We start from the raw sequence: 71,632 nt of genomic DNA, 5'->3' as shown, positions 1-71,632 counted from the left end.
AAAATATTAGCACTTTCACGTAATATAAGCCGTTCAACCGGATTTTGCCGGAGACATAACTTATCCCATTTTGAGTTAACTTATAAAAACAAATATTTTGGGTTTTATTATATTGATTTTGACAAACACCTGGGTATTTGGAGAGATACATGCTAAGTACACATTTCTGTTCGATCAACATTCTTCAACAATCTCCATCGTTGTTTCATTTAAAAATCACTTGTTTATCTTCGGAACGTTATATTTTAGCTCACGGTATCAAAGCGTCATCATCATGCACAAAAAAAAGTGTTGAATTGCGGTCGGTTCAAACCTCTCGTTAAGACCGTAAACATAACTTTTGGATGTTGATGAGCTGTCAAGTGATCAAGCGTACACCACACTTCAAAATGAAACACTACAATACAAAGTTGATTTACTTTGAATTTTTCACTTATGATCAGGTTTTAAACGTATTTACTCCTATGTGCATCGGCAAGTTTACCGTTGGGCAAGTGAACGCTCGCAACCATAATCGGAAAATAGGTAGGTATCCAACATTATACCGACAATTGGGAGAATAATGTCAAATTGCATCGGGTAGAATAGGATGTCTTCAGATATGCCAATTGCCACGGTACGATAGACGTTGAATTGGCTACAATTATAAACCCAGCGGCACTTTCCGCCGACTGCACGGATCATATGCAGGGGCGGATTAACGCGATGGCGAAGCAGGCGGTCAATCATCGAAGGGCGCCAAATGAGTGGGCGAAAAATTCAAAAAATAAAACTCCAAACATGAAGTTAACTTAGGAAATGCTCGGCAGTCTTAGTTGACTATCTTTTTTTAGACTGCTATTTCTCAAACTATCAGGTAAATGAAAAATTGTTAGATAATATCGAGCTTCGACTTGAACGGACTAATACTCAGGCAAACGTTGACGAACGAAAAACAGTCAATCGAAGAACGATCTTGATTCGGAATGACTGGAAATTTTCTCCATGAGCACTTGTCAACTTCACAAGGCCTGCTTGGCATTGCCTACTTCACACTTTGGATTCTGGAGCCCAATCGTTCGCCGTAGGTCTTCAATTCATCCAACGCCCAGCGCCTTGGAGAAGATGTCCGTCCACTGCTTGTTGATCCAGTTAGGTTCCACTTGTATGCGTTCAGCTGCGATGTGGTCGCGTATAAAATAGTGTTTGATGTAAGGTTTGGGGCCATCCCTTTTCAACTAAGGTTGTCCTTCAAGATCGTCGGTTGCGTAATCTTAACACCAACATTATGCAGAAAACCGGCTAGCCAGATCACTTCAGCCACATCAGCTTCTTGTTTGACAGCGAGACTGTGGGCGTAAACTTCGAACAAGAAGCCACTTACTGATTAGCGAACCACTGTGTCCACCTCAGTGTGAGGGAAGCAACCTTTTCGAATTTGACGCTCTTGCAATAACGATTTCGCTCGCTAATTTTTTGCAAAACTGGTGTCCATTTGAGGCATAACCAATCGTTGCCATTTTCTGGCTCTAGCATTATGGCTGAAAATCAGTATCCTGCCAAGGTCTGGTTTTACATTCATTTATTTTTCTGCAGGGGTGACGTTTTCAGCTAAAGCCACCATAGGGTAACCGCTTCGTTGCCGTCGGAGCAATTTCCGACCACAATATCTTCATAATAGCTTTTGAATTAAGCAGAATTGATTTTAGCTTTCCAACCAACGTCTGATTAAAGCATCCAGCTACCCCGTTTTGCTGTGGGGTTTCTTGATTCCTGTAGTAGTTGTCTTGCTCGTTTGAAAAATATTCGCAGCCTTGTTCCACGCTGAGACTTTTTTTCTGCCACTAAGCTATAGCCATTGCTTCATAGTCCTTGAAACATCGAAGCATCCTTTTTTCGTAATCATGCCAATTGTTTCCTTAGCATCTTTTAACTTGAAACCGATTTTATCACAAAGGTTTTTTTAGACCCGCCACATAGCAGCTGCCGTTTGCTTTGGCCGAACAAATTCCGAAATTTTATCCGCTGATTTGAAAAATGCCTATCCCTTGAGCGCTTATCAACTTTTCAAGAACTGCTCGGCAGTGCCTATTTCTTTGTAAATGCTCATATTATAAACTTAACAATGATGAGCGGGGCGCCCCTGTTATATGAACAGGGGCGCAAAGGATCGGCTCGATGCACCTCCTGTAAGGCAATTAATTGTATTTCCTTACCAATTGTAAGGGACCATTAATTGTAGTCCCTTACTAACAGTTTTGAATCTCCAAGGTTTTTGTATTAGCCGTTGATATTCCACTGTATAGAAAAATTGGCTGCTGCGATCTTCCCGGTTCGGTGGCTATGGCCGATGGAGTGGTATTAGAGGGTCCGATGCCCTTTTGGGTTGAAATGCTCTGACCATGGGATTAAGTGATGAGGAACTTTCTTTCCTGTGGTCTTGCAGTGGAGAAGTGAGATTATCACGCCACCCCGGGAAAGGTTGGAAGTCGGGATTTAGCGTTGGCGGCATTACGGGGAGTGACCTGATGGAGGCAGTATTTGAATAAGCCACGCCGGAACAGAATGATGACGGTCCCGCTACAGGTGAGGTAGTCGTAAACTTCCGAACCGGTTCGAGCAAGTATCGGTATGGTGTTTTTGTTGAGGGACTTAATAGATCTCAAGTAGTTAGTTGTGGGGCCGTTGGGGGATTGTGTTGTTATGATTCGACCCAGTAACGCGCAAGGAGAGTTTCGCCAGAGCTTCCAAAACGGTTGTCCAATTTTTTTGGCTTTTGGCTTTTGAGCCCATTGTTGTCCTTAGGTGAATACAGGATAACCAGCTTTTCCGTCCCTCTGCGACCCTCACAGGAGACTGAGGGTTGTCCTACAATTCCGTTTCTTCTTTGATGTGCGCACCGCACCGATAGGGCCTCGTTGCTCCTGTGATCCGGTCACGTTTGCTGTTTTTGTGACGATTAGTTCTGTAGAAACGGTGTTTGCAGTAGCAGAGCCCGGAAGAGTTGGAACAAGTTATTGGTTGGTTGGGGTTGTAGCGTACGATGTGGATCTAATTCTGTTAGATTCATTATTGTCCTCAGCGGTTGGTTCTTTGCTGTTACGATTGTGGTTAGGTTTCGAGGCCATCAGTGTTGTTCGTCGGTTAGATGTAAATATTGCCATTCAGGCTCAGAGTTTCCTCGGAATCCGAAAAAGTGATTGATGAATCAGTTCCTTTTTTTCTTTTTTCTTTTATATTCTTCTGTGAAGTGTTTTTTTTTTCTTAGATCCGGTGTTCTACGCATTCTCGGATTTTTATTGGGAAGTAGAACCAACCCAGTATTATGGGTCAGGGACTGGACACGAGGCATATAGACGCTAGACATATGGATGTTAGGCATAGTATGCTAGGTATACACAAGCGAGGCATAATGGATACGGGGCATACTGCACAAGGCATAACGGCCGCGAAGCCAAATAGACGCGAGGCCGCATACGATATTGTATGATCGCATGAGATCCAATTATCATGACTATGCACTATACGATTTCAGGCGGACAAAAGTCGGAAAAGTGACTGTCGCCGATCTGTTCTGAAAAGTTCCAAATTTCAGGACTGTAGCAGGCACTATACGTGAGATATCGAAATATGAAGATGACAAATGGTAAAAAAATACGCTTTATTTCTAGAAAAAGTTGCACCTTAAAAAATCTTTTTTTAACATGATAACAGAACAACTATTAGGTGTATTATATATATTGTAAACGTTAATGATTGGGCTTTCAGAAAAACGTGTGGTCGCGTTTCATCCATTATTCATTATTCATTCATCGTTACTTTCAACTTTGTTGGTCGGCATCTTCTTACTCCCAGGAGCTCCCGGGCTGGGTCCGTGTTTTTTGTCAAGTTTCAGGTGTCTACCAACAATTTCGGAAGAATTTAGCTGCGACAACCTACGACAAAGCGTTTGAAACCGTTTAAAAAGATTTTGATCCCTATAGGAAATATACAAATTCAAACATATTGTCACCCTATTTTAAGACTGAATTAGGGTGCTAATAGGCAAATAAAAAAATACGGGTTCAATTTTGTGACCAAGCAATGCAATTTTGAGCAAAATTGAAGAGCTTGTAAAAAAAAAATCGAGTGGAGATTTGTTAGGCATCTGTGACAGAAAGCGGTTGCAGCACAAGGAGCGTACTTCTGCACACAGTGACCACAGTATCTCGAAAATTAAATTCCAAAAAGGGTACTGTAGACGAAACTTTTGAGCCCTACTTCTAGGCGAAATTTGAAGGTTAATTTTCTCTTATATGTATATTTCATTGGCGCTGAGCATCAAATTTTTAGAAGACTTAGAAAGTCAATTTTTACGAAAAAAAATTTTTTCGAGATAACAGCAGATCATCACGTTTCATGCATTTCAAAGACATTTGGCATTAGAAAAAAAAAATTTTTTCTTTGATCGAAAAAGTGATACTTTGACCGCTGTAAGGCTTGTGATTCCAAGATCCGATTGGGCTTAAATTTTACATGGAGGGTTTGATGGTATTCTTTTCGAGCAGACGAAACTTCTGAGCACTACTTCTAAGGGAAATTCGAAAAGTGGATTATAGACGAAATATTTACGCGAGATACAAAATTTCTACTATTCCTAAACTATTATTCAGAACAGTACGTCTAGACTATACTAGGATAGGAACATTCTTTCAAAATATATCCGACAAACGTTTATGCGTCTGCAGAGAAACGCAGAAAAAAAAACAATTCACAACAATCTCCATCATAAGAGAGCGACTTCGTTGATTGAAATCAATTGATAGCGGCTGCGGCACTGGCGTATACATAGTAATGGGCTTGCTCTACTAGTTTATAGGAAGAAAAAAAAAACAAACCATCGCTACTGAATCTTCTAACACGCTACTGCCATATGTCACTGAGCTAATGATATGCTCAGACATTCATCCGGCAGTGTAGTTAAATTTTCATCCAACATATCAAACGCATCAGCATCAACTAGGTTCAACAGTTGACCGCCCAGTATACATTCGAACGCAATCTGCTTGCATAACAGCGCGTCCCCTTTGCTTGCTGAATGAACATCATTCAAGGGCACCATTTCGAAAGCAAACTGGTCAATTTTGACTAACCCGTCGCAACCGGCCGGGAAAGCTGCAGCGGTGGAACATTTTCCCACCCGCGCTTGTGTTTTTTTCTCGTCGCCAAACAGAAAAAACTGAATCAGCTGATCGAACGCAATACGTAAACGAGCGGAACGGGAAAATCAAAACAAAGAAGTGAATCCAAAGCAAAGGCAAGGAAAACACGTTGTCGAAATTTCCGATGTGACCCCCAGCGCGCATGAGCAAAAATTCAAGCACTCTTGTGACCTGCCAGAAGACCATTATCAGAGGAGAAGCAGAAGTGAAATTGATTTCCACGGCTTGACAACCAACTCAAACGTTGGTGGAGGACTGCGTTTTTTAGATTTCGATACTTTATTAGTGCCATTTAGAAGAGGTCTCAAGTGACAGACACTGGAGACAGCAGAGAAAATGTGCTGAACGATCAAATCAAGCTTCTTTAGTTGTAACTAAGCTCAGGACAAGCCCTTTATCACAGCATTTGCTAGTTTTGAAAGAAAAGGGCTTTACTCATAAGTTTTCGTTTCGGAAAACCAGCTCAGAGTACTAGCGCAGTGAAAACCATCTAAATCTCTTCTAAAGTGCCAGATCTATCGCAGAAAGAAGGTTAGTAGATTGCCGCTGCCGAACCCGATCACATAACGTAAACAAAACTAACATTGTTACCCATTCTCTTGCAGAGATAGTACAATACTACTGAGTAAAGATGGCCACACTGTTGCGAGCTTTTTCCAACATTTTCACCAAACATCCTTTGGCGGGAAATGGTTTGGTATATGGAAGCTTGTACGTGGGGGCGGAATTTTCCCAGCAAACCATCACGCGGAAATTCCTGGTAAGTACGATTTTTGTTACATTTCCACTCTTCAAATCATAATTATGCTGCGAAAGCAGTAGCATTTCTTTCGTGACGTGAAATCTTTTCATTACCAGCCGGCAAACATATTTTTTATTGCAAAATTTAAAAATAACCCAAAAGGAAGCCGTTTGAAAAAAGTAGCATCACATCGCGAACATCGTGACACGCATGTTTGCTCTAGCCGTGTTTTTGTTTTACTTTCCCCAGACCGAACCCCCGCAAGATATTGACAAACCAACGCTAGGCCGATACGCAATCATGGGAACCTTCATCTACGCTCCGATCCTCTACAATTGGTGGGTTCACAAAGCTCCATCAGTGATCTCGAACGAAAAATCATCTAATGAAATCTTTATTTACTTTAAACTTTTCTCTCCTCGCATGCATAATTATTAGCCCAAGATTTGTTTCTTTTAACGACAATCATTAACTAGTTTCTAGATGAGCTTCATCCAAATACTCATATAAAGCCAATCAAAAACTCGCATTCATTTTCACACACTCGCTCAGGGACGCTTTTTTCTGGAAAGGTAAATAGCACTACGACTGTAACCGTAAGGAAATTTTACTGCACTATGTAAATGATTGCAATGCGATTTGTTTCAGTTCCGGTCTGAAGAGCTGCAAATCATTATCGTACTAATATGTATACGTGTATGCTTTTGTTTTATTGTTTCATCAAACTACGCGCAGGTACAAATGGCTGGATAGATCCTTCCCTGGGACTGCTAAACGCATTGTCGTGAAAAAGCTATTGCTGGATCAGTTCGTGCTGACGCCACCACTGTTGGTACTATTCTTCACAGGTATGTACTGAATTGCAGTTAAATTGGAATCAAACAAAAATAATTCTCTTTTTTTGTTTAAAAAAAAAAAACACAGGTATGTCACTGATGGAACGACAGTCCAACATCCTGGAGGAATGCAAGCAGAAATTCATGCCAACCTTCGCCCGGTCCTGCATTTTCTGGATCCCCGCGCAGACACTAAACTTTCTCATGGTGCCTCCGAAATTCCGCGTCGTGTACGTCGGTACCTGTGCCTTCGCCTGGGTCAACATACTGTGTTGGGTCAAGCGGCAAAAAATCGTCAGCAACAAGGTGGACGCTTTCGGAGCGCAGTAAATCCGGTTGAAAATTCAATAACTTAGCTAGGCATTTTTACTAACCAAACGAATTAAACGTTTTATGCATTTTCTAACTTTCTCCAGATGAAATGTTACAGCCATTTATTATCGCCGCCCAGCGCAAAGATAGATTTTAAAACAAGAATATTTTTCCCCCGAATAAAATATGGAATCTTCCTAAAGTCAACAAAGCGAACTGTTACTTTTTCACTTCTCAGTATATCAGCTAACAAATTGTAAATAGTAATTATTCTGGAACAGCATCCACTGCGGGCCCGGGGTTTAAAATTAGCTGCGCCATTACTGACGTGATGGTCGGGAAAAAATCTTCACACCTTGCCATATGTTCCGTGCTGCCCGTGCCCGGTCCAGCAGCAAGGCAGGCAGGCAGCAACTCGTGAAGGATGTGCGTGAGTTAGCCCCATTGTATACAAAATAAAAATTGATTGTAAACAAATCACTTCCAGCTCGAGACCCGAACCTGTTGTATATAATAAAATTAATACAAAAATAAAAACAATGAATGGAAGGAAACGAGAGAATTTATACGGTCCGACAAATCAACTCATGGTTCGGGTGTAGAGAGCACAGTGCGAAAAATTTGTTTCCACTGTACCATCACGTGATTCGATAATTTTCCTTTACTTTTCTCACTGTGCCCCGTGCACAGAACTGCAAACCGGGTGAGACTGGAGGTGATCTCACACGCATAAATCGTCACTCACTCTTCCAGACCCGGAGGCAAACCGACCACCACCGCGACTGCCACAATTGTAAAATCGGACATAAATCCAGAATCCAGAATGAAGCACCACGAAAAAAAAAATAAAACTTTTCCCGCAACGAGCACATTAAGAGTTCCACCCCACAGTTGCCCGGGGAGTCAACAGTCGAAAGACTACGCGATCCGATATACCGCGCTGCATGCTCAGCACGTGTTTCTTATTACTCGCCCTGTAACACCGGAATCGATCGATGAGCTGGCGAAAGGCTGCGGGCGAAAATGAAGCAACTGTGTGTTGAAACAACCGTGGTGTGTCAGTGGAAAGTGGAAATAAATTCCGACGACTGGCGGTTAGTAGTTGCGTGTCTTATTTACAGCGGAAGGAAAAACGTTTTAGGACTGCGATGATCCACCTGAGTTTCGAGCGAGCGCGAGGATCGTTCGCACGTCTATAAACATGACCGAAATGGAGACGCAACATGATCTGTTTATTGGCTTTGGTGCTCCATATGGGCTGAAGCTGAGTCACGTGGTCTGGTGGATGTTTTTTTTTTTGTATCGATTTTCCCCTTCTAGTATTGTTACATCAGAGCTGTTTGCGTTGTTGCGGAACTTGACAGTGGCTGAAAAATATGGTTTTGGAAGTGTTTTTTGGAGGTCAAATTTTGTTTTTTGCGACTTAACTATTTTTTCACAAGTTGTCAGCTATTTACTGATCCAGCAAACATCCTTCAGTCCATTTTTCTATCTCTTTTTAAAAAAAATAACATTGAAGACATTTTTTGCTTTGCTTTGTTCATCCCGACCATTTTGAGCTGTTTCTCAGAAAAAATAATTGAAATATGTGTTTTGTTTCTATGTGACCCCCTCTCCTTTTAGAGATCGCAGTAAGCCGCGACGGTATTTGAAGATAGAGAGACCGCAAGTGAAAAATATGTACTAATAACTAGACGTCAAAACCCGGAAAACCTGGCATAATTCCTAGAGTTATTCTTGGTTTAGAAAACCGAACATAAGAAGGAAATACCTATGTTAGGGTGCCAATCATGGGAAAAAAAGTAGCTAAAAAATTTGAAGAAAAACCCTACACACATTGTTCACCTACCCGAGAAAACTCTCTGTGCAAAATTATAGCTCGATCGGACTTAAAACGGGGTAGTGCAAAGCGATTGAAGTTTCAATCGCTTTACGCCATCCCATTTTAGGTCTGATTGAGCTGAAATTTTGTACAGGGTGTTTTTCCGAGCAGATACATTCCCAGGAGATTGGTCACCAAAGGAGTATATAGACCATTCCAGAAAGAAAGGACACACCATCAGTTCGTTAAAAAATGAGTATTTATTTAACTTTTGCTCAACATTGTTTATGAATATTTCATGAAAAATTTTCGATGATTTTTAATTTATGAGCAAGTTACCGAACTTTTCCTCTAACGCCTTCGTAAGGTTCTGCACAGACTGATTAGCAACGATTTTAGACGCTATTGTCCAATCTCGTTTGAGTTTTTTGAGGTCATGGCAAGGTCGCGGCAGGTCCGCAGTGATAGTCTTGGAACAGTGCACCATCTGTGCACGATACGTGTCGTTTATCAACGGAAATCTTTCCCTTCTTTCGATATGTGCATGAAACTTTACTGTGAGTTGTGTTCGGTTTGACGTTTGAGGCATACTGTATTCAAGCACAGTGAAGCGTGGCGTCAAAGCATGTCTTTGAAGCGTGGCCTTGAAGCATTGCGTTAATTTTAGCCATTTGAATCGTAGCAAACGAAGTCAATAAAATGTTAAATATTATGTGTGTTAAATATTACCTCCACGTAGGTAAGATCGGTGAACCAGTGGGAATTTGGTCGTATGCTGACAGGATTGAAGTTGTTCTCCTTGGAGAGAAACTTGCCTGAGCGTCTGTTCTCCAAATTAGGGGCGGCTCAAACAGCGACTGATCCGGAGCGGTCGGCTGAACTATGAATTGCTGCATCTTGCCAGCTACAGTCAAGACGTCAGCCCGTCACGAGACTAGGCATCGCAGCCCCAGTAAAGCAGAATAATCCAGAGAATTAAACGAATCGAAACAATCGGTATAAATCAAGGCAATCGAAAAAGGACAACGATTGGAAATTTGGCACTTGGAATGTTAGTTTAAACCGGCACACGCGGGCAACTTGACCATAGAGCTACGGACGGCAAAAGTGGAGGTGCGTTAGCCAAAAACTGGAGAACGTGAATTCCGGGCACTTGATCCAACCAAGGAGACTTCTTTCAAGTACTACATCTACTACAGTGGCAGCGACAGACCGGAACGGGGCGTCGGTTTCGTGCTGTTAGGAAACCAAATGAAGCGTGCCATTAGGTGGAGGCCTATTAATGACCGTTTACGCGTATTGAGGATCAAGGGCAGATTCCTCACTTATAGCCTTATTAACGTTTACGCGCCGACAAACGATAAAACCGACGACGTAAAGAAGTTCTATGCGCTCTTTGAGAAATCGTGTGAGGAGTGAAGATCGTCTTCGGAGATATGAACGCACAAGTCAGACGAGAAGAGTTCTTTCGTCCCGTAGGGTACGAAAACCTTCACTTTACCACCAACGACAACGGCTTGAGGTTATTGAACTTCGCCGCGGCCAGGGGAATGGCCATCTGTAGTACCCATTATGCACGTCTGTGCATTTGGAAGCACAACTGAAGACACTCCAATCGGAAGGCCTGCTCCCAGATTGACCACATGCTGATCGAAGGCCGGCACTGTTCAGATGTCATAGATGTGCGGTCCCAAACATAGACTTGGATCACTATCTCGTGGTAGGCAAGATACGCGCCCGGCAGTCCAACGTGCTTAACTCGAGATCAGCCAAAGAGATATGTCTAGACATCCAGAGGTTATCAGCGGAAGGAGTTGCTGCAGAGTCTACACGGAAAGTTGGACCTGAACGAGCAGTGCAGATGCGTTCAGCGAAAAGTGTTACACATGACAACGGGAACCACGCATAGTAAGTGGTTCGATGCTGAGTATCTAGGGGTGACGAAGAGAAGAACCGGAGAACCGGATTCCGAGGAGGTGGAATCTAGCGGCTGTGTAGTGCAATTCACCAGTTTATCCTAAAGGTGTGGTCTGAGGAACAACTACCTACGGACTGGTTGAAAGGACTTATATGCCCTATGTACAAAAAGCGACAAAGACTCGATTGTAGTAATTATCGAGGCATAACCCTCCTGAATTCTGCTCATAAAATTCTCTCCAGTATCCTGTTTCAGCGACTGAGGCCGATGCACAAAACCTTTGTTGAAGAATACCAATGCGGTTTTCGAGTGGGGCGATCTACAACGGACCAGATGTTCCCCTTGAGACAGATCCTCGACAAGTTTTGAGAACACAATTTGCAGACACATCATCTGTTCATTGACTTTAAGGCGGCGTACGATACAGTGAAACGCAACGAGTCGTAGCAAATTCTGTTTGAAGGGGAAAGTTTCAACAAAATGACCCGCGTAGAAACGCGTCCCGCGAAATGTCCCGCTTGCCCTTGAGATGTCCCGCGGTTTCAATAAAATTGTATCACCAGATGTCACATATCTATACTGGAACAACGTGCCTCTTCGATATATATCAATCTACTCATTTTGGAATGCTTCATTTTGGCACCAATATTATTGTATTCCAAAATTTGAAAAGTTAACCTCGCTCTTTTTTTCCAGGAACTAATGCTGTGACCAGTCAGTGGTGGGTACAATTTCGCAAAATCGCTCAATATTAGTTAGCGGATTAGCGCTTTCATTAATTTTTCAGCTGAACTGCTTGTGTCGTCCAAATGTTGGGCTTCCAACCGCTAAATTTTCAAAGTAGAAACTGTAGTTTCTACTGTAAGTTGCTTATGCGTAAACAAGCTGTTTCAAACGATAAAAGTGCTTTACTGCGGAAGTTATTTCTAGAACGTAGGGTAGGGAACATATTTTAAGCAGCTTTAGGAGCCGCCTGTGTAATGAGACGAAATACTTGAAATCTGTAAGGGAGCATCCATAAATGACGTAGCATTCTAGGGGGGAGGCGGGGTTTGCAGTTTTGTGACGAAATGTGACAAGGGGGAGGGTGGGGTTCAAGCCAAGCTACGTAGCAAATATAAACTAAGAAAAAAATTTGGATTTTTTCTAATTATTCTTTTTATTAATGTTTTTTTCTGTTTAGGGTTATTTTTATTACTTTCTTGTCTTTTCTTGATCAATGTTTTTTTTTGATAGTAAAATTTGCAAAAAAAATTGTCATGGGGGGGTGTTATAAAGCTACGTCATTATCTAGAGGGGGGTCTGACTTTGTGACGAAATGCTAAGATGGGGGAGGAGGGGGTCAAAAAAAACCTTAAAAAAAAGCTACGTCATTTATGCATGCTCCGTAAGGTAAAATACAAACATAAGTATATCAATTTGTTCTCTATCTGTTTCTCTGTCAGCACTTGTTTTCAGATTCTTAAACCGATTTAGCAAACTTTAACAATAATCAATTAAAGTTTCCTATCGAGAGACACTATTTCAATCACCCCGAACCTTTTAAGCAGTTGACCTCTGTTTTGCAGGGGATTTTCTCTAGCACCCAAATAGCGCCTGAATAGCTGCAACTTTTTCCGTTTGATGTTTTTTTTTTCAAAGATTTTTTTTTGTGTTGAACGGAATTTTATGTATTCGTAAGAAAGCTAGTTAATCAGATTTTTCGTTCTCATCATTGAAATTGTCAATATTGATCAAAATTCAAGAAATTGAGGCCCGTTTATTTCGACTGATTGAAATAGGCGCTGCTGCTTAAGCCGTTCCTTACCCTATGTTTCATTCAAAGAACAATAAATTGTCTCAATTGATTATTTTCGGGATAAATTTTTGTACTGCCCCAAATATTCTGGTTTGAAAAAGTATTCCGCTGGCTTTTGAAACAATTCTCGTGTGATTTTTTACCGTTTCAAGGTAACTACCCAACCCTTATCCCTCCTCCTCTCCGTCCGACGCCCAATTAAATAGGTGTGTCCCGCATTGAAGCTTCAACTATCTGGTCACTTTAGTTTAAGATCATCATTTAACACATAAAACACAAGAATACGTAATGTACTACATCTTTCCTGCGGAGTACACCTTTACCATCGTAGTGTCTATCCTACCCAACCCAGGTGTCCGTTTTTCCCAGCCATGTAAAAAAACTGCAATTTGAAGTCAATTTTTAATATTTACCGATCCCAGAAACTCTGATCCCCACTTCTTCAGAGTAATGAGTTATGTCAAACCACCATATAAACATTTCTCATATTCAAAACCTTCAAATTTTGCCTTAGTTGCTTGATTATTTCTTGAGTTATGCCGAAATTTGTGTTTTATTCATGTGGGAGTCCTGCTTTCTATAGGGGGAGGGGTCTGAACTATCATATGAACACAGTACTCTCCAAGACCATTATTATAAAAGAAATGCACCAAATGGTCTGAGTACACCATTTCGATTCGTTATGACGTCCTAAATCGTTGGTCGAAATTTCAAAATCGTCGTAAATTTTTGAGTAAGGCTCTTTTGAAGGCTGTAAAATACAAAAACATACATACCACAGGCTCAGTATATTGCGTTGATTTGATATTGGCCGCGCGTCATGTGTTGAACTGTTTGAAGCTCGATTTTAAAAAGTGACCAGAAAGACAAGCTAAACTCAATGCTCACCTAATGTTTCAAATGTGTTTTAAAGCATTTTTTCTCAGCTTTCCAATGGTGATGTCAAATTTAAAATCAGTTTTTGCGAACTTGCTCAAAAACACGTTTTTCTGAGAGATCCACAGTGGCGGCCAATTTTTTTCTTTTTCAAATGAAAGCTCTATCATTCCTTATTAAAACGATGTGCTGGTTGTAGGGATTTCAATGAGAATTTCAAAAGAAATAAATCAAAAAAAAGATCAAGAATTGCTCAAAGATCAATTTTTCTAAAAACCGTTTAACCGATTTGTGCCCGAGGGGTCCATCAATATGAACTAACCAAAGTGGTTTTCTCATTTTTTCACTACTTTCAATCATTTAGACACAAAAACAACCTTTTTGAAAGACCTCATGTCACCAGTGGGACGGATTCAGCGAGAATTGCTCATCTGTACGTTGGACACGGCAAAATAGAGCAGTTGTTTCCAATCTTTTGGCTCCCCATTGCGAAGCTGTGAGGCTGCGTTTTTTCAGTCTAATATCGTCCTACAAGTCTAATTTGGTTTCCGTTATGGTTCTGTTACGCAAAACATTTGAAAATCCGCTTTCACAGAGGTATCTAGAAAAAAAATTCATTACCTGTCAAATTTACCAAGGGCTTCGCGACATCCCAAAATGAGCCTCGCGGCCCATTGCCGGTCTTCAGGGCCGGCGGTTGATGTGGGTAGTATGGGTAGTAGTACCCACTCAGAAAATATCCCTGTGGGTACTTACCCACACGGAATTATCTGACAAAACCAAGAAAAATGTAATGTTTTCTATGTTCGAAACTTAGCTGAGCGAGAGTTTAGAAAGCTACAGATTTCATGCATTTCTGAGCGATTTGTTATCAAACAAAATTTCGATTGTGATCAAAAAGTGAGACCTTCGCAACTGTAAGTGAAGCCTTACCAGAAGTCCGTTTCGGCATCTATAATATCTTGGCACTATTGGACAACAAACAACGCATCGAAAGAAAGCCGGGATCCAAACGGCCGACGACCCTGAGTGATAAGAAGCCCCAAAGAATGCTGAGAGGAAGGCCGAGGGAAAAATGGCTACATCGCTGCGTGCGCTTGGTTGAGAGATTAATGCCACCGGCCAAACTGTGAAAACTACCTGCAAACATGAATGGCAACGACTGGCAGGGCACTTCGTATTTTACGATGGAAATGAGCTCCGAGGTGAAGATCATTTGACACACCAAGTTCCCCAAGAAGGTGCTGCTGTGGCTGACAATCAGCAAGAAGGGGCTGTCACAACTGCTCTTCGTTCGCTGCGGACTGGCTGTGAACGGGGAAATTTATAGTAAGAAGTGCCGACCGGAAGGTGCATCGTTCATCAAGAAATATCATAAGGGCGAAAACGTAGTGTACTGGCTGGATCTGCTATCGACCCACTACTCGAAGCAATCGTTAAAGGAGATGGAGCGTCCTATAGCTGCGCCCTCTTGAGAATTTCTGTGTAGAACTGAAGCGTAAGATCAACTCCAACAATTTTGTAGCGAAAATATATAAATAAAACGAAGGAGGAATTCAAAAACTTTCCTACACACATGTTTTCGTCCACCATGAACCTTCCTTACTACCCACTCGAGAAAATAGTGAGACGCCGGCCCTGCCGGTCTTAGATCCCCGGTTGAGAACAACTGCTATAAGCATCGAGCATTGTTTGCGTTGAAAGAAGTAAAGGGTGTCCACGATGAAATTGCCACACACAAAATTGAATCGCAAAATTCGAGTATTCATCCGATTGCCATCAAATTTTCAGGAATTGAAAAAAAAAATATTAAACTTCATTTTACCATTTTACTCGAATTTCATTTACAGTCCATAAGCAAATGCCCGCACCTTGGCCTTAACCCCGGCCATAAGATTGTGCACAACCTGTGAATCAACCGTTTTTTGCATGTAAACCCATACTTTCTTTAGTTCCTCGACTGTCTTCACTACCATAAGTTGTTTAAGAAGGTGCTGCTTCATAATCGCCCAGTACTTTTCGATGGGGCGGAGCTTCGGAGTGTTGGGAGGGTTGAACATTTTCGGCACGAAATTGACCTTATTGTCCGCATACCACTTCAGCACGTCCTTGGAGTAGTGGCATGAGGTCAAATCCTAACTACGCGGTTGTGATTTTTGGTGTTGTACGGAATACTTTTTCCTTCATTTCTGGGCTTCCGATCGGTGGTCAAGCGTTCCTCGAACCGCTTAATCACTCGCGACACCGTGGAATTCGCGATTCCCAACGTTTCAGCGATGGAACGATGCGAGAGATCCTTGTTCTCGAGATGAATGCGCAAGATTTTATCACGCACGAGCTGTTCTTTCGACTCCATTTCCGCGAGTTTTGATCACAGGGCTTTAAAACTTGCAGGATGTAAATAATGCACTATGAACTAAATCCACCCAAATTTTCATTAAATTCTACCCAACGGTTAAAAAGTTAGCGTTACAATTTCATCGTGGACACCCTTTAGCTCCAATCTAATGAAGAAAAAAGATTATTGTGTTTATGATGCATTCAGAGCAAATCGAATGCATATGACGCGAAGACTGTTTTTTGTCACGGAAATGCTTTTGTCATTATAAAAAACAATGGCTGTGTTCATTCTGTAGGTAAATCCATACCGAACACTGCCGAATACTTCTTATATATCTAGAAGAGCAGGTCTAGTCCAGATGTCTCACATTTGTTAGCTCGGTAATTTTGATGTTGACGACTGTACGCATGGAGAATGGCCTAAAACCTTTGGTTTTTCGCCTGTAAACGACTGCTCTAGCGGCAAACAAGGGAAGGGTTTTCTGCATCGCATCGTGACGAGTGATGAGAAATCGATTCATTACGGTTGCTGTGAAGAAAAGAAAGTCATGGTAACTACTCGGTCATGCTTCTACGTCGTCGGCTCAACCAAGCAAGGTTATGCTATGTATTTGGTAGGTTTATTTATCAGTGGCACGAAAAAGTGATTCTAATGCATGGCAACGCTTCCCCTCATATTGCCAAAACCGTTGAAACTTACATAGAAACGCTCATATAGGAAGTCCTTCCTTACCCGCCATATTCGCCAGGTATTTTAAGTTTTTGACAATTTTAATTTTTTTGACATTTTCGAAAAGAGTTAAGAGATATGACGTTGCTGAGGCTGATACAAATTTCGAACTCTTTTTATGTCCAAGGTTATCAAAGTTAGCCAAGGGGAGGGTGAAACAACACAAGTTACGATGTTTTTAGAACTCAAATAAATGTTGAAAAATAACACTTTAATATTATTGTTAATCATACTGCTTGCTTTTGACGACATTCTCGCTGTCACTGGACTTGTTTGTTTGTTGCTGAGTTAAGCATATACGCTGTCGAAGAACCAATAATATTAACGAAATGGTTTGAACTTTTTTTTCTTCCCTTCTGTTTTTTTAAGATTTTTTAAGGGTGGGGGGGTGACATAAAATGAAAATAAAATTTGTAACGGCCTACTGTCTCCCAAATATGAAGAAAAAAATAGACTGTCTCCTATTGACGCAGCACGTTTTCTCTGCTAATCCGGACGGTTAAGAATTATTGAGCAACGGAACTGCGCGGATGCATTCTGCAAGTCTTATGAAGTCAGACAGGTCAATTCCACAGAGACGTAAGATTGTTAACGTTACTGTACAACTATATAGGATTTTTTGAAACAGACATAGGAAATGGAAAGCATTCGAATCCTACACTGTGGGCATCGTTGAAAAGACTCAGGAATCCCTGAGCAGAAAGCACTGATAAGGTTTCCTAATACTCATAGAAAAATATGAATATAACGAGCATCAATATTAAGCACAATCACAAAGCGGCCGACAATGTACTAATGTTAAAAACAGCGGAAAAAATCAATTACTCAATATAATTGGGGTTCACACTCTTCAGAGCAGTTAATTAACAAGTTTTTACAATCATTGAAATTACTAGCATCGGTTAAATTTTTTTGAATAAAAGACAAAAATCAGGGATATATCATATGGGACATCCCTATCGTTAGAATACACTTGAATAGAAAACACCACAGCACATCAGGCTGAGTATAAAAAGCAGATTTTACGACCCGAACGGTTCATTCCGTTAAACAACGCTTTACTATCAAGTTCATCTTGTCAATTTTCATTCCGGTGTTATCAATAGACAATTAGTTGAGTAACAGCATTAACATGATAACCTCTCAATTACAACCTGCTACTACCTGGCTGCAGTGGGCCAGAGAACAGGGCTCCTTTTGGGAGATCGTGTCCCGTCAGGGAAACATCAGTATTCCGTTTGGCCCGCGAGCGATGCAAAAACAGGACGCCGGTGTGGAAAGTGAAGTCGTGTAATTAGTTTCGTAACGCAGTTTGATCTTGCTAATTCAATGTTGCGATATACTTTTGATTGTAGGTCACTCGAAACGATGATCTCTTCAGTACATCTAGGAATACTAACCGGAGTTCTACTAATACTGTTCCTAAGTCACAAGCTAACTCGAATGAAGGAAGAACTTGCCGGATCAAAAACCTTCAACTGGATCAAGTGTCTGAAATTTTCGGATGTGCGAAGGTTTTCCTTCGTTTTGATGATGTTCTTCGAGTTCGTGCTACTTTCACCTTTGTTCATTCTTATTTACTTCGGATTTAAGTGTTATCGGTCGATAGTAGCGTTGATTCTACGACGGCGTTACGGGACACACTTCAAAGGTCTTTTAGACGGAGCTGATGTAGTGTGGGCTATCGAAAGGGACAACTCACGGGGCATGATCAATATCATGGCCTATGTGGAGGAACCTGTCCAAAAACTAGAACATAAAGAACATCCGACCAGTGCAGAATTGCTTCTGGTTTTGAGGAAGCGTATTTCTGCTAGATTACTAGGAAGCTATCAACCACATCCGAAAATGTTCTGGAAACGAAACCTAGAACTGGGATACCACTACTGGAGCGATCAGTCAGAGTTGACCGTTGAGGACTACATACGCTATCTGGAGTATATCCCACTGGATAAGGGCGAACAGTTTATCGACAGCAACAAACTGCGCAGTTTGTTAAGCAAAATCAATAATCGTGACTTGCCAGGAAATCACACCTCGTCATGGGAAATTCTCGTTGGCAGACAGCCGTTACTAGATAGTAGACGAAAAATTCTTAGATTTCCGGTGGGTGCGGAGATATAAGACGATGGGTATTGAATAACTTTTTTGATTTTTCGTAGATCATTTTTCGAGTTCATCATTCTCTGGGTGATGGAGTAGCCTTGCTACGATTATTGTTGGAATCGATTGTCGATAAAGAGGTTCCATCGAGATGGAAACGACTGTCTAGTTTCAAAGTGATGAACATCGAGTACATTCTCAACGAACATACACTTCAATCTATGCCGAAGAAAAGTGTAATCAGCAAACTCCTACAGAAAGTTCCTTCCCCGCAGGAATTGTATGAGTGGAAACGTAAAAATTTGCGTCTGCTTTGGACCATTTTCACGGCACCAGCATTTTTTCATGAAGTGTCCCATCGGGCGGTTGATGATAATTGTATTCATACTAGTGAACTATTGAACCAGAAAGTCGTTAGCTGGATTCATGAAGAGGAAACCAGTGATACGCACTGGATCGAAGTGATCAAACGTACCAAACAGATGGTCCCTGGGGCCAGATTCTCCGATGCTTTCTTGACAGCTCTGTCCAGTAGCTTACAGAGGTATTTTGAGCGAAGCAGCAAGCAAATGCCAAAAAATATCACAGTTGTGCTTCCTATTAGAATTGAAAGAGAATGTGAGTTCTGATAAATTTCTCAGTTGAACCACTTACATGTAGATTCTTTCTAGCACCACAACTGAAGCTGCATAATCGGTTCTCTGTTGCCCTCCAGACGTTACCAATTGTTCCTGGTATCGACTTGGATGATCCGAACCGTCTACAGAACCTGCTCAGTCGTTTGACTCAGATAAAACAACATTCGGATAATCTTCGATCTTCACCAGACTATTTGGTACGGAAGTGTGGGAATTGCAAGATATGAAAACTTAAAGCTCTCTAATTTTTAGATCAACTACTGGATCATGTCTTCGGTGGCCTGTCTATTTCCCGATTCGCTCTTGCGAAAGATTCTAACTAGCGCGCACAGTACATTGGCCATTTCGAATCTTCCGGGACCGCAGCAAAAGCCTCGAATCAATGGACACGAGCTGAAAAATCTCAGCTTCTGGATTCCCAACATCGGACAAACCGCAGTCGGACTGACGCTGTTAACCTACGGGGGCAAGCTGCAGCTGGGCATACTGGCTGACCGAGCGGTGATTCGGACCGAGGAGGAAGCACACACCATTCTGCTGGAAACGATTAACGAAATCGAGCGAATGGCAACCATGCTGGAGGATTTGTGAGTGTCGGATCGAATGTAATCAAAATTGAAGCCTAAAATAAACTGTTTCAAGGCATGACTTTCTTATGGCTTCAACTCACATTTGTTATTTATTTTGAGGATTTTAACCATTTGGATAACCGTTTATACCAATTTTACACAATGAGAAATGACAATTTAAATGTAATTTCTGGGTCAAGGATGATCTCTCACCGCGAGAGGTGACACCCTCGTCCCTTTAACCCTTTCCCGCTCATGATGACTCTAAAGCACCAAGAGTTATAATCATCATATCTTGACATAAAACAGTTTGTTGTGCTTACGATTGTTTCATAAACTTTTATATGCTGCCTCAGAGCATCACTGGCCATTTTCTTCAAAATACTACAGTTGACAGTAATTTCAGTTAGTCTACAAAGTGTTCAGCTTGAATTTTCTCGTGAAGCAATAAATTTTAATGATAAATCTTGTGAGCGGGAGAGGGTTAACCATGTAGAAATATTACATTTCTACTTATGTAACTTTAATACAACAGATTTCCGAGTAAAATTATTGAAAATCTCAACGAAACATTTTAAACAATTGTCCGGAATGAAAAATTAACAACCTCAGTGTGGCTTAGCTTAACGCATGCTTTTCGTTGAATACCGAAAGAGCGCACATGTGCGCCACCACGCGTTGCCTAGATGAAACCAAGCACTATTTCGGAAAGATTTCAATTTGCTCTTTTACGTCTCTAGCCCCAGTCTCTGACCAGCGGGAGAACCAACACGGTAAACCAAAATAACCTATACGTTATGAGGTAAAAGTACTCAAAATCCATTTATATCTTAACTCTGAATTGTTTTTGTCCTGAAAATCAATAAAAAGATTTTACCAAAATGTTCAACAAAGTTAGAACTTTAAACGCTAACTTCAACTTTCCTATCATCACAGAATCTGATTTACTGATTCGCTTGTGGATGGCAGGTTCCTCCGAGTCATCCAAAAACTGTCCTCGAACCACGGTGACTGGAACGTTAAGTGTTTTTGATGGATCATCTGTAAATTATATTTTGTCAATCGTTTGTTAATGTAAATTTACCTCTTCCCATTGAACTATTCCATGTAAAGGATTTTTTCCGAAGCCGTCGTTTTTAATATTTTTAGAACCACGTCAAGGATGTTTCATATGACCGTTTGCCAAAGATCGTTCAATACCACACATGAAGAAACATTTATCAACGCGTTCAATGTGTTTATACTGTAAACTTGAGACATACGTAACATTGAGCAAGAAGTCTTCCGTAAGTTATGTTTTAGACTCAACTACCGGAAGGGTCTTAATCTGGCAGGAAGAAACAGACACAAAACTGTAGGAATGTTTAAAAAAACAGAATGAGCTGGCATAAACTGTCAATTTGAACCACACGAATAACGCATCATTTGGTAAGAAGTATTGTAATAGTTTGCGTTGCGTGTGCGTTGAAAAAAAATATGCAACTCAAACATGTACTTCCATTTATTGTGACTTTAGTTTATTTTCATTTATAATCAACCATACTTTCGGAATTCATAGAAAGCACGTAAGGGCTTGAAAAATTCACTCGATGGACAATGTTTTCTTAATGTATTGTAACGTTTTAGCTCGATTTGCCGCATTATCATGATAGAATTGAAATTGCTGCAGTGATTGATCTCTGCAAAGAAAATAAAAAAATACCTCATATTTTCTAAAAATGTCTGCAATTGCTCGAAAACCTGTCAAACCTGTTCGAAATTTAAGAAAAACATGAAGTTCGAAAAAATGCGCTTGTACAAGAAAAAGTTAGCGATAATCCGCACACATTTTCAGAGAGTCTGTACAAATAGCTGAAGGCTCGAGTAAAATCTTCTGAAACTTGCATAGAACTGCAAATTAGAAAAAAAAAATGCACAGACTCGAATGTTATTTATTTTGAAAACAAATCTGAACATCCCTGCCTAGTTTTCATCAACTTTTCTTTTTTTTTTTGATGGATTTTAACCGCGGTGGTCATTCGTCTCTAAATTTTGTTTTTTTCATCAACGTAGTAGCAAAACATGCCGTGATCAGATTTCGCCGGACACATCGATCACGATCACCGGAGTCTAAACATTGTCGGTTGAGCACTTCTCTGGATACATTTGATACATTTTGACGATTTTTAAATCACTCGCAAGGTACCGTCGATTGGACTTATCTCAAGTATAATGACTCGAATATGCTAGGAAACTGTTGAAGTGATTTTCAATTAACTTTCGATGCTGATTGCTAATTCCACGACGGCTGGAGTTAAACTCGCGGCGATCATCTTCGACTTTTCGATGCCAAAGTCCGGAGTTTTAGATCGCTGGTATCGAAGGTGCTCGTGAACATTTTTTTGCACACTCGCATTGAAAATTGGGTTTCTTGAGGTGTTAATCCTGTTCCAAATTTAGGCGTATCACTCAGCCTCGACGATATTCCTATGAGAAAGTAGTTTATTAATATTTTTCCATGTTCAAATGAAAACAAACTACCTGATGAACATTTTGCTCTCTTTAGAGGCGAACAACTTGCGATCGGATCTGTAATCTTTCGGGACGTTTCCACGGAATGTTTTCTCAGCTCGCCGAAATGACAGTGACCAAGGATGGAAAAAATTACTCACTCGGGGAATCACTTCCGATTTTTTATCGCATGCAATCATTTCGTTGATTTTCATTGATCAACAATGATACGGCTGCTTAGTTACAAAAATCAAAAAGAATCGTTAAAGATAATTTCAGGCGAATCAATACTGAAAATTTTCGTTACTTGAAGACGAAAATTCTCTCACCGACTTATTCAGTACAACAGCTTTAAGCTGCAATTTTTGCAATACATCCAACATTGCATCAACTACATAAAATGATGCCATACTCTAAAGATTTGTCTCACAATGATATAAAATTGTACTCATGAAATATAAAGTATAGAAGGTATAGGGAACTAGTCATTCGATAATTCTCTAATGTATTTCTTGGTTGAAACCTCCAAACTATAAGGCAATTCAAATCTCAATCTTGCATGTACTTCGGCAGGTTTTCTACAGCGATCTTATGCAGGAACCTGCCAAAAACCCACTGCCGAAGCCGTTTACCACCCTATATTACATGAGAGCTTGCATGTAATATACTTGAATACATGCTTTCTGGAAATCACAACACCCCGTAGAACATCCAGTTTTCATCCTTGCTTAATTATTTCAAAAAAAGAAAATTAGCTTTTCGGTTTGCGCGTGTTATATATATTTACACGTGTAAAACAAAATCGAAAGTGAAAAACGAAACAAACAAAGTAATCACGAGTGAAAATTTTTCACCACATATCCTTTTGAAATTATCAAAAGCGATAGAGAATCACTTTGGACTACTGATTAATTATCACTTGAACGATTGACTGAGCATTAGGAGGTGATTGAATAATAATAAGCGGGGAACTAGATTTAGTAGACTTCAAGCTGCTCTCTTCGGTCTTTGTCACAGATGCTTGTTCAGATGAAACAAGCTCGTTTTGATTTTCAAGTTGGCTGATGTTTATGGTTCGCAAGTCTAATGGAATGACTGGTAAAATTGTCTGCTCCAGTGTTTGAGAAATCGCAAGATCTATTACTTCAGCAGTTGACTCAACGCTAGCGTTCGCTCTTGTTGATGTATCAAGCGGCTGCTACTCAACGTCAGTCAAAACAGCAGCTGAAGAAAGGTCTAATGGATTGTTAAGCTTTACACGCGCCCCTTTCGAGCAAAACTTCTTTCGAGCAGAAATAAATAGACGCAGGAAATGTTTCATTTTTTGAACCATAAAAATGGTTTTCTAAAATGGAAAAATACATAAGAGTCCAATTGCTTTGTTTTTTTTTTGCCCCTAGAATCATTATCGAAAACACTAACCTGACCGTAAAATAGCTTGAGTAATCTAAAGGTACATAGAAGCCGACTGAACACTCAATTGTAAGCTAGAAAGACATTCAATCCAGTTTCGTTTCGACTTCTTCAAAACAACCGACACTCGCAATTTGAGAGACAATTTTTGAAACGTTCGTCATCATATTGGTACCAAGGGCTGAAATGATGCCGGCTCACAAAGCGAGAAAGCCCAACTCTGCTCTGAACAAACATGAGCGTGTAGAAGTCCTGAAGCGACATCTAGCGTCAGCCAAGGGTAAAATACCATAACAGCACCTGCGGGACATGTGCGATGCGCTCCACTTTCGTCTGCGGTGAGTGGATAAACTCATGGGCAAACAGTCTGAACTTGCTCGTTAATTTTCAAAAAGTGATAGGTATGTTTTAAAGTGAAATCAAATTAATTTGAAATAAAGCTTTTTTTATAGATTTATCTGTTTGTTTCAATGTAGCAACTCAATTAACGGACCCTTTACTATAACTCCCTCCACAATTTTGGGTCAGTCAAGGTGAAGCCTGAATGTTGGGGAATGGATATTAAATTTAAGAAATGTTAAACCACCAATGTTTTAATATCAATTTCTTTGTTCTGATGTGTACTTTCGATTATCAATGGATTTCACTCCAACTGATTTGTATAATACGATTGAAATGTATATTATTATTTGCAGGGCAAAGGACGCAATTACGGGTCACTTTTGGCATTCAAGATAGCGGGCGACGATTTAGTTCATAAAATCGTCGAAAATCATTACAACAGTTATTTTATCGATGTCAAAGCAAGAAAAAAGCTATTTTACTAAGTGTATTTTCCCCCAAAAGCATCGAAAATAGGTAAAATATTGACTAACCCACAATTCTGAGCGATATCAACGAAATTATCACAATTATGGGTCACTTCTCTCCGATCACGATTATTAACTTTTACTTAACTTTAGTAACTCTCTTGGCAAATCAAAATCACTTCAATCGCCTATTACTAATTAAAATTGTTCGATTTTTTGAGAATAGACTTTTGCTTTGAGTTCTATTACACTTCGGACAGATAGCTTGATAAACAGCAGTTTGCTACAATTTATCATTATTATATTTTCTTTGAACGATAGATAAAGCCTCCAAATAATTAATTCACAAAAAATTCATGTCAGCAACTAATTCATAACTTTCAGTTAATGGAATCTTTCAGAACCGCAGCAAAAGCTATGGAATTTCTGAGGAATCTCCATATTCACATAGCAAAGTCATTTTAACTGATTAAAATACGAGAAAATTTAATATCAGAGCAATATGCAAAGCAAAGCGTACACTGAACATTTAAATAATAGATTTGCAAACCTCATTCGTCTATCAGTCGAAGCGCCGCGTGCGATGATAATCGCTGCAAGGTTAGCTTCCTCACCTCCATGTAACATAAAGCGTTAATCTTACCACTTTTAATGCACCTTCCTCAGCTGGCGTCGCTGAATCGAGTGCACTGAATAAATTCTATCAATCGCGAATGAACCTTCGAGTGGTTAAGTTGCCTAGGAACACCTAAACGGTTTGTTATTATAGCGCAGGTATTTCGGAATTCACTAGTGCAACGTTATCATTTATCGACATGAGGCGACTCGCTGCGTTTATCTGTTTAATTCCATTCGTTCCAATAGTGCTCATCATTTTAGCTGGATTTATATTTTATCGTACTGTGATTAGGTTGATTTTATGGTGCAAATATGGTCAACATTTCAAAGGACTACTGCAGGGAGCCGATGCAATGTGGTGCGTCAGTGAAACGGATTGCGGAGTAGTCAATATTTTGTGCTTTATCGAACCTTCTAAGCACGGCCAAAATACAGCAAAGGACATTCTACAAATTCTGAGAAAAAGGGTTAACGCAGTAAAAAAGTACCCAAGTAACAAATTTTCGAAAGCATTTTGGAAGCGGAATCATGCTTTCGGTTATGCGTTCTGGTCGAATGATCTTAATCTGGATATTGTTGATATGATACGAACAATTGACACTGAAATGAACATCGATGAAGCCCGTTTGCGTGAAATTGTGAGTGACTTGAGTACGGCAAAATTACCGGCCAATCACAGTGCAGCATGTGAGATATTAATAGGAAACCAAGCTGTCAAGGACAAACCACGAGGCTCTGCTCGATATTTCGTGAGTCAGTGTTAAAACATTTTCCCTTATTTTGAGTCAATGTTTCTGTTTTCAGATCCTGTTTCGATTCCATCATTCTCTGGGTGATGGATATTCTGTGCTGCATTTTATTTTAACAGAAATCGCTGATCTTGGAAATTATTCCGAGTGTATGCCATCTCTTAATAACTTCAAGAAGCGAAGCATTCGCGAGTCAATCGCGTTAGTCATTTCGTCAGTATATAACATTCCAGCATACCTCTTCCGAGTTATGTCCCATGAACAGCACGCAAATGATTGGCAAATTGACGCATTAGGATCGAGTAAGATCACTTGTTGGCAAAACGAAAGTTCTGTTTTAGAGTCAAATCGATGGCACCAATTACTAGAAAATATCCACATCAAACTATCAAGGGTTCAATATTCAAGTGTGTTACTAACAGCACTTTCCGGAACATTATATAATTATTTCAAAGCGAAAGGACAATACCCTAAGTTTCTAACAGTAGCATCTCCAATTAGAATTAGACACCAAGGTTGTAGGAAGTAAATCAATGTTTAATACTTGCTAAAGTTTTTAAATTTTAGATCCAACCGATATGCAGTTCGAAAATGCATTCGTCACACCCATGAAAAAGCTTAAGCTTTCTCCCGGAGTTGAATTAAGTGACCCAAACCGAGCCGTAAAGTTGAAATATAGGCTGGCACAATTGAAACAATCCACGGTGGAACTGCGTTCGTCATCGGATATGCTGGTACATATAACATATTCAAGGTTCTGTCAACGAAATTCGTGTTTACATGAGCTGTCAATGTTCTCGTAGATCACACGCTGGATGATGTCGTTCCTGCCGGGAATTTTCCCGGGCCCACTGCTCACCTTCCTTGCGAAACAGTTCCGAATCATCGCATCCATCTCGGTTATGCCACCGCTTGCGAAGAGGATCCATATCGGGATGTATGAACTGCATGACATGTTCTATTGGCCGCCTGCTTTCGGTACGGTGGGTTTTAACTTTGCTGTGCTGTCATACGCTGGAGAGTTGCAGTTGGCACTACTGGCTGACCGCCAAATGTTACGTAGTCACAACGAAGGGCAACAGTTGCTGCGCGAATTGTTTCTAGAGATTGAACGGATGAACATTGTGTTGAGAGAATGTGCGCTATAAATTTTCACGAAATCCGTGAATAAATGATATACTAGACCATGATCAAAAGACTTGACTATAACACAATTAATTGATAATTATTTTGAATTCTATTACACATTTTAGCAATTGGTTTTAATACTAAAGCATGAGCATGAGCATGATTGACCGCCCGCGATTGCTACTCCGTTATTGCCAGATCAGCTGTAATTACACAGAGAACCAATGGGTGATGTTTGGGACTTACATTCATCCTCAATGTGTAAAAACTGGTGATCTTATCTTTATGTTAGGCAATACCAGCGCCGGCCGCATCCGAATGCAGGTCAAAGAAGGAGTGTGTATGGGAATATGTTGACGTGATACTCGCTTTATTGGAAGCCGAGAACACCTCTGCACTTCCACGAGAAATCACTGGGATGTTGGAGAAAAGGGTAGGGTTTGCAGCAGATTTCGTTTTGGTAAACGATGCGCTGAATTCGGGTACCGGATTCATAGCAAATATCGCGCCTACAAGTTCATATTAACCTCCGCGAAAATTATTACGCGATTCGAACTCGTTCTGTTTGATATACCATCGAGAAAAGGGCACGCGAGAATACCGGAACTGCGATTAAATTAATACAGACTAAAATATTCGAACATTCCCTCAACAAATCATCATGCAACTACCGAAGAGAGTCTCCCATTGGTGTATCTCAGTCGACTACACAATGTTACAAGAGCTACGAAAGTTCTATCCACGTTAACGTCTCGACACTTCTATTGTTTCCTCCAAGAGGTTATACCGAAAACTACATCGCGTTGATAATCTATCTGTAGAAAACACGAACTCATGGAAGGTATCGACGTGACATTCGGACATCTGTTTATGAAGTTCTTATACAACTACCGAAACGTATCTCCCATTGATTTATCTCAGCTGACTACACGATTTTACGAAAACTACTGGAGTTGAGTCCACGTTAACGTCTCGCCACTTCTATCGTTTCTTCGTGAAGGACCCTCTTTATACCGAAAATTATAACGGTAGATATTCGGTCACCCGGAGATATGGCTTTCTGCTTAACACGTCGACTAACGACATTCGTCCGTCTTAAAAAGCGATTTCCTGACTTTAAGGCAGAACCGAAGCATCATGCACGACCGCTCTATTCCTTTCTACCGATGTGGACGCGAATGGACGCGGCATTTCACGTCGATTTTCTTTTGTTTGTCTACGCAAGAGTCGCCTTTCAAATACAAAAATTGGCGAAATTCCATGCATCCAAAGCCCTAATAATTTGAAAAATGCAGGTACACATATTTGCCAAAACGTAGTCTCAAATTTGCGAACAAAACGCCAAACTAGCCATAATTATAAAATAATATTCAAAACGACTATTCAAAAGCTAGAAAAATCGAAAAATAGTTAGCATCGATTCTGGTTAGTAGCAAAACTTACATTTCAAACTCTCATAATCCATGTGCATGTTTACCAAAACAACTTTAGCTATTTTGTTTAGTCACTGTTAACAAATTATGATCCAATGGGGGTCTCTATCACTAACGCTATTTTGTGTAGAACAATACGCGTGAAGCCGGGTATTCAAACTCTACTTCTAACCGTGGTTTAGTTTCGACTGCATGAATTTTATCCCAAAATGGCTACTTCTAAATATTAAATGCACGCGAACACGAATAGACTGCTTGTTCACTATCCCATTGATCGAATCCTCCAGCATTTAACGAAAAATATAATAAAATATAAAATGAACGCTCTCACCTATGTCATCCGGATCAGATTGGGAATAAGTTTAAGCTGTTGCCTGTCCCTACTTTTTCTCACACAATATTTAACCGACACTGTGGTTGATTAGGCGGAAGTTTCACAACCGATCTCAACTTCTAACAAACACTTGAATTGAGCTGGCTCCTGGCTGCAGCTGAAATTGAGGCCGCACCAGAAAGGACCCTTGTCCAGCGCACTAAACTCGACACCATTACATAACATACACAATTTTATTCCTCTTTCCTGGTGCTGATAGACCAGAATTGTCACAGTTAGTTGCTTATTAGTCACTTGAAGTCTGAATTCACAATTTCCGGGCTGATTTTTGCTCGACTAGCAACTTTACCTTTGATTTGATTCAGTTTACGATTACATTTATGAAACACTATCCGAGAACAATAAATTTAGGTATATTCAACGAGCAAATTGTGACACAGCCTTTAGCAATTGGTTTTAATACTAAAACGCTTTTACTCAATCTTTTTGTCGTTGTAGATTACAGAGTAACCGAGACATGTTGCTGCAAAAATCGAGCCATCACGGAAACTCACTACTTTGGCTAGACATGAAAGCCTAGCTGCCTGCTTAGTCTTCAGTCTCTGAAAGCTTTTTTTCAAAAAGAACGGCATGCGGCCACCTATCGGAAATGTTGAAAGTTGTGAAATATTTCAACGCCTACCGTTGTTGATCAACTGAATGAAAAGTACAAACTTCTAGCTGATCTGCCACAGCCGCGACGTAATCGCCTCATCTGTAGTCATTAGGTCACTTCACTCATCTAATTTACATATCCAATTCCCTCCTGCTTTTTTCCACAGACTAGAATCGTTACCAGAATTTTCGAAAGTGATATTGATGACAGTGTTATAAATCGTAACGTGCGCGCTTGAGGATTATGTACATTTCTTTAGTCACATGATACAGATTTTTGAACCTCTGTATGTCGCCCCTTCCAATGTCCATAAAATGTAGAATTTTATGCCTTTAGATACCAAAACCGCGAATTTCAATATAGTGCCGTATAATTCTAGCCGGAAGCTGATTTCGAGTGCAAAACTAGGCCAGTAATTTAAAGCATTTTAATTACAGACTAGTCATCTTTTCAAGGTAGTGTACAGTTCAACCAAATCTCATTTACCACCACTGGCAATTTAACTTAAGATATGAAGCGTTAAGATACTGTCTCAGATTTTTGGAAACTAATTCAAGTTTTCTTATTATTCAGTACCGATAAATTGGCCGTTTCAAGGTCACCACACTGTTTCCTTCGAAGATAAACATGCAAGTTGAGTAAGAACATGCATATCCCACACGCTGAACCTAAACATTTGATCGGATGTCTATCATAACAAAGCAACGATCTTTCGTGCCTTACGCAACAGCCACAAAGAGGCCACCCACGAGCCCCTGGACCAAAAGTGTCACCAAATAGTCACAGTGCGATTTATGGTTGGGTGATAAAATACGCGATAGTAAAAGTGAAAAAGTGGTAAGTTGTTGCGTTCGAACCAGCATTTCTTCCAAATTTGACTCGATCTTTTGTTTATCAATAAAAAGCAGAAACTAGGCAAACACGATCGTAAGTACCAGAATCATTTAGAGAGAAATAGATAGCAGTGTTATAAATCTAGAAACGCGTACCTGTGGATTCCGTGCGTCACATTGGTTACATAATTTAGGTTTTCGGATTTCAGTTCGAAACCTCGAAATGTTGACATCCCCCATATCCATTTCCAGACCAATTCGTTATCGGCCAGTGCTATCAGAATACTTTTGAAAAAGAAACCCGGCGAGGAATTTAAAGAATTCGATTTGCATATTCATCACCAGACTTCAAAGCAGCGTACAATTCAGTTAAATTTCAGATTATTCGAATTCTTTCATCATGAATGGTGTTTATAAATCTCAATTTTTATTTGAATAAAGATATAAACACATTTTATAAGCAGATGACGATTTTCTAAGTTCAAATGTAGACCGTTCTGAACAAAAATTAAAGTAGTACTTAGTAAAAGTTCGCATTTCAAGTGTTTTTTCACTAGTTTTTTTTTTTAAACTAGTGTGTTTCGGGTAAGTAGTTACTGCATGCTATATGAGCGCTCGAGTACGCAACGATTTCAATGGATTTAGCAAGATAAGTACGAATCGTTTCGCATTTGTGATGCGTTGATATTCGAGCGCATACCCAGTAAAAAATATTCGATGCCCCTTTCTACCTGTTTCTGTTGATTGTAATGTCGGAGTTTTCCCCAGTGTTTTTTGATGTGGGACTACGACTTTGTTTTCTATACTGGGATGCATTCTGTAAAATAGGAAACGAAACTGGCAAATGTTACGTACTGTACTGACGAAACTACTCATGCATCATCAATCATAGTAACCCATGAGTTAGCAAAAAAATTTGACAGCTCTATCAGTCAAACTCTAACTGTGATCGCGAAAAAAGTGAAGCTACTCCGTTCAGAAGTGTGCGTGCTCAAAGAACGGTACCCCGCCGTGTCAAAAACGGACATCATGCGGCACTTTGTGGACGCCGGGTATGCCCATTCCGACATCTACAACACCATGACACTATTGGACAACGATCAGAGCATTGGAAGAAAGCCCGGTTCCGGACGGCCAACGACCCTGAGCGACAAAAAGCTTCAAAGGATGCTGAAGAGGAAGACCGAGGGAAAAGTGACTCAGTCGCTGCGTGCACTTGGCCGGGAGGTTGATCTCGTAGCTACAGGCAAAGACGCAGCGACAGCGCCTGAATGAGATGGTCAAGTCAATTTTTCCGGCGAATCGCGACGTGGCAGTGGTGATGGACGATGAGACCTATCACACCCTGGATGGCAACGATTGGCAGGGAACTTCGTATTTCACTTCTCCCACGGAGGAAGTGAACTCCGAGGTGAAATTTATTCCACACACCAAGTTCCCCAAGAAGGTGCTGCTGTGGCTGACAATCAGTGAGAAGCAGATGTTTAAGCCGCTTTTCTATCGCTCCTGGCTGGCCGTGAACGGGGACATTTATCATACGAAGTGCCTTCCACAAGTTGCGTCGTTCATCAAGAAATATCATAAGGACGAAGACACGGTGCTCTGGCCAGATTTGGCGTCGGCTCACTACACGAAGCGATCGTTGGAGGAAATGGAGCGGCTGAATATCGATGTGGTACAGAAGTCGGCGAATCCGCCCAAGGTACCCCAGCCGCGTCCCATCGAGAATTTTTGGGCAAACTTAAAGCGCAAGATCTTTTCCAACAATTTTGTCGCGAAAACGAAGGAGGAATTGATATAAAAAACGAAGAAAGAGCCTAAAAACATGCCTACACGCATGTTTTCGTCCGCCATGGCGAATGTTCCGGTCAACTGCCGGAAGGTCGCACGCAAGGACGTTATATTTTTTGCGAGGAAGCTAACATGATTACTTCCATGGGAAATTTATCCAACTCAATTATCTGTCTTAGTTTTTTTTTTTCATCACCGTTTGAAAAAGTCCATTTTTTTACAGCAAACGTTAGCGCTTTTCACTGTCCGTTGGTAAAGAGTTCTTTCATAAATATGGTTTTTCATTTCATTTCGTTTTCTATTCGTGGTGGTTGTTTTCGCTTTCAACGGCACAGAATCACAACTCGTAAACAAACCTTCCTGAACTGTCAAAGAGGATGAGGTTTGTTTTTTTGTGACCAATGAACTTGATTTTCATCAATTCTTTATGCGTTTGTATACTGAAATAAATCACATGTTTCCTACAAACACTGGCTAACGTATGTAACCGTGTTGTGGTTACCCAAGTAACACACAAAACATGTTAGAAAATAAGTAACAACGAAAGTAGTCATATAAGTGTACTACAAGCGCAATTGAAAACTTGTGTCATTATATTGTGTTTGAAGTTGTTTTTCATCAGTAATACAACCGCATTTCGAAAACAAGCTCTTTTTTCTGGTTTTGGAGATGTTTTTGATAACATGAGTTTAAGAATGACAATCACTATCACTTGGTCTTTTCGTAAGACATTACACAATCTAATAACAACACTACGTACCTGTAGAATGCTTTTCCTTCGTACAGTAGTCGAAGCATTCAACACCTAACTCAAAATTACTTGATCAAATTATTATTTAAATTATATAAACGATTTCTATATTTATTCGAAGCGGTTTTGACGCGCCGTCAAAAGATAAACAAAACGCTTGCAGTGTAACCAATATCTCTTCAGATTTTTGTTATTGTATATCCAGAGCCGGATTCATGGGGGGGCCCAGGAGGCCCGGGCCCCGGGCCTCCACATTTTTGGGCCCCCCACAAATTGAGAAGAAGATTTTTTCTCTTTAAAAAATGAGATTTAATCAAAAGTTCGATTTACAATAAGAAAATTTGATCAGACCATTTCAATCTGACACTTTCTTTCAGTGTTATTTTTTCGCTAGCGCCAATATCACGACTACATCCATAAGAGCTCACCTTGGATCAGGGTTGCCACATTTATTTCTGTATTTTTGCTAATGTCTGTATTATCTGTTTCACGGGCTAAAAAATCTATATAAAAAATCTGTATCCAGCTAACTAAAAATGTTGCATGAAAATCTTCTTCCTTAAAGAATATATTGAAACAAATCACCATTTTTTGCTTTGGCCTAATTTTTTATTGGTTCCAAACTTATAATTAGGCGAGTCAATCAAATGTAGTAACTGCACACGACATTGCTTATTTATCTTTACGTGATGTTCATGCATGTTTTTGTTAATTTGATTCTAGGAGCTCCTGCTTGGTTAGCAACGTAGCTTTTAGCTTTTACAATTGAGCTCATAAGCTTAGGGGCCATGAGATTTCTGGCTTTAGACTTGCTGCAATTATATATTGAAAATATGCGTTCTACAAAAGCCGAAGAATGTGGAATTATTGAAAAAATTCGCACAAATGATCTCAGTAACGGAAACATGAATTTACCATTGGCATTGTGGCGTCCAACTACTCAGACCAAGTTAAGTCATCTGTTTCATCGAATCTTCCGGTCAAAAAGTTTGTTCTTAGCGAGTAAAACTCGTTATTCATGTCTTGTCGATTAGTTACTGTTACGAATTTTGGAGATCAAATCATTTAAATTTTCCAATTTCACGAATGTTTAGAATTGAATAAAGCTACCGTTTTTTCAACAGAATCGATAAAATCGAACAGCTTTGCAATTTGTTTCACAAATTTTAAATAGAAATCCCGTCAAATATTTCGAAACGTTATTTTCCGTCTTCGTCCAAGCCTCATCCCTCTTCTTCTGCAACGATACTAACATAAACAGCATCAGGTTTTTTCACAGAAGTTTGAAAGTCGTTGAATTGAATTTAAACTTCCAAAAAATTGATTTCATTTCGAATAGCAAAAGATTCTGTAAAATCTGTATTTCTGACAATATTCTGTAATTCTGTAATACAGATTCTGTATTGCTTTTTTAGTTCAAAAATCTGTAAAATACAGAAAAATCTGTATATGTGGCATCCCTGCCTTGGATTCTCTTGGAATGACACACATTAACACACCATTTGAATCGAACCAGCGCGCATGGGAGATAAAGCAGAGAAAGAAAATAACCCACAAGTTTTTTTAATGCATTGCTTTTGCTATCTTGTCCGAATCAGGAACACCAGATGTGCTTTGCAAAATGCAGATTTTCTGAGTTCGTGTGCAGATTTTATTGACCTGCAGATGTGTGTAGTTTTTTCCTAGTTTCTGTAGATTATTGTCAGAGTCGTCTTATATTTGCGCAGTCTTTCTCAAATTGTGTGCAAATTTTTGCCTGTGGGTCGCAATTTTTTCAAATTAGGTTTTTTTTTCAGGTGTCAAGAAAAAAAAAATCGAAGATGAAACTAATTAAAAATAGGTACGACTGTACGACTGTGGAGAATGAAAGGCAGTCTTAGCATTATTAAGTTTCGAGTACGAGTATACTGAAGGAGTTGAATGTTGATTATATAATTAATAAGTTTTCTGCAAAACAACACGAAAGAAAAAAATTTAACAAATTTTTGATAACTTTTCAATAGCAAATAAATGTTTTTAACTCGTACGATAAAAAAAAAGGTTTTGTTTTGTTTCGGGGCCCCCACTATAACTGGGCCCCGGGCCCCCACAATCGTAAATCCGGCCCTGTGTATATCTAACAACGTTTTCTAGTTTTGTAAGATTTTATATTCAGATAACGTTGAAACTATGCGAGAAAAATTTCAATATTCAAGCGAAAGAAACAACTCTTTTTGAATGGTTGAATATTATTTTTTGTCATCATTTTATTATCACTGCCACTGTTAAAAAAAATTGCCGATCTAGTTGCACTGCGCAGACACAACACATTTGCGCATGCGCTGGTTAACAGTTGTCATAGCAACAGATTTGCGCATTGCCGTATTAGTACTCGAGATGTATTTTGCAACTTAATTATATCAAGTTGGCTTGCTTTCATGCAGTTATCGGTACTTGTTCTACTAGCCTTCATGTTTTACGCTTTTCTGGTGATATTGATGTCATGGAATAGGTAACGTCAACTATTCTATACCAACGTGTGTTACTTGGGTATCAGAGACCTCTAGGCTTTGGTAAGGTAGTAGATGTATGTACGTAAGGTTGATCTGTTTGGATTACTTTATGCGGTGAATGGTTGTAGAAGGGAGCGACACGTCTGAGCGAGCGCTGCAAAGGTATTGTAATAACTTATTTAAATTCATGTTTTAAGCCGCAGGAAATAGCACAACAACCACTTCTGACATAGCGTGAACTAGTCTTAAGTAAATTCATCTATTTTATTTCAGCACAACATAACGGGCACGTCTCTGTTTTTTTTTAATCTCTTTTTTTTATTTTTTTATGTTCTGCGTTAGAAATTTGTAGATTTAAGCTATGAAAGGTAGTCAACAAAAATCTTCTTAACATGTGTTAAAACTTTTTTTTTCTATTTTATAATTCATTTTCTCTCATCCCACATTATATGTACATGATCATATCTATATTGGTATATTAATCCGATTGAATCATGAATTCGAAATTCAGAATGCACTTAAAAATTTAGACGCTAAGAAAGGTCCTGGACCTGACAGAATAGCACCAATTTTTCTCAAAAACTTTGCAGAAGAACTATCTACACCTTTACTGCACCTCTTTAATATGTCTCTGAAGAATGGACTTATTCCAGCACTCTGGAAATTTTAGTGCCAATTTTTGAATCTGGCGCTAAATCTGACAATTCGTAATTATCAGAATTATTTATCGTAATTAATAAATTAATAATTATCGTGGGATTGCCATTATTTCATGCATTCCAAAATTATTTGAATCAATAATTATTGAAAAAATCTTTCAACAATTAAAAAACCAAATTACAACTCAACAACACGGCTTTTATAAAGGCCGATCAACTACCACAAATCTTTTGGAATTCATAACTTTCACTTTGACTGCAATGGACAACGGCAACCACGTAGAAGCTCTTTATACTGACTTTAGCTAGGCATTTGACAGAATCGACATACCTTCATTGCTCTTCAAGCTCGCAAAATACGGAATGGAAACAAAATTTTTGGAATGGCTGCAGCCATACTTAACAAAACTAATACAAATAGTCCGCTTTCAAAATTCCTTTTCAAACCCAATAGAAGGAACTTCCAGGGTTCCTCAAGGTTCTCACCTGGGCCCTCTTCTTTTTATATTATACGTGAATGACATTTCCTTTCTTCTTAAATCAATACATGTGCTTGTAAATACTTACGACATGAAGCTCTTTATAGAAATTATCAATGCAGAAGATTTCGAAATATTCCAGAATGATATTAATGTATTCTACACTTGGTGCAACAAAAATCTATTATAACTCAACATTAAAAAATGTAATTCAATAGCCTTCAGCAGAAAAACAGTAACACCACCTACAAACATTTTTTTAGGAAACCAACCAGTAGAAAAATGCAAAATCGTAAGGGACCTAGGCATAGTCTTACACTCCAAACTTACATTCATAGAACATTATAACACAATTATCAACGAAGCAAATAGTATGCTGGGCTTTAAAAAACGCTTCGGCCATAATTTTCAGGACCCATATACAATTAAACTATTATATATTACATACGTCCGACCAATTCTGGAATATTGTAGCATTGTATGGAATCCCTATATTGTAGCACATGAAGAACGCATTGAATCTGTCCAAAAAAAATTTCCTTTGTACGCGCTTCGTAAGCTAAATTGGACAGCATTTCCCTTACCATCATATGAAGCACGCTGCATACTTATAGACATACAAGCACTTAATGAACGCCGCGAACTTTCAATGCTTTACTTTATTAATGACATTATTTCTCAACGCGTGCAATCTTCTAAATTATTATCGCAACTAAATTTTTATGCACTCAGTCGTCAATTAAGAAATCGTAAAATATTTTCGGAAAACTCTCACAGAACTAACTACTCAAAAAATGGCCCAATAAATCGCATGATGCGTCACTATAATCAGCATTGCGAAAACACCGACATCACTATGGGCAGAAATCAAATCAAAAAACGACTACTGGAAATAATGTATAGAATATAAAAAAACATTGTATTATTAAAATGATCACTTATCAAATTGAATCCTGATCAAAAACTCAACACACTAACGAAAACTCCGATCCGTAGTCTTTGTAGGACTCTAACAAAGCAGAGACCACATTCTAGCATTCCTTATATGTTGTTGGTTCCGTGCGGCACTGATACAACTCGATATTCATAGTTTCGAGAGAAACGGGTTTGAACCTCTTTTCTACCATCTTTTGAAGAATGTTTTTATTTGAATTGCAAAGACACATCTACTCATAACTCTGGATTTTATAGCGAATTTTGAAACGAGTCTTTGTGAGATAAATCTCAACCGTATTAGGCATCGTTCCACATCAAAATTTACAAATTAAAAATTTTTGAGTAGTACCGGTGTTACACAAAACCAACGATAGCAACGACTGTAAAGACGTGGCCGGCACCGTTATATCTATGAAAATCGAGTCATGGAATGATGCACAATGAGGAGGAATGACGACTCTCAGTCGTTCTTGCTGTTGATTCATAGTGCACCTTGAGTGGCTCGGACTCATCACGGAGTAGTAATCATGGATATGTATAGTCAAAACCAAGCTAAGCTAAAAATGCACTGTTCTTCTAAAAGAAATATATAATATAAATTTTTTTGTAAAATTTTATTTTTCTATTTTGAATTAGGTTGGATTAGGAAGTTCAAACCATTATTTAACGACTTAAACGACTTTAATTTTTCCTTTTTTTAGTTTTTGACTTTTCTTTCTTATTTCTACAGAGTCCGACAATTATCAATGTTTGGCTAATATTTTATTGTTTCTATCTTAAAACAACGGTGTACATTTGTTTTTGAAAAGATAAAATAATTATTTGCAACTTTGCCGAAGACGTCACACCGATCAAACAAACCGTTCTCAATTAGTAGGGGTGGATACGTTGGATTAAGATTCACCTCGATAAGTGATGCGACCGAATGAGTGCTCACCAAAGAGGACTAGGTCAATCTCGCGGCTACCAGCTCCCCTTCTAACAAAGATACAACATGTATGTTTAAGCAAAAACATACATATCCCGCAAGCTAAACCTAAACAATCGATCGGATGTCTATATTAACAAAGCAACGATCTACGAAATAGGTATCAAATTTATTGCACACTTTCGGGCCTTATGCAACAGCCAAAAAGAGGCAACCGCTGTTGACCCACGACCCTCCCGCTGAGCGTAAAACATCCAATTCATGGCGGCTAAAATGTGGCACCTAAAAGTATGACTAATCATAGGGTGATAAAATATCCAATAATAAAAGTGTCACACTGAGAGAGCATTTAGTTGTTGTGTTCGAATTCAAATTTCTGTCACATTTGACTCGGTTTGTTTTATTTTCAATCTTCAAAGACCACAACACAATCCGCTCGTACACGCAAGCAACACCAGCCCCGTTTGACGTTTTGCTTCCAGCTTTCCTATCATGCCGAACAATTTCATCTGAGAAATTAGCTGCGCTTGACGGAGCAGTGAACTTCAGACGCACCCTACAACCGAATATAGCATGTCTTGAGGTTACATAAACCTGTGACCTTTATTTGGAAAAAGATTTGGATAAGGAGAAAAACGAAATTGATTAGGGCAGTGGGTAGATGTCATAATGCGAGCTAACTGGAAACAGTTATCTTTCATCAACTTCGTCAATCTCTGAGAATCATTTTGTGATCGTTTGTCAGAGTGAACGGAACATTTAAAAACTCGTTTTTAACCGCATCATACTTACGCTTACGAAAACGTGGAAGAAGTGAAGCCATGCTTTATTTTCGCGCGTTTTTTCTTCATTTGAAGCGTGCTTCTGCGCAGCGCACATCAATTTTCCTGCACTTCCTAACCACTGCACCGGTTAGAGTAAATATATATAAATGTTCTTATTATAAACCATACCATCACGAGCCATCGAGCTTTCGTGCTGGAAGCGAGCGTCATCAACAGTTTAGTATAAACATTTAAATTAAACCATTAACATATTAAAAACAAACGTTTTACTTTTTTTCTAATTCCCTTGCCATACCTTTATCGGCTGTTAATACGTTTTTTTTTTCAAGTTAGGGTACAGCATACCACTTCTGGGCAAAACGTGGCTCACCGTCTGCGTTGAAAAAGTTCTCATTGGAATTCAAATTTGCCGAAGAAACCGACTTCAACAAGTCTGCACAAGCCCCCACATGCACTTGACGCTTGGATTGGCATCCAGTTCAAGCGTTGGCATAGCCCGTGATAGGCTTCTCTATACACAAACTTGCCCATTTTCCCGGATGTTCACATAGCCACTGGGTAATCCATATAGTATAGCATAAATCAAGTTATTAATTGGATTCTGTGGGGTTGAGAGAGCCCTTATATCCTAAAAAAAGAAACTTTATCGAAAAGAAAAAAAACTAATGTTTCACAACTCCGGTAGTTTATTCTTATGGCTAAATCCTCATTAAATTCTACACAAACTAGTTTATTGCAGTTTAACATTTGATGTGGCTGCGAAAAAAGCAAAAACAAAGAACAGTTGCATGAATCTTTCCGATTAACACAAGGAAAAAATCATTATCCTAACGCCGAGGTCCATCAACAGTCTGCACGCGTAACATACCGCGTGGCACGGCTGCTCGAACCGCAATCGCTGCCTAAAACGTCGTTTATGGTTAGTTCACGGTGAACAATTGGCGCGGCAAGTTCGAAATCTTTCGCTCGCACCGCGTGCCGAGTGCGAAACAGTCGGACGACTCCCTTTAGACATATCTGATAATTGAACAATTAGTTTCGAAAAGAAAAGTTCCGCTGGATATGAACTGAGATAATTAACAGCCATAGTGTTTTTTTGTAAATTAGTTAAACAATCAATATGAGGCAACTACTGTTCAACACGTGTGCCTTTCTGCTGTTTGTTCCAATTTCGCCTATTATACTGTTGTTTTTCATAACTCTGGTCATCTACCGTGCCGTGGTAACAAACTTAATCAAACTCTACCATGGATCCCATTTCCAAGGATTCCTCGAAGGGCTGGACGCAATATGGAACGTGGAAACGGGAAGTTCCCGTTCGATGATCAATTTGATGTTTTTCATCGAAACTTCTGCCACTCCGAAACATGTTAGTGTACCCGCTAAGTTTTTGCACGGTCTCCGGGAAACGGTGGCAGCTAAGCTCATGGGTCCCCACAAAACGCGTCCTTATCCGCGACTTTTCTGGACCCGCAAGCAAACGCTTGGGTTTTGCTACTGGACCAACGATTCCAAGATTACCATCAATGAGTTTGTGCGCTTTATGGAACCCGTCGAAACGAAGGGTGACTTTATCGACGAGAACCAACTTCGCGAGATAATGGGAAAGCTGAATAATCAACATTTGCTGGACAATCACGCTGCTTGCTGGGAACTGCTGGTCGGGACTCAACCCATTAAAGGAAAAAAACCGGAAACCGTGCGATATCCTGTGAGTATGAAGATGAAATTTTTAAAAGAGTGTGTGCAATTATAAGTGGAAGAAGAAAATCGTTTGACCAGTTTATTTTTGTGCCGGTTTATATAACGTGTAGAGTTCTAGCTAGAAGAACCATTGAAAATGTACTCAGTATAAATGCCAACACACCATCTGCACCGAAATAGATTAACAACGCGGGAGGCCATGCTTTTAAAATTTTTGGGAACATCATTTTTGCGAAATTAAATCGTTCATTGAAATCCTGATTAATCATTTGACGATTTGATATGAGCAAACTACAGCAAATGGGTGTGTGTCACTTCAGATTGAATGTTTGGATTATTCACGAAGTTTTTAGGGAACGTAGAAGAGCAATTCCACATACTACGGACAACCATTTGATTTTTGATTTGGTTGAAACTTTGTGATGCCATTTTGTGTTGGGTAATTTTGGTTTTAAATTTTTTTTGAAACAATCCCAAAATTTATTGTTTCGGGTATTGTACTGACATATTCCAGCACCGAATGTAGATTTTTCTACAAGTTCAGTAAATTATTTTTGATAAGCTTATAATGTGTAGTTTTTTAGATCAAATCTTCAAATTCAAATTCATTTTTTTCTTAGATGTTCAATCCTCCAGCTGGTCTAGAGGTATCGTGCTGGCGCAACAAGCCAGCCGTCATAGGTTCGAGTCTCGGTTCGGGAGAGACTGTTAGTATCAATAGGATCGTAGCGCTAGCCCCGCAATTGTCCTGTACACTTTACCAGTTGGCTGCGAAGTTTGTGTATAATGAACAGAAGGTCGAGTTCCGAATCGGAATGTAGCAGCAAGGCCTTGCTTTTTTAATGTTTTTTTTTTCTTTCCTTTTTCGTAAAAAAAACATTTTTTTTTCCTGAAAGGACAACTTATTGACTACAACTTTGCTGAAGACGTTATACCAATCAAACCCAACGTTCTGGTATTAATTTTTTTTTTAATTTTAACTTATTTAAATTTCATTACTCCATGATCGAATAGTCATCAATGCAATTTTTTTGTAGTTTTCATGCAGAAAATCAAACTTTTAAAAAGGAGCTTTTTCTGATAAAAATTTTTTTTTCCAGAGTGTAAATTTATTATGCTTAAATTTTTTCTCGCTTTCATTCCAACGCTAATAAATATATTTATAATGCTGCTTTGAACTGTTGATCCGGTAGTTATTATTCCTCAAATGAACGAATGAATTACCTGAAAGTTTTTCTTAAATCTCTCGGCGTGAGCATATTATTTCATTTAAGGCAGAAAACCAATTAAATGGATTCGATCAAGATAAAAAAAATACTTTCTCAAAAAAAACTATTTCCAAATTCGAAAACTGGAAATAGAATAATATCAAAAATAAGTTCAGAGTAGCCACAGAGGTTTTGAATAAGAGACTTGTCGTTTCTCCTCAGAGAATCACTAGCGTATAGGAGATTATCTTCCACTGCGAACATAACCCACACTGGAAGCAATTCCTTGAAGAGAGCTGCGAATCGTATGTATCTGAAGAGCATGCAAACAAAACTGCGGTGGAACCTGAATTAACTATCTCTAGAGAGGTAATAAACTAGTATGAGCTTTCTCACTCGAAAGGACTTTCTGCTAAATGACTATACAACAGAGATCACTGCAGTGCTTTCATTGTGTGTCTTTTAAGCATATATCGAATGATATGAGCAACTAGGTAGTAAAGTAGATTGCGTTGTTTGCTTGGCATCTCGAAACAGAAAAAAAATCCAGCCGCCCGTCATGCTTTTCGAATGCTATCAAATTTATTTCGGCAGTGCGCACCGCGGTGTACCTCTGTGTATTCTCTTTAGAGTGATTCACCGCTCTTGTTTCGCTCAGCTGTATTGTAAGCACCCGATCAGAAAGGCAAAACAAAAATGTAACAGAGGCTGTTAGTTTGTTATGTGAAAAACTTTTTAAATTGTGTTTTAATTTTGATCCCGTTAGGTGTTAAAATAACAGAAAATATATAAAATATAAATAGATATAACAAAAAATATTCTACTAATATCAAACCCATATCATACTTTGTTACTAACGTATCAAATTTCTAACAAAATTAGATAGCACATAGAACAGTATAATAAAAACCATTGTTATAAACAACAGGTTTTGATAGAGACGCGAAAATTGTAACTCAATAAGATTAAATTTTGTTATCAAAAGCAAATGGGAAAATACAAAATCGTATCAAAATATGTTATTTGTATCTCACGTTGATAGAATTTTGTAATATTTTAGTTATGCTCTTCTGATCGGGCAGCAAGTGTACGTTTTTCTGAGAGCAGCAAAAACACAGCACAAAGCAGCAGAAAAAGTATGACTAAACTGCTACACGCAGCGTTCATACTGGGCAAGAAGCGAGCGGTGAATATTCACTCTGCTCTTTACACATATCCTTGCCTTACCTAGCAGGTTAGAGCCGGGGTGGCTCGTGATGCATAAAGAAATCGTCTCCATTCCAGTCGGTTCTGGGCTGTATGGCACCATGCTCCCAGGTCAAGGTGTGCTCCTCTGTTTCTGGTCCCAGAGGGATTACTGAAAAGAAAAGTTTTAAGCTGGTTGTCGTCCGGCATTCTTGCAACGTGTCCGGCCCATCGCGATCTGTTAACTTTAACCAGATATGCAATGGAGGTCTCTCCTAGCAGCGCGTGCAGCTCATGCGTCTACGCCATTCTCCGTCTTCAGTCTGTACTCCACCGTAAATGGTTCGCAACACCTCCAGGGGCTCTGAGGTCCTCTGAGAGCAGTGTTGTCATCTCTAGCCCATAGGAACCACCGGTCTAACCAGTGTTTTGCGGTGCACTCGATTGGATCTCAGCGTCTTACGAAATGCAAAGTGAGCACGATTGCCCGCTTGAATGCATCTCCGGATCTCCTTGCTGGTGTTGTTGTCAGCGATCACCAGCGATCCTAAGTACACGAACTAGGCTATAACCTGTGGGAGGCTAACATTGTTCTCCTTGGAACCTCTTTTCTTCATATACCTTATTTTTGACGCATTGATCAGTAGTCCAATACGCCTAGCTTCCGCTTTTTGTCTGATGTAGGTTTCACCCACGCGTCGTTTCGTACTATGATGTCGAAGCCATCAGCGAAGCCTTTAAGCTGAACCCGCTTCGTGAAAATCGCACCACTCGTGTCGATGCCCGCTTTTCGTTTAACATCTTCGAGGGTGATGTTGAAAAGCAAACGGGAAAGTCCAACACCTTGTCTCAATCTTAGACATGAACTCGAGAGTATCCCCGAAACACGCACGTAACATATCACACGATTCATGGTGACCTTGATCAGCCACGTCAGTTTATCCGGGAAAATATCCACGTTCTCGTGCATGCCATAGCTGTCCTCGACCAACTGTATCATAGACTGCCTTGAAGTCGATAAAAGTGATGCGTGGACACGTTGTTCTCAAGACTTTTTTGCGAAATCTGTCGGATTGAAAATATCTGGTCCGTGGTTGCGTGGGCTCCCATGAAACCTGCCTAGTTCGTTCCAGTTTCGATCCTGTTTATTGCATCACCATTCAGATGTTGCTTCCACCTGTCGACTACCTCGCTATCGTTCGTGATGAGATTACCTTCCACAATCTTGCACAAGTTGGCTCGCGTTACAAAGCCTTCTCGAGATTGGTTAATCGTTTCGTAGAAATTTCGCGTATTATTAGTGATAAATATCTCTTCTAGCTCTTCATGGTCACGATCCTCCTGCTAGCGTTTTTTACGTCTCAATACTTGACCTTCAGGTAATTTACCCAGGTCGGACTCTTACCTGTCACCGCTGCCTTGTATCCCCCATCAAACCAGTCGTTTCTGCCCCTCGGCGCCTCTGTTCCTAGTGTCGTCGTCGCGAATTCCCTGATGGCCGTGCGGACTTTGATCCAGCCTTCCTTGAGAGAAGCTGCGCCAAACTCCTCTACCGTGGGTAGTGCCGATTCAAGCCGCTGCTTGGGGATCGGCTCTGTCGTGACTGACAGTCGACAGTTTTGGTCTCAGGCCATACAAACCGCCATTAAGTAGTGGTCCGAGCCAATGTCCGCACCTCGGTAGGTGCGTAATACTGCGTATATTGGTGATATCCGAGCCGTCCTTTGATGAGCACATAGTCAATTTGACTTGTTGTTCGTTGGTAAGGGGCCATCCACATTCCACGTGGACAGCTTGAGGGGGTCCATACATTTTTTTAGAATTTATATGGTGGAAGGGGGGGGTGTCAAAATCGTTAAAAATCTGTCCACGTGGTATGTGGATGACCCCTAAAGTGATTTCCAAGTTGCTTTGTGGATGTCCTTCTAGGAGAAGAATGTACTTCGAACTAGAGGTGGTCGGGTACGGGTATTTTTACCCAATACCCGTACCCGACCCGTACACGATGGGTTTGGGTCGGGTTTCGGGTAACGCCAAAAAATATTTTTCGGGTTCGGGTCGGGTACGGGTAATTTAAAAACCAAGGCTTCGGGTTCGGGTCGGGTACGGGTTTGAAAAATTCTCAACTGGTCGGGTACGGGTCGGTTACGGGTAATTCGATTTTCGTGCATTATGAGAATTTAATTATTAACTTTTCTAGCCTAGGTGTTTTAGCATAGTCTTGGTCTGGGAGGGAAAAACGGATACGCAGCAGCACGAAGTTGCATCGGTAACGGTATCATTGATTTCTAAAGAAGAATGATTGCATTTTGCTCGACCGTGGACTTATTCGAAAAATACTTATTATGATACTATAACTTCATCATAAGTAAAGCAAATAGTATGCAGGGCATTGCTGAGCAGTTCAGCCACAATTTTCAAGACCCGTATTCTATCAAACTATTGTATATTACATATGTTAGACCTATTGTAGAATATTGTAATCTCATATGGATCAGTCCAAAAACAATTCCTTCTTTACGCGCTTCGCAACTTGAATTGGACTGCATTTCCTCTGTCATCGTAAGAAGCACGTTGCAAATCTGCAAATACTTAAACAACGCCACGAATTTGCAATGCTATTCTTCGTCAATGACATTATTTCAATTCGTATAGACTCATCTGCATTACTATCACAACTCAGCTTTAATACAACTTCACGGCATCTTAGAACGAGAAAACTTTTTTCAGAAAAACATTGCAGAACTAATTATGCAAAAAATGGTCCCATAAATCGAATGATGTGTCAGTATAATCTACATTGTAGAACCATTGGCATGACAATGTCAAAAAAAAAGAAATTAAAAACTGTCTGAAATACACTAGAAATATTTAGCTCGTAACAAGAACATTGTAAACACTATAAATAATAACTGTATGAAATATGTATGTAATCTACATTTGCTTGACGAATTAAATAAACAATTAAAAATAAAAAAAATAACATCCACTCAAGCAATGAAATTAACAATATTTTCTGAAACATAATGTTTCTGTCCTTTGGTAAGCTACGAGTTTTTAAAGTTTGCCGATTTTTTTAAAAGCATTTTTGTTGTTTGAACGTGTAAGCAATGTTTGCAAATAAACTCTTTTCGGCAGACCTCCTACGTAATTATTACTCGGGTATAAAAAAAAGTCGTTTGGTAACAGTTTCTAACTATACACTTCATCACGGTTGAGTCTTGATTTTCGTTTCACAAAATAGTGAGGTATGATTATTGTAAAATTATTGCAACTCTGCGCAAGTCTACGTAAATATAAATAAACTCAAAAATCTGAAGAAACTGACTCGAAAATTCTGTGTTTTGCATACATGATGTTCGAGTTATACTCGGGTTACAGCAGGAAAATAGTTACACGCTATCAAAAAACGACGAATGTGCGTGTCATCTGTTTCGATAATTTTTTAGTGTAGTATTCGTTTCTCCCTCCCAGGTCTTCATTTGCACTGTGACCAGGGATGCCGCATGTACAGAAATATCTGTGTCATACCGAATTTTAGATTCCTGATTGCTACGATGTGCACATAAAACTCGTCGCTTAATTCAAACTCTACCAGACATGCATTTTTCACCATTGTTGTACGAGTTGTGCTAGTAGGGTAAATTAACAGAATAAAAATTTTCAGCAGTTTATATGAATCATACGTATGCATACAAAATAAATAATTGAAATCCCTGATCAATTTTAATATGAGGTAACTAACGGAACCCGAATTATCCGTACACTGTTATAAATAGATATTTTGCTGCGTGATAAAAATGATCAAATTTTTCAACGTCAGACGAGCGGACGTTCTCAGTGACAGATGCTACGCTGGATTCTGGGAGCACCAATACATCGCCTGGAACTCTGGTTCATTGACATTCGTTCACATGAACACTCGGGTCTAGCCCAACTCTGGCCATCATCTCGAGAAACCACATATGACAATCAGTGCATAAAATGTACGAGGTAATCAGGTATTTAAAAAAAAATTAAATAAAAATCCAGGACGGGTCGGGTAATTTCGGGTTATTTTTCTTTCAGGTACGGGTCGGGTACGGGTAGTTAAAAACAAACTTTTTCGGGTTCGGGTCGGGTACGGGTATTTTAAACAAACCCGACTTCGGGTTCGGGTCGGGTACGAGTTTGAAAATTCTCGATGAGTCGGGTACGGGTCGGGTACGGGTAACAAATTTCCCATACCCGACCATCTCTACTTCGAACTGCCAATCCTCGGGAAGCTGCAAAGTTTATACACCTTTGGCAGTTGTTCGTCTCGGAGTGCAGACTTTCGTGTCCGATTAACGGTTTATACAGGTCTTCCGTTCCGATTTGAGCGTTTATATCCCCGATGACGATGTCTCGCTGCAACATCGAGTCTTCATGCGGACAGTGCACGGTGTCCTTTATCCGTCTTCTTCTTGAATACGTTTGCGGTAAAAACAATGAACAAAAATTGTCGATTTTTCATGGGTTTATCTTTAATCGCACTGATGATACTACTCATCATCAATCATAGTAACCCATGAGTTAGCAAAAAAATTTGACAGCTACCGGTCAAACTCTAACTGTGTTGGCGAAAAAAGTGAAGCTACTTCGTTCAGAAGTGTGCGCGTTCAAAGAACGGTACCCGCCGCGTCAAAAACGGACATCGTGCGGCACTTTGTGGACGCCGGGTATGCCCGTTCCGGCATCTACAACATCTTGACACTATTAGACAACGGTCAGAGCATCGAAAGAAAGACCGGTTCCGGACGGCCAACGACCCTGAGCGACAAGAAGCTTCAAAGGATGCTGAAGAGGAAGGCCGAGGCGAAAGTGGCTAAATCGCTGCGTGCACTTGGCCGGGAGGTTGGTGCATGCGGTAAAACAGTGAAAAAGTATCTGGAAAACATGGACATACATGTCAGGAAGCGGCAGTCCCGTCCACTGGTCTCGAAGCTGCAGGCAATGACGCAGCAACAGTGGCTGAAGTCGATGGACGACGAGACCTATCTCACCCTGGATGGCAACGATTAGCAGGGCACTTCGTATTTAACCTCCCCCACGAAGGAAGTGAGCGTCTAGGTGGTGTCACAGACCAAGTTCCCCAAGAAGGTGCGGCTGTGGCTGACAATCAGCGAGAAAGGGATGTCAAAGTTGCTCTTCTTTCGCACCGAGCTGACTGTGAACGGGAAAATTTATAGTACGAAGTGCCTGCCAGAAGTTGCGTCGTTCATCAAGAAATACCACAAGGGCGAAGACACGGTGTTCTGGCCAGATTTGGCGTCGGCCCAGTACTCGGAGGGATCGTTGGAGGATATGGAGCGGATGAATATCGATGTGGTACCGAAGTCGGCGAATCCGCCCAACGTCCCCCAGCTGCGTCCCATCGAGAATTTCTGGGCAAACTTGAAGCGCAAGATCTATTCCAAAATTTTTGTCGCGAAAACGGAAGAGGAATTAATAAAAAAAACAAAGAAAGAGCTTAAAAACATGCCTACACGCATGTTTTCTTCCGCCATGGCGAATGTTCCGGTTAACTGCCGGAAAGCCGCTAGCAAGGGCGTAGAATTTTTTTGCAAATAAGATAATATAATTACCATTTATTTAAATTTATCTAACTCAATTATCTGTCTTAGTTTTTTTCCACCTCATCTGAAAAAAGTCAATTTTTCTACCGCAAACGTTAGTCCACGACACGTGGATTTTTTACACATATTAAGCCAGGTAACAACAGATTTTCTCGATAAATTGGTTTTCTGTTAATGCATTTGAAATAGGGTAAGGAACGGCTTAAGCAGTGGTGCCTGTTTTATTTAGTCGAAGAAAACAGGCCTTAAACACCTGAATTTTTTTGTTTATTTGTTTATTTGTGTATAAAATTTATCTGACTGATAGTCTTAATGAACTAATATGAAACTAAAATTTTTCAAATTTTGATCAATATCGACAATTTCAATGATGGAAACGAAAACTTTGATTGTCTAGCTGTCTTACGAATATAAGAAATGTATTGTGCCGTGTCAAATAAATGTGTGAACAAAAAAAAAAAGAATATAAGCAATACCGTCTGTCGGGGTGAGATTAAGCCACGGGGGTGAGATTGAGCCAAAACGGGAAATGTTTGTATGTTAAATTACTTGAGATTTCCAAAACCTAATACCTCAAATTCAATACTTTATGAAACATGACATATTTATTCACAACTTAAAATGGAATATAGATAATATCAGTGAACTGTTTCGCTTAAAGAATGTTTCAAAGTACTGGGTGAAATACATGCGCAAATAACGTTATCCAAAAATGTCCCAGGAAAACCAACCCGATCAAGAAATCACACTAACTTACTGCTCAGTTGGTACGTTAGTATGTCGTTCCAATGTGTTGAGGAAATATTATGCATTGAACCTGTGCCGGCTCAGAAAATAATGTTTCTCCAAACTGTACACTTTTCGAGCCCTTTTGGGGTGAGATTGTGCCAAGCTATATTGAACGGCACAGTATGCGGAATTCACATTCACGACAAAATCATATCAGTATACACCAAAACATTTGCATTGTTTACATAGGGTATGTTTTTTTCCCCACAGCATAAGGTATGTTGTCCAGCTATGGTATTCTTTGAAATAATGACTAAAAGCTTGAGAAGCTTACTGTTCTCAATTGTTAGATGGAAATTTTCAATGATTGATATTACTTATGGAATGTAACAAAATTTTGTACACCAATTCTATATAAACTGATGACTTTTAAAGAGAAGAAGGAGGGTTGTGGGTACGTTTCCAGAGGTTTCGAGAATTGTCAATGACACATAATAGTTGTTGTCAATGGCACATAATAATTGAAAAGAAAAGTCTTCTCAAACTTCATGTCCTAACGTTTTCCTTTTTTTAGGCTACCTGGAGACGCCACTATGTATACAGAGACTATCTATAAACCACGTTCTCATAACTAATTACTCTATGCATCAATTTGATCCAGCCATACATTTTTCTATAACTCATATGAAACATAGTTTCTGATCAACCCCCTAAAGCCCCTTAATAGTCCACGTTGTTTATGGTCGTCCCTATACTTACTGTTCTATCATGTTGGTCATGTGGATTTTTAGTAGACACACTATTGTTCATTTAACAGGTATTAAATTCAAATAATAAATTCATAGAAGGGGTGAGATTGGGCCAAAGTTATGTATTTTTAGCAAAATTATAGTTTATTGTAACTCAACCATATTTGTTGTAGTTGTTATCAAAACCTTCTAGAATGTATTGGTGTATTTTGGATCGAACTCTTTGCCTCAATGTGTGCGTTACAAGCTTGAGAACAAAAAAGCATCATTTTTGGCACAATCTCACCCCGGATGACGGTACCGTTAATCACTAGGAAATCTGTGAGCAAACATCATTTGAAACAAATCGACCTATATTGCAGCCATTCAGGAGCCACTTCGGGTGCTGAAAAAAAAATGACTGCAAAATAGATGGAAACTGCTTAAAATAGGTTCGAGGTGATTGGAGTAATGTCCCTCGGTTGGTAACTTTGATTGATTATTGTTAAAGTTTGCTAACTTAGTTTTACAATTTGAAAACAAGTTCTGACAGAGAAACAGAGAAAGAACAGATTGATATACTTCTGTTTGAATTTCACCCAACACATTTCGAGTATTTCGTCTCAATACACAGGCGGCTCAGATTCAATTTCAAATTTTGACATTGTAGTATAGATTTTACGATGGACATTCTAAACTTTTGATTGCTTTCTGACAAGGCATACAAAAATCTGAAACCCAAACCTGTTATAAGAAAAAAATCTGCGAATAGATTTTCGGCAAGAATAAGGCTACTTTAAGGTTTAATTTTGTTATTTGGGTTCCTCCAGTCATATTTCATTTTCGTTGTTGGCCTGATAATCTAAATATGCTTCGTTTACCAATACAAATCATTGGAAAATTCGTTTTACCTCTTCATGTACTTTTATTAAGAAGAGGAGGAGAGAGAAGGAACTCTCTCTTTCTCTCTCTCTCTCTCATACTAATCATTTTCTGTAAAATCTGCATGCAAAACGTGAAGTTGTATGACATCTTCCTAAATCCATCTCTGTCTATAGTACAACTAACCACGCTAAGGAAAGCCAAATTAAGCAGTCACGCCGAAAAATATCCAAAAAAATACGTGCTAAAAGACCGCAAAGTTCAGTTGAGTAAGATGATAAACACCATATGTATCTCAAAGCAATGCATCGATCATTCAAGAATGTTATTCTTCACACATAAACAAACTGTGCGTGCGATGGGTGCCGCGTTTCTTAACAATTGATTGAAAAACCAACGGGGGTAGATTTTTGACGGAAAGTCAGACATTGATTTCGCGCAATAGGACAGTATTTTTGGGGTGATACGTGACAATGGATGAATAATGGATCCACCATCACACTACTGAGTCCAATGGGCAGTAGGTAGAGTAGCTTTTGCGTGAAGTGAGCCGGTCGAAGCGCCCATAAACGCAACAATCAACCGGCAAACAGTCAATAAGCAATACTGCTGCATATTATTGGATGCAGCTTAGAAATCAAGGTGAAACAACCGCATGTGTTGAAGAAAAAATGCTCTTTCACTTAGCCAATGCTGCTGCTTATTCCGCTCCCTGAACGACCAAACTAATTAAGGGATTGCGCAGCGGACTGATATCGGCATTGTTTGAAAATTTGGCTCTCTGGCAAATGATTTCTTGAATGACGAGCTAGAATTGGAAACAACTCTAGATGAAAACTATGTCGATGATAAAACAGGATGGGTTGCGCCTTGGACAAGCCTGAGAAAACGGTTTTGGATGTCCTCTATTCTTTCAACCCACGAATTTCGATGTGGATGTTAGTACTACAGCGGTGGTTTCCAGAAGAGGACATACTAGCGCACCACATAGAGCCCTAAGACAGCAGAAATCGGAAAAATCTAGCTATTTTCGCTATAAATCCCGCAGTTGTCGACACTCTTCGGAAATAATTGCTGGACCATGAAAGTCAAATGACATGTTCGTGTCTAGCAAGCTGCTCAGGTCGTTTACCGGATCTATTCGCGCAAGTGCGACACCATTAATTTCGTTTGCTAAATACGAATGCCAAATGGCGTGAAGGTGCGATAAAACGTAATTACTACACATGTGGTAATACATAGAGTCATCTCATTTTTTCGACACCAGCTAGCAAAAACATTAAGTAATAATTGCAGACGGTCACAATTTCCCACGACACGCATAACGAAATAAAGTTTCAGGTCAATAATTGCAACCTAATTTATGCGGGTAAGGTTGCAATTATACACAAGTGAAAGGATAGCTGTGAACCCAAGCCACTTGAGGAATCCCTGACACACTAGAAAAGGATTCTAAGTACAGGAATCAATTTTAACTGCGCTTCGATTTGCTGTTTCGCAATACAGGTAGAAATGAAATGCAAAAAATTCCTAGCCACCGATCAAAGCTAGAATTTCCTTCCAGAAGCTAAATTTAAATTGGTACCTAAAAAAAACCGGAAAAAAATATTGGTTTTCTTTATTAGAACGAATTACTAGAACTAGAATAATTTTGAACGAAATCCCTAACATTCTACACTCATAAGTTAAAATATAATAAAACCGACCTAGGTTTTACTATGGTTTGCCTTCAGTATCTGAATTTAAAATCGCTACTTGCAGTCCCAATAAAGTAAAAAAGGTAATGATATAACCAACAGGGAAAAAACCAGTCAAACTCAATCAAACTTCATCTTTTACGATAAAAGCATTGCCTAAGCTTAGCCCTTTCGTATTTTAACGGCTCACACAACCGTAGGAGGTACATTATATCACATGTTTTTTTTGATTCGACACTAGCATCTCCACTAACCGTTAACGAATTTTTTTCAACAAAGGTACACTTCCACACTGACCGCTAAAGCCCATAACATTCGATGCAACTGGCGCGCTGCAAGCCGCTGCACGCTCTAGCTGGCCGACTATCGTTTTACTTTAACATATCGAGGTTGGTTTAACTAGGTCAAACGATACCTAATCATTCTTATTCGAAAGAGCGGCTCATAATCAACTTCATTATGCTCAATTTGCAAAGCACGACGCTCGAAATTTTCGCACACCATCCTTCAAAGCCCACAAGAGCTCCCAGCTTGGAAGTTATGTTTCATCGATCTATTATCTATGTGTAGCGAATGTGTTTTTGGTTCTTCACTATTTCGGTACACTTGACTGTCTCCAAGACTCGTGCGTGACTTTCAAAATTTTAGCCGTTATAGTGTGTTAAGCGTCTTACTGACCAGCAGCGGTTTGTGAAACCAAACATTTGCATCAAAGATTTATCACACAAAGCGGACTCAAGCATCGCCACGCGCGGATTTAGTCTTAAGCAATCCTCAGTGTGTCACACAACACATAGGGGGAACTGGATGAAAAAAAATTGGGCCCAGCTGAACTTTTCTCTGTGGTATAGTGGGGCATCGAAATGTCAATTTTTTTATACCAGCATTAATATTACCGAGGGGCTATACTGCCCATAATCGCATATTTGTAACATTTGCAAAATTGGTTGTTCGAGCAAATCACACTTTTATATTCTGACCTTAAATGTATTGTTCCTAATATATTCTTGCAAATAGACACTTTAAATAAACTTAGTATCATGAAGAAAGCACTACTTTACACTATGTATACATTGAATATTACGTTTGAAGTCAAATTGGTTGAAATTTTTTCAATGATACATTTATGCCGTCACTTTCAAGCTACTTTTGGAATTATCACAGGGAAAATGAAGTTTTCCATGTATTCAACAAGCATGAGCTAAACATCAGAAACGGATTACCGGTGGTTGGTTACCGGACCAGAATAACTTCCGAGTTCCAAAGGATGCAGATGTGGATTTGGATGGAAACTTTTTTGACAAAAAAGTTGGAAAAGTTAAGTAGTGTGACAATTATGCGGTTATTTACGCTATGTGACAAAACAATTTGGTATTTTTTACGACTTTTTTCAAACAAACATAAGCATATTTTTCCAGATGTGAAAAGTACATACTATTCTGAGCATTTTTCAATGAAAAGCACAAAATCCATAAAATGTCGAATGTTACAATTATGCGATCACAGGCAGTATACAACGATGCAATAGCATTTTTACTTTTCTAAGTTTTTACAACATTTAGTGAAAATTTAAGGAAGAACCCAAAGTCGAGCAGTTGATGATAAGGCTAGTATATACTGTTCATACACTTGTTCATACTGTTCATACAGAACAGTCACCAGACCTGACTGCTTCTGTTGGATAAAAAGCCAAAATCTTCTAGTTTTATTACGGGTGCGGTATAGTATGTACTTATATACAAAATGATGGTAAGTAGGTACTTATAGCAACTTGGAGTTACATTTTCGGGATAACCATGACTAAATGGAAGGAAAATTTGCATCTTATTGAAAAATGAAACAGAAACCTGTCGAAACACCCATTTTTGGATTAACATGTGGTAGAAAACAGTAAACCACACTGAATAAAGCAAAGAATACTGTAAGCCCAGTATGTTTTAAAGGTTTTGAATGATACAGCGTTGTTCACACATAACACGGTTGTAGACCTTTTCGAATTTAATGAATTTCACGCGTCAGCCGCAGAAACAACAACAGAAGCGTGAACATATTCGTGCATTAAATACATCTTAGATTTTAATCTCCTAACATTATCTGTGCTCACTAAATTTACTTATCAAAATAAATTTATTGGAGAATTAGAATTTTGGTTTTCGAATAAAATCTCAATTTACAAACATATATATTCTTCGATGCTACTAGAGTTTCCAAAACATAACCCTTTATTTTATTCCAACATCATACCACAAGCGGTACAAAAATCTAAATCAGTATTCTATTTTCGGCAGGATTTTGAAGATTAATCAATCAATTTATGGAAACATTTTTTAGCAAAGCAAATTTCATTGAAAAGCTGAAAAAATTCAATTTTTGCACCCCTCAGATGATTGATGCCTTCAAGCATTACTGCACTCACTCACTGTTCACGTTTCCCGCATCTGAGTACACCCGCACAAAGAAGAAAACCACCAATACTGCCAGTCGAATATTGTCAACAATGGTTTGTTTTGATTCTCGTTCGGCTGATTCATCGCTTTTAAAGGTGGTTATTCATCTTCTATTGTTAGGAACAACCACCGCCGTTCACTGTCAGTTCAAAAAACTCCATTTTTCGTTAAAAACTGAACATATGATAAATTTGACAGCAGCTTTTCTAGAGTGGTTCGCGAACACTGCATGTACAGAAAAGTTGTGCCCACAAAATATAAAACGACATTAGTGATGTACTCATGTTTGAAAACATTTCTTTTTGTTGAAATAAAAACTGTAAAACTCAAACAATATTCTTGCAGTTTTCAAAAAAATATTGTGACCAACACTGCCCTTGAACGATCAACGCCAAAAGACAAGTATAAAGGCATCTACAGCGGTGGTGCAAATCGATGTTTTGTTCTATTTTTTTTTTTTTGGAACAAACTCAAATTCACTGAAGCACCACTATTGCTAATTTTGTTTTATAGGTACCAGATCTGAACTGGGGTGACATTGCGCATCTCGTTTCGAGTAACTCGTACAAAAATAAATTATCACTGATGAGCGTTATGTTAGGTTAGAGAATAAAAAAAATCGTTTGAATCGAGCTGCACAATGTCACTCCTGAAAAAACTTTGAAATTCGTATACGTTTTGATCTATTTTTGTCACTTTTTGATCTAAAATTTGAAATAAATCGTTCTAAAATCCTTGCACGCAACCACCAATTGCGGGTGGGTAAAATGTCATATTCTAATTGAATATTAGATTTTTAGCTATTTCAATATAAGCGTTTTGCGAGTGATGTGGGATAAACCAAACAAAGATTTTTCACATCAATTCACTATTGATTTTTGTGTTTTTTCCTAAGAAGACGATGAACAGCTCACGCATTGGTTCAACTATTTGGTTTGAAACCAGCCGCTAGGTAGCCAAATACGTTGGCTATCTAGCCTTCGTTAACCGCCTTGATTGTAGTGGGACTACCAAGAACGATCAGTCTCAAGAAGCCAAAAAAGTGTTCCCCGAAGATACTGAACTGAAAACGTTAAAATGCAGACTTGTTACAATATTCTCAAAAACAAACTCAAGTTTAAAGAACTGCAATATTCGACGAGATTGATGAAACGAAAACGGAAGACGATTATTTACGCGATGAAATATTTTTCGCTTACCTTCGAAGCCCTTCTTGCAGAAGAAATTTTTCGATTATACTAATCCATCCTGAAAAATGTCACTGACGTTTGGCTTAAACCATCAAATCCATTAAGTCTCGTGGATATAAAGTGGCTTGCCAAAGTAATCCCCTTAATGTATGTAAAAACTATCGAATTTCCGTTTGTTGAATATTGAGTGCTTTTTATAACAAGTCTCATGGGAAACTAATAGCATGGGGTATTGAATCATTCACAGGGTATCTGCGGTTTAAAACAACAAAATATACAACACCAGTGCAGAAAACGCAAAGTAGGGGTATATTAGTAGGTTCTTTTAAAGTTTCGCTGGTTAAATCTAGTATAAAGTTGTTACAAAAATAGACCGCTGAAGATGCTCTAACAGGAACAATGCTGCGTGTGAGTTTTTTTGTCACAATTAAAATTGACAGAGAGATGCCCCGTTATACTAGTTATACCACTTTCATAGGTTGTAAAAGGGGCCAAATTTTGAATCAATTTTTGTTAGCAGTTCCCCCTATGTGCACACAGTCATACTGTTTGGAGATGACGATGCTTTTTTTGGCGGAATTTGCCACTTGCTTAGCATTACAAAATGCAAATAAATATTGAACGAAAGCATGCCATAACGATACAAACTTGTCACCTGGGCCAGTGGGCAGAATCTGAATTTTTTGTCGATGATTTTTAATGCAAGTGTGAATCGTTGTGCAAACCAAGTTTTCACATCTCGCGGAATCATTGACCTTTCGATGATACAACAACACGGCTTGGAGTGTTCGGTTGGTTGGGTGTGACGAAGGTCGTTTTAAGAGTAAAGCTCTCCAAATTAAGGTTGAATGATAGAAATCTATCCCAAAACCGATGTGCTAACGGCGGCGTTTCCGGATAGTCCATCGGCTAATTGAGTTTTCATCCATTCATTAACCTTGTTGATGCAACATTTCGATGCGTGTTGCAATGGACACCGAAAGTGAATGTGAACTTGGCTTATATGATATAGCTGGTTTTCTATGAAAACAAAAACTTTTAGCCAAATTTAGCTTCAAGAAGTCTCTGAAAAGAAATCGAACAGTATAAATCCTGGAAGGAAAAAACGAACACAACACATGAAATTGATCGACAAAATCTGATACAGACTTCAACATAGTTTTCGATTCGATCACGAAAGCAACACAAAAATTAATATTTAAGTAAAACTATAATAACTAAAATAGGTAACATCAGAAGCGGAAACCACTGTAGAAAAGCAACTAATCTTGTTATTACGCTATTTAAATACATAGGTATATTAAAGAGATGACGGATCCTAGCTAAAGATATTGCTCCAAATATTCTAATAGAACTTTAAAATTTTAAGGTTCTACTATCAAAATATCCTATTCACAAAAAAAATTCACGCCACATTCACACCGCCAACAACTTTTCCGGTTTCCGAAAGGTAAACCATCAATTGGCCAATTGAAATTCAGAACCACAACGCGTGCCGTCGGTTATGTTATGAATGGCGCATTGATTGAACCGCACAACACTCGTAAGCGGTCGCGATTCCTGTGCGACTCGTATGGTAAATAAATTGGCTGCTCCCAGCACCTGCTGAATACAATCGAATTCCAACACTAATAATCACTTCCTAGTCAGTCTATGTGGGATCTGATGATAAGCCTATATCATACGAATTGGTTTTTTGATTTATAGGACGTGAAGTCTGTACGAGACGAACCGTGATGATGACTGCTGAAACACTTACCAACAAGGTTGTTGTCCGCTAGCGATTGCTCATAAATGATTTTATTATGAGTGCACGCTTCACCCGCGATAGGCACGTTTGAGTAATTTCGTTACATTGCAAAATACTTGTACACCATCCCTAATAAGGCAGAGTTTTGGTTGAAACGATCTTTCACTGCTATGTTTAAATTTCCCTTGGCCTGAAAATGGCGCGCAGATCGTGCTTCCAAGCAAGGTTGAGATATGCGATAATCATTCAACACATCTTTGAAGACAAAATAATTCGAGCTTTCGTTCCTCCACAGGTTTTGCTACGACTACATCACACGGCCGGCGATGGGATGGCCATAGTGCGACTAATCCTGGACACTATCACCGGCAATCACAAAGCCCTGGCTGCGCGCATTTCCGCGAACAACACCAAAACGCAACCCGGAAAACGAGGATTAAGCCTCGTGCAGCTTGTGAAAATGCTTTTCAATGGGCCGACCTTCATCCTGCGCATGATGTTCCAAAAATCGGAGAAAAATTGTCTAAGCGGAGGAAAAATCACCGAAAATAAAGTCATCAGCTGGTGCCATGAGCCAGAAGTATCCGGTGGTGCAAAGTCAATGATTGAGATCGCCAAGAGCACAAAACAGTTGATCCCAGAGGCTAGATTTTCCGATATATTCCTCGTTGCCCTCGCCAGCAGTTTGCACAAGTACTTCGAGGCCAAAGGAGAACCGTACCAGGAGGGTGGTGTGTCAGTTATTGTGCCAGGGCGTGCCGGAAGCGAAGGTACTTCGATAGAGCACTAATATTGAAGTCTAGAAATTAACCTTTTCTTTTAAATTTTTAGCGAAATCCCTCAAAATTAAAAATCGATTCACTACACGTCGACAGATGCTTAAGATCGGTCCCGGTATACAGCTTGAAGACCCTGACAGGCTAGCTAAGCTACGACAGCGGTTGTCGGAAATTGCTCAAGGATCTGCATCAACCCGATCAGCATCCTCGCATGCTGTACGATAGAGCTTGCTCCATTTTTTCTTCAAAGTAACTGATGTAAATTTCATTTCAGGTTGTATCTCTCTTTATTTCATCACTATCGAGCCTTTTGCCGGCTGGCCTGTTACGACTACTGGTGTCTACTTTCCGTGCCAATGTAGTGTTCTCAATTCTGCCGGAAATTGGAAAGATTAGCTTCCAGGAGCACGAAATGGTCGGCCCAACGCTGTTTCTTCCCAACACCGGAAACCTTTCCGTCTGCATTGCGGCCGTCACCTTTGGCGACAAAGTCCACCTGGGAATACTGGCCGATCGGTCTGTGATACCTTCCGAAGGTGAGGCACACTCCATTCTGCAGGAGATTGTGGGCGAAATTGAACGGATGGGAGTGGTACTGCAGGACGTTCCGAAGCAATCCGCTATACGGTTTGAGTTTGAGTGACGGAGCCTCGATTGATTTTCTAGTGGCAAGTGATTTTTAATTTGTGTTTAAGATTATATAGTGATAAGTGATTATTGTAAGAGTTATCAAATTTATCAAACATTTTTGAAACAAAAAAATATGATCTAATCAACGGAGTCGTTATTACCCTGTTGCAGGGATATTCCTGATTATGAGTTTCAAGGTCCGAACATGACTTCAGTTCAAAACTCTTCGCCCCCAACATTGATTTTTACTGAAATGTTAAAGAACTGCACAGTTACACAGTAAATGAGTTTGCTAACAATTTCATTTGATCGTTTGTTTTACACAAGAATCTACTTGATGTTCAATTCACAGAGCTCACAGACCCGAATAATCCAATGTGCGTTAATGCGCGACTCTTTATATTTTGACAGTTCCGGTCAATCTTTACTTCGCTTGAAGTGTCGAGAACTGGAGGACTTGTCTACATTTTTGCTTCTCTTGCTGTTCAAGCAAAGTAATGGCTTCAAAAGTGCTACGGAAAAACTTGAAACAATTCTCTTCGTTTCTCTCAAAAATAATCACTGACACGGCTAGTTACTCTCAGGGCAACAAGGCAGACAGATCGACGAATTGGCACTTACCCGCTTCTCAAAGTCTCACAATATGGCATTTCTTGTTATAGATTTGGTAGCAAGTTAATTAAAGAAAATAAGAGGATATATTGAAGAAAGATGTATACTCAAACTTTGATTTTTGGTTTAATTTTCTTATTTACTAGTGGTAATGGTTACATACTGTTATCAAATTAATCAAACATTTTTGAAACAAAAACATATGATCTAATCAACGGAGTCGTTATTACCCTGTTGCAGGGATATTCCTTATGAGTTTCAAGGTCCGAACATGACTTCAGTTCAAAACTCTTCGCTTCCAACATTGATTTTTACTGAAATGTTGAAGAACTGCACAGTTACACAGTAAATGAGTTTGCTAACAATTTCATTCGATTGTTTGTTTTACACAAGAATTTACTTATTGTTCAGTTCACAGGACTTACAGACCCGATGAATCCAACGTGCGTTCATGCGCGACTATTTATATTTTGACAGTACCGTTTAATTTTTACTTCGCTTGAAGTGTCGAGAACTAGAGGATTTGTCTACATTTCTGCTTCTCTTGCTGTTTAAGCTAGGGATGGGAAACCTATCGATAATTATCGATAGTATCGATAGCTGCCGGCTATCGATAGAATCGTTAAGCTTTCCGCGTTTTCGAAAGTTATTGATATTTTCCTCGCATTGGCATTCTTACTCCACAACGATGCCAGAACTGAAAAAATATATTGGCCTAGACTTTGTTTAAAGAGAATTCGATGATTGTTTGCTTTCACATGAAATCCTCTTTAAAATTGTTAGAAAATTGAGAGATACTCATTTTCGCTCACTCTACCTTATACGGACAACGACAAGATTTCGCCTAAGTGCGAATTATGTGTGCGAATAAACTTTTGAATATTGTTCCTGTCCACAACGGGAGCAACATTTTGTTGTTTTTCTTTATCTGGTTCTAGTTGTCAAACTATCGATAATTATCGATAGTTATCGATGGTATTAGGGAATTTAACGATAAGGTTTACCTACAAACGGCCGAATCACAAACGGCTGAATTTCAAACGGTCGAAATAACAAACGGCCGAATGTATCAAACGGCCGAACCACAAAAGGCCGAACCAACTCGATTGTCCGGGCGCATGCTGTCCTTACTCGCTACCGCTCGTTCGGACGTAAATTAAGGGATTGCCCCTACGCTTCAGTAATCCGGGCAATCCAGTAGATCAGTTGTTTGCATGCGAGAGGCCGTCGCTTCCGACGGCGGGTCGGCGACCGACTCGGCCATCGGACACTGCGGTGGCTTAGGGCCGTCTTGGTTCCTTGCCCTCGATTATGCGGCAGAACCGCATTGATATCGTTTCCAAACAGAATGTTCAACCAAAAAGCTAGTTATTTTACACATTTAAAGGAAGTTTTCAATTTTTAATCCATTTTTTGATGTTGCTTAAAAAGTATGGAACATAAAATAGCAGTAGCAAAAAACAAGTGAAATAAAAATAAAATTCGGCCTTTCGTGATTCGGCCTTTCGTTAGTATTGATATAATTCGGCCGTTTGAAATTCGGCCATTTGAGATTCGGCCGTTTGGAGCTATCCCCTGCGGAACATCTTCACCAGCTTGTTCAACCGTAGAGTATGGACTTACTAATTTTCGTCGTAGCAGTACTTCTACAACCGATGCACCACGCTCAGGAAGGCCAAATGAGGTAGTCACGCAGGAAAACATCACTAAATGAACACTAAGGTCAACTCAGTGATCTAGTTAAGATCATAGGCACCTTAAAGAAGTGCGTATATGTAGACTGTTCCAATGATTATCAATACACTTGCGATCAACTGTCATTTCGAAAAACGGACAGTATTCTGTTAAACTTTGGCTGCGTTTTGTTGTTTACATGCAAAAGGAACAGATGTTGTCATTTTGTTTAACGTTTTGCGCAGAAGTTTAAAAATGCGTGGCCTTTCTCTCGACCAAAAAACGGATTGTGCATAAATGGGGCACCCTGACTGGTATTTCTATCAAAAAATTAGCCAAATAAGAAGTTGTAAGTGTCCAAGCAACTCAAACAGTAAAATACAAGTGAAATAGGTCCCTCATCGACTAACGTTATGAGTGCTGAGGAAAAGGAGGGCCTACAGACTCGTCGAAAGCAGAAGCGGTCAAAACGAAGCAATAAACGGACTGAATCTGTAAAACTGGCTCCCAAAACACAAAAACCAGTCGGCAAAGTTTTGGCCAGATTCACAAGTCATGACCGGCATCGACTATCTTTAACATGGTAAAATAATCAATAAACATTGTTATTGGATATTTATGTATAAATTAAACCCTGAAACAAATGCAGAATGGCTAAATATGACGAAGAAAAAAGTGCTCTTTTACCGAGACAATGCTTCCGTGAAGGTTGTACCAATCTTGGTGCATTATTGCTGGCATCTCTTTTCAATGGTAAATTGATGAAAAAGTGAGTTAAATATCAATTATTATTAGTTTAGTTTCTCAGCATTCTACCAATCACCAGCTCTTTTCTAAAGCTCAGAACAAGAGGTACTTACTTACTTTCACTATTGCGGCGACAGACCGATTATCGATGCAGTACCGAGTACAGAATACGTCGCCATATCACTCGATCTTGGGCTCCAATCCAGCTTCTAACACCTATTTCGCGGGCATTCTCGTCAACAGCACATATCCAATGAGTGCATCGGCGACCTCTATCGTGATTCCTGCTAAATATAGTTTTGGCTGATCGTTCCACCGGCGTTCTACCTACATGTCCAGCCCACTGTAGTCTTCCGTGTTTAATCCACTTGATTATATCAGCCTATTTGTATACCTGGTACACTTCATGGTTCATGCTTCTGCGCCAATTCAAAGTTTGCCGCCAAGGATTGACCGCAAGATTCTACACTCAAAAAAACACCAAAAGCTCACCGATCAGCCTCTCTCAGTGTCCATGCTTCACGGGCATAGAGGGCCACCGGAAGAATAGGTGTTTTATAGAGTGCTTGTTTAGTCCAGGTTTGCAGGCTGCGGGACCCCAGCTGGTTACACAATCCGCAGAAGGAACCGTTTGCGGCCGCCTTCCGCCTCTTGATCTCATGGCTAACCTAATTGTCGCACGTTACCACTGTACCCAGAAGAATAAATTCGTCGACTACTTCAATTGATTACCCATCTATCAATACCGCAGGCGATCCGCAGCACTAACATTCGACGGGCTAGCACACTCTCTACCAGCCATCATGTACTTCGTTTTGGCAGAGTTTATGACAAGCCCAATTCTTGCAGCTTCCCTCTTGAGAAGTGCAAAGGCCTTTTCCACCGCTCTACGTGTGGGACTGTGAGACGCCAACCCAATGTTGAACAATAAGTTTGACAGCCTGTACTTTGCCTCGAACCATCTGAGGTCACGAAAGCGTCCTATATCTCACAGGTTACCCTCACGCTTGATGTGGAACCATCAAGGATGGCACAAATCAGTCTAATTAGTTTTGTTGGAAAACCATTCTCGCCCATCATCTGCCATAACTCATTTCCTTTAACTGAGTCGTACGCTGCCCAGAAATCTATGAAGAGATGGTGAGTTTGCAAGTTGAATTCTTGGAATCTATCGAAGATTTGTCGCAAGGTAAACATTTGGTCCGTGGTGGAGCGTCCCTCTCGAACACCACATCGGTGTTCGCCAATAAAGGTTTCCTGCAACGGCCTCAGTCGATGGAACAGGATGCGGGAGAGAATTTTGAACACGATATTGAGAAGAGTTATGCCCTGATAGTTACTACAGTCGAGGCGGTGGCCTGTTTTGTCGATCGGGCATATGAGACCCTCCAACCAGTCCGAGGGCAATTCCTAATCAGCCCACACCTTCAGCACGACCCGATGAATTGCACGATACAGCTGCGTTGCAGTTCTTCAGCTCTTTAACTGCTTTTCTCACCTCGTCCAAAGTTGGTTGATCCAACGCCTGGCCACCTCTGATTCAACGGTAATCAGGTTCCCTTCCCTATCGTTGCACATGACACGTTTCGGTTCCTGGTTCCGTTAATCTTTTTGTCGCTCCCAATGCTGACGTTTGTTCCGGCGACTGAGTCTCTTTTAAGCGGCTCCAGCTGCTCGCTATCTTCCTACGCTCTGACGTGTCACAGCCGTAGCCAACATGTGACCTCTGGCGCGGTTCTGCTCATCCGTCGCTCGCTACACTCAGCGTTATATCACTCGTTAGGCGTGGTTGTCGCAGCTGTACCCATCACTTCTGTGGTGCTGATCGTACTATGGATATGTCTCTACCTTTCGTTCAGGTCCCCTCTAATTTGCTCATCGATCCGCTCATCAACTTTCCAGTTGATAACCGTTGGATTTTCAACGGTATCTTCCTCGTTGTTTCAATACGTTGTACAACCGGACGCGGACCTTGGATACCAAACGATACTGATCCGAGTCAACGTTTGGTCCTCTGAACAACTTAAACGACACCTATTCACGTTCTCCCGTCTTTGGTCATCACACCTCCTTGATGCGACCTCCCCATTCACCTTCCGCAGCTTCCTAGCTAAGATACCTGCGCGTGCCGGTTCGAGTAGAGTGCTTACATTCCAAGTACCAAGTTTCCGATGATCGTTGTCCTTCTTCGATCGCGATTATTCCGTTCCGTATGATTCTGGATTTATCTGGATTTATTATGCTACCTTACTAGGGTTGCGATACCTAGCCTCGCGACTAACCTGTCGTCTTAGATATAGCTGGCGACACGCCGAATTTCATGCTTCAGTCGCCCGATCCGAGTCAGACGCTGTTGTGTGCCACCCCTAACATGAGGAGCTTTGTGTGAGTACATTTCCAAAGTTTCCATTGGGGGTTGGTTACCCGATCACCGCTAAGGTTACTTGTATCCCGATCGGCACCTAGTAGAGGTTGTGATAGGATAGTCACAAGAATGTTTGTCTTTTCTCCTCAGAAAACCTCTAGAGTGCGGGAGAACATCTTGCGCTGCGAAAACAACTGCTCTCACACTAAAGCGCAAATCAACGCACATGCTAGAAGAGAACGATAGACGATTTTTATCTGGTGAGCTTCCTGAAAGCACCGCGGGGAAATCTTAAATCTCTCTTTTGCGAGACAATGAACTATGGTATACTTTCTCACACGTATGGACATCAAGCACAATAATTACACAGCAGAGCTTTCTGCGGTGCGTTTTACAGTTTGATTCTTGAGCATGGCAGAAGAGGAAAAGAGATTGGAAGAAAAAAAAATAAACTGCGTTGCTCGTGCCAGTCGAGTTTACTCTGGTCGAATTTGTTTTCGCGGTGTAGCTACACGAGGACTACACTTTTGCCCGGTAGGTTTTTTTCACTTTCCAGACTACACGCCAGTGGACTCTGCGGTGTACTTCTGCGTTTTTTCTGTACAGTGGTACACCCCTCTTGTTTCTATCAGATGTGGGATGAGCTGAAATTGTGTTTGTCTCTCTGTAAGTTAGTTGTGATACTTTGGGGACGTTGGGCTGATTCGTCGTCTTCGGTACTACATCGATACTCAGCCGCTCCATCTCCTTCAACGATCGCTTCGAATAAAGGGCCGACGCCAAATCTGGACGGAACACCGTTTCTTCGCCCTTATGGTATTTCTTAATGACCGACGCAACTTCTGGCAGGCACTTCGTACTATAAATTTCCCCGTTCACGACTAGCCCGGAGCTAAAGAAGAGCAACTTTGACATCCCTTTCTCGCTGATTGTCAGCCACAGCCGCACCTTTTTGGGAAACTTGATCTGTGAAATAAACTTCACCTCGGTGCTCATTTCCTTCGTGGGGGAGGTAAACTACGAAGTGCCCTGCTAATCGTTGCCATCCAGGGTGAGATAGGTCTCGTCGTCCATCACCACTGCCACGTCGCGACACTTCTGAACGGAGTAGCTTCACTTTTTTCGCCATGTCAGTTAGAGTTAGAGCTGTCATTTTTTTTGCTAACTCCATGGGTTACTATGATTGATAATGCATGAGTAATTTCGTCAGTGCGATTAAAGGTAAACCCATGAAAAATCGGCAATTTTTGTCCATTTTTTACCGCAAACGTTATTACAATAAGGAATTTCTTTTAATACAACAACAGCAGAGTATCTAAGTTTTCAACATTATTTTTTATCAAACATCTCCCTCTTCGTACTAGCACATTTTAGTATCTTATCTCAGTTCCGTAACATATCTAATAGGTAAAACTATCTCAGTATAATTACTTTTTCACGATGCGATCTCCCTCCTGGTGCACAACTTTTGCTAGCATACTATCGTAACACTGTTGTTTTCTCTACTTCCAACGTTACTCGGTCCAGATTCGTAATTCAAGCCCTTAAAGCTCTAAAAAGCCCTCAGCTCAGCCCAATTTTACGCCTCAATACGAAGAACACTTGACGCGTAAAGGGGCAGAATTAAGCCAGATACTCACTACAAAATCAAAACAAATATTCGAATCGTAGTCCATGCAAAGATCCAACCGGATATATTCTACTGTGCTTTCGAATTCGTGTCTAAATTTTGTACAATGCCAATAATCAAAGGAACTCTGAACCTATTGGAAATCAAACCCAGCCTAGCGGATAGAACATTCTTTTTTTTTAATTGCAATTGCATTCATTCGCAAAAAAAAAATCAATACACTCCTAAATGCTCTAAATCTCATCACAGAAACACACATTTACGCCCTTTCCAAGTTTTCTTCTCGTCTCTACAATAGTCTTTATTAGCTGGTTGTGCTGCCGAACTGATAATGCACTCCTCGTTTTGCCTGCAAATTTGTTTCCACTAACATATTTCTATACTTTATACAATTTAGACTTCCCTAGCAGCTTCACAGATTACTTGTTTTGTTTGTTTCTTTGTTTGCTTTTTTATCGATTCAGCTGATTAGTTTCGCGGTAGCTTTTGTATGAGTAGTTTGTAGAATTTAAAATATGTGATTTAATAAGTTTCTTTGTTTAACGTTCGCACGCTCGACGACAGCTCTGGCGCCTCAGACTTTCACAGATTTTTGGTAATATTGTTGAATATTCTCCTCCCCCACCAGGACTCCAGATCGAAGGGTTTAAAATCCACCAGCACCGGGCTGGGCGGATCGTTGTAGTACAGGGTGGTCGTGCTGCAATTCGAACAGGTGGACGACGCCGAGCTGGTACTGCAGGACGATGAGAGGGAGATGTTGGAGCCTGTGAAGGAAGGATATGTTATTATCCATACGGGAGCATACTGCTACAATGTACATACTTGTGCTATCCGGTGATCCCGGAACATCGTAGGGGTTTGGTGCTACCGCCATATTCCACGCTGAAAACGACAAAAAAAATTAAACAAACGCAGCAGATGAAAATGGTTTTGCACGTTACAGAGGAAAAGTACGGAATTAAAAATAGATCGTGTGTTGTTTTTTTTTTTTTTTTTACTTTACTGTGCTCATATGGTATACAAGAGCGAGGCATTAAATAATGTGATCAAGTCATATGACGTACAGAGACGGTAAAGGCTGAAAGGTCACTCGACCGACGCTAACAAAATCTCATGATTGTTTTTTTCAACAGCTCAGCTGTGTTTCAATTCGAAGTGTGTATTGATCGGCCAAAAGCTGACATGTAATTTCCTAGATTTTTTATTCAATCTAAAATCTAAAATTCAATGTATAGAATATAAAAAAATAAGCAATTTTGTTTGCTCCATAGACTGACATTATGAACTTCCTCGGTATGCAAAATGCAGCTTGAAACGAATAGCGCTGTATTTGCCAACCTTACGATTTGTTTAGATCGTTTGATTTGTCGGTGTCTGACTTTGACCGCAATAATAATTATCAAATCAGATTGTCTAAACAATTCTATGAGCACCCACTTTTACATCTCACGTCTCAGTAGAGGAGAAAACTGGAGGAATAATGGTTTCTGCTTTGAATGTTAGACTTGTCTTTAGGTGTATCAAAAGTGAATATTATTGACTTGAAAAAAAATAAATAAGTAGCTACAAACAAAATTCTAAGAATAACGCGAGGAAGATATTCGGTTCCATAAGTTCTGAACATGTTGAACGAACGTAATGTATCCACAAATGTTTTCCATAGACTGATTCTTGCGCAAAATCTACGCAACGTTTTGCGTCAAACCGAAGCCGCACTCTCAAAGGTTAACCTTCCAACAATCCATCCATGCAATCGTATGTAATGATCACAAAACTGCCGTTTACTTGGAGATAACACCAATTGCACAAGGCAAGTTTTGTTTATAAAAAAAATAAAACATATAAAAATTTGATTTCCTGGAATTCTACCCACTTTTATCTACAGCTTCTATGTTTTGAACAAGGCAGGGACAGGGACCGGTCAAAAGGATTTACCCGTTTGTTTCCTACTTACAATCATTGATATATTTTATCAGCTCCTCGTGTTGTGGACTGAGATGCTCTGCCGTGGTTTGCTGTTGCTGTGCTCGTAGATAGTGTGGGGTCGATTTCTTCGTAGTCTGAAATACCGGTCGTGGAACACTGCCGAAGAATATAAAAAAAAATAATGTAAATAGTCTAGCTAAAGGTAACGCTAACAGAACGCAATAGCACTTAGTCATTCTGGGTGAAGTTTTAAATAAACCTGTCAATCGTGCTCTCAGACATACGGTAAATGTGCTATTTTGACCATGCACGAATAGGTCCAATGAAATCCTTCGCTTCACCCTACCAATACTAACTTTTCCATCAAACAACATCCGTGTGAGCCGCGATCATTGAGGGCACGTTACATAAAATGCTCCTTATCTCTCTAACCTACACACGTGATCGCAAACGGCGTCTCGTTTTCCAACGAACAAAGCATTGACATGTAAGCGAAAAATAAGCACTTAACAAAAATAATTCCAATGAGGTACAGTTCTAGTGTGGAACGGTGAAATAGAGACCTTACCCTAGCAGAGCACGCACGAAAGCAAACGGATGCGAAGATTCAGTCCGAGTCAGCTCAAATTACGCCTAACTTGGAGAACGGTTTAGGTCTCAAGCAAACATCAGCTTGTCACCAGAGATGCGACACACATGACTACAAAGTGGACAACGCAATGCCTTATCTTGGTCCCTTATCTGTAGCGTTTTCGTCGTTCTTCGTCTGGTAATTTCGGAACGCAAATATTCCAGTGATAGTGAATTTGGATAGAACACCTTACGGCGGGACAGGAAATGCATACCCCTACAAGGCCTGTCGCATTAAAATTAAACGAAACGAGATTATTCTGGTGCATTTGACGAGCCTAGCGTGGAAAGCTCTTATCAACTGTGTGCTTCTAATCCCTGATAAACTGTAATTGATTCTTGTATTGCGAAAGTGTGAGGATACCGCGTATTTGTTCACCAAGAATTTTTGTTATTTATCACCAATGAGAGACGAAACGCTTACTTTCAAATGTAAAAATCTATGTAACCAGTTTTAGAAAACTCACAAATTTGTGAACGTAATTTAAGGTCAAATATATTGATTGTACCATTTGATTTCTCCGACTTCAACATGAAATTACTGATCATTTAGATACTGAGATTTTTGATTATTTAAAGTCTTTTAAACACGACTTCATGTAACATAAGAAACTGAAGATATTTTTGGGATAATTTACTAAGTAGAATACGCATTACATTTTCTGCCTGATTGTTGATTAAAAAATTTACTCATTCATTCAGTTGTTTCAACAGTAAACAAAATTTTCTTGAATGTGAATTGGCTTCATTCTATGTAATTTAACGCTTTAAATATTTCTTCAGAAACGAAGTTCATTTCAAACTATTATTGCAATTTCAAACAAAGTAAGCGGTGTAAAAATAAAACCTTGTATTCTGAAAATAAAGTCCCTTGCACTGTTAACCATTGACTACAAGAGTGATCTTGAATGCATCAACGTTATACCATGACCAGCACTTCCTGTCGCCACCGTCTAAGCACGTGCTTGAAATGTTACCTTGCGCAATACTCTCAATCATGCTCGCGTTTAGTTTCCCAGCGGAAAAACAATTTCTTTTAACTCACACATGATGGGCGCTGCCCTCTAACTCGCCGTCTAATTATCACCCTCTTGTCAAATTACCAGGCACCACGGACAAAAACTTATGATCTGCATAAAAAATATGCTCCACTAACGAGAAAACTGTCTCGTCCATACAAAAAAAAATAAGCCAAGCCCATCCTAACCAGTTACGAAACACCCCGGCTTTCCGAAACACAGACAAGCAGACAGCTTTCCAAACTGCACACAATCTCTCGTCCCTGTTGCCTTGCCGGCTCGTCACAGTTTGTCGGTACTTTTCGTATCGGTTACATAACACTAACAACGCGAACCTAGCTGGCGGTGCGATGCACTAATGAGAGCATTTGCAATAACTTTCCATCTTCCTATTGAACCCCCTATTAAACTATTTCATCACTCCGTTCTGCGCGTTTCAGGTTAGGAAATTGTTATGTAAACTTCTTCACTCACCTCAATTCACTGGCTATATCACAGTCACCGTTCTTTTTTCCTAAATCACGCATCAGCTCGAACTTTTCATAATTCTGCGGTATTCCTAAAAAATCGACAGAATGACGAAAATATCAATCATTTGTTCCTTTTCTTCAATCAGAAAAACCAGGAAGAACAGGAGGTATTGAAAAAAAATGATTGCACAACATTCTGCCCGAATTAGTCAGATGATATTTTCTGCAATCTCATCCGCAATAGGCACGTCCAGTGGGTCAGATCTTCATTACCTCTTCGAGTTTTAGCCACCAACTTGCTGGGACCCTTGGAGACTGTATACATCCTGTGCGCCTCCCACGAACCGAACAGAAACGGGCACAATCAACTGACTACAAACTTCACTTACAGCTCAGATACACGGACAGAGATAGAAGGTAGCCGACAATTGGCATACATTAACAGAAACCCTCACTTGAACACTTTAATCAATCAGTGCAAGAGTGCGACTGCCATGCCATCGCCAATCCGCGGTGCCTGCTGCCGCCTACCCAACCCATGCGGCAGCGCAGACCGGGTCCGCGATCAGATGGTTCTACTGTCTCTTGCGCGTGAACCGAATGAACACTCGTCATGTTTTCGAGAGAAATCCAAACCATGCGGTCACTAGCCGTCATCATGTGCATGTGTGATGGCATGCTGGTAGTATCGACATTACTTACCATTCCCTAAATCTGTTGATGTTAAAATACGCTTGGCGATTTACTGCTCTGCGATATAACGGATTATTTTCACGAACTCGATCTTAAAGACGAGTATAATCATGTTTATTTGCTATTCCTTTTGCCAAAAGAAAGCCATAGACTTTCAGAGACAATAAAGTTGAATAGAAAAGCCAGCACT

The 71,632-nt window shown here is 39.9% G+C and overlaps 5 protein-coding genes across 6 annotated transcripts; 4 read left to right on the top strand and 1 right to left on the bottom strand.

Moving 5' to 3' along the window:
- Positions 1-4,974: 4,974 nt before the first annotated feature.
- LOC129724586 (mpv17-like protein) lies at positions 4,975-7,286 on the top strand. The gene is made up of 5 exons (XM_055679583.1): positions 4,975-5,711; positions 5,786-5,940; positions 6,172-6,260; positions 6,658-6,770; positions 6,847-7,286. The coding sequence occupies exons 2-5, from the start codon at positions 5,812-5,814 to the stop codon at positions 7,086-7,088; spliced, it is 573 nt and encodes a 190-aa protein (XP_055535558.1). The 5' UTR covers positions 4,975-5,711; positions 5,786-5,811; the 3' UTR covers positions 7,089-7,286.
- Positions 7,287-17,584: 10,298 nt separating this feature from the next.
- On the top strand, positions 17,585-19,964 carry LOC129721946 (uncharacterized). Its single transcript, XM_055675080.1, has 5 exons — positions 17,585-17,844; positions 17,910-18,660; positions 18,717-19,275; positions 19,329-19,492; positions 19,548-19,964. The coding sequence occupies exons 1-5, from the start codon at positions 17,687-17,689 to the stop codon at positions 19,884-19,886; spliced, it is 1,971 nt and encodes a 656-aa protein (XP_055531055.1). The 5' UTR covers positions 17,585-17,686; the 3' UTR covers positions 19,887-19,964.
- A 5,306-nt stretch (positions 19,965-25,270) lies between these two features.
- Positions 25,271-27,125, top strand: LOC129723552 (uncharacterized). 2 transcript variants are annotated; one of them, XM_055677843.1, is made up of 5 exons: positions 25,291-25,350; positions 25,487-25,943; positions 25,999-26,458; positions 26,511-26,677; positions 26,747-27,125. In XM_055677843.1, exons 2-5 carry the CDS (start codon positions 25,548-25,550, stop codon positions 27,089-27,091), a joined length of 1,368 nt encoding a protein of 455 aa, XP_055533818.1. In that variant the 5' UTR covers positions 25,291-25,350; positions 25,487-25,547; the 3' UTR covers positions 27,092-27,125. The 2 variants fall into 2 exon arrangements, with proteins under 2 accessions (XP_055533817.1, XP_055533818.1); XM_055677842.1 differs by having other exon boundaries at positions 25,271-25,943.
- A 12,963-nt stretch (positions 27,126-40,088) lies between these two features.
- Positions 40,089-59,745, top strand: LOC129723333 (uncharacterized). The gene is made up of 4 exons (XM_055677511.1): positions 40,089-40,858; positions 58,560-59,034; positions 59,096-59,259; positions 59,318-59,745. Exons 1-4 carry the CDS (start codon positions 40,268-40,270, stop codon positions 59,684-59,686), a joined length of 1,599 nt encoding a protein of 532 aa, XP_055533486.1. The 5' UTR covers positions 40,089-40,267; the 3' UTR covers positions 59,687-59,745.
- Positions 59,746-66,387: 6,642 nt separating this feature from the next.
- LOC129724734 (uncharacterized) lies at positions 66,388-71,281 on the bottom strand. The gene is made up of 5 exons (XM_055679865.1): positions 71,023-71,281; positions 70,754-70,838; positions 68,659-68,786; positions 67,527-67,586; positions 66,388-67,468 (listed from the first exon to the last, which is right to left on the bottom strand). Exons 1-5 carry the CDS (start codon positions 71,072-71,074, stop codon positions 67,284-67,286), a joined length of 510 nt encoding a protein of 169 aa, XP_055535840.1. The 5' UTR covers positions 71,075-71,281; the 3' UTR covers positions 66,388-67,283.
- Between the last annotated feature and the right edge of the window lie 351 nt (positions 71,282-71,632).

This window comes from Wyeomyia smithii, chromosome 2, assembly GCF_029784165.1.
Source record: "Wyeomyia smithii strain HCP4-BCI-WySm-NY-G18 chromosome 2, ASM2978416v1, whole genome shotgun sequence".
Taxonomy (NCBI): domain Eukaryota; kingdom Metazoa; phylum Arthropoda; class Insecta; order Diptera; family Culicidae; genus Wyeomyia; species Wyeomyia smithii.
The sequence above is the reverse complement of the archived record's forward strand: the minus strand, read 5'-3'. Positions and strand labels throughout refer to the sequence as shown.

Coding starts and splice junctions, on each gene's coding strand:
- LOC129724586 (XM_055679583.1), top strand. CDS start 5,812: ATGGCCACACTGTTGCGAGCTTTTTCCAACATTTTCACCAAACATCCT. Junction 5,941..6,171: donor CCATCACGCGGAAATTCCTG/GTAAGTACGATT, acceptor TACTTTCCCCAG/ACCGAACCCCCGCAAGATAT. Junction 6,261..6,657: donor GCTCCGATCCTCTACAATTG/GTGGGTTCACAA, acceptor AACTACGCGCAG/GTACAAATGGCTGGATAGAT.
- LOC129721946 (XM_055675080.1), top strand. CDS start 17,687: ATGATAACCTCTCAATTACAACCTGCTACTACCTGGCTGCAGTGGGCC. Junction 17,845..17,909: donor GGTGTGGAAAGTGAAGTCGT/GTAATTAGTTTC, acceptor TTTTGATTGTAG/GTCACTCGAAACGATGATCT. Junction 19,276..19,328: donor TATTAGAATTGAAAGAGAAT/GTGAGTTCTGAT, acceptor GATTCTTTCTAG/CACCACAACTGAAGCTGCAT.
- LOC129723552 (XM_055677842.1), top strand. CDS start 25,392: ATGAGGCGACTCGCTGCGTTTATCTGTTTAATTCCATTCGTTCCAATA. Junction 25,944..25,998: donor GAGGCTCTGCTCGATATTTC/GTGAGTCAGTGT, acceptor TTCTGTTTTCAG/ATCCTGTTTCGATTCCATCA. Junction 26,459..26,510: donor AATTAGAATTAGACACCAAG/GTTGTAGGAAGT, acceptor TTTAAATTTTAG/ATCCAACCGATATGCAGTTC.
- LOC129723333 (XM_055677511.1), top strand. CDS start 40,268: ATGAGGCAACTACTGTTCAACACGTGTGCCTTTCTGCTGTTTGTTCCA. Junction 59,035..59,095: donor AGGGCGTGCCGGAAGCGAAG/GTACTTCGATAG, acceptor TTAAATTTTTAG/CGAAATCCCTCAAAATTAAA. Junction 59,260..59,317: donor GATCAGCATCCTCGCATGCT/GTACGATAGAGC, acceptor ATTTCATTTCAG/GTTGTATCTCTCTTTATTTC.
- LOC129724734 (XM_055679865.1), bottom strand. CDS start 71,074: ATGTATACAGTCTCCAAGGGTCCCAGCAAGTTGGTGGCTAAAACTCGA. Junction 70,839..71,022: donor GGTGGCTAAAACTCGAAGAG/GTAATGAAGATC, acceptor TCGATTTTTTAG/GAATACCGCAGAATTATGAA. Junction 68,787..70,753: donor GATATAGCCAGTGAATTGAG/GTGAGTGAAGAA, acceptor ATTCTTCGGCAG/TGTTCCACGACCGGTATTTC.